At 40.4% G+C, this 72,089-nt stretch overlaps 3 protein-coding genes across 9 annotated transcripts; 2 read left to right on the top strand and 1 right to left on the bottom strand.

Moving 5' to 3' along the window:
• The first annotated feature begins 14,620 nt into the window (after positions 1-14,620).
• Positions 14,621-17,676, top strand: hey1 (hes-related family bHLH transcription factor with YRPW motif 1). Its single transcript, XM_044336560.1, has 5 exons — positions 14,621-14,942; positions 15,123-15,198; positions 15,324-15,407; positions 15,563-15,644; positions 15,900-17,676. The coding sequence occupies exons 1-5, from the start codon at positions 14,857-14,859 to the stop codon at positions 16,568-16,570; spliced, it is 999 nt and encodes a 332-aa protein (XP_044192495.1). The 5' UTR covers positions 14,621-14,856; the 3' UTR covers positions 16,571-17,676.
• Positions 17,677-19,101: 1,425 nt separating this feature from the next.
• Positions 19,102-33,431, bottom strand: stmn2b (stathmin 2b). 6 transcript variants are annotated; one of them, XR_006399073.1, is made up of 7 exons: positions 33,287-33,430; positions 28,578-28,764; positions 23,153-23,248; positions 22,862-23,034; positions 21,983-22,174; positions 21,168-21,280; positions 19,102-21,006 (listed from the first exon to the last, which is right to left on the bottom strand). XR_006399073.1 is itself a non-coding variant. In XM_044335585.1 (6 exons), exons 2-6 carry the CDS (start codon positions 28,594-28,596, stop codon positions 20,947-20,949), a joined length of 540 nt encoding a protein of 179 aa, XP_044191520.1. In that variant the 5' UTR covers positions 28,597-28,764; positions 33,287-33,428; the 3' UTR covers positions 19,102-20,946. The 6 variants fall into 6 exon arrangements, 5 of the variants coding, with proteins under 5 accessions (XP_044191520.1, XP_044191521.1, XP_044191522.1 ...); XM_044335585.1 differs by lacking the exon at positions 21,168-21,280 and having other exon boundaries at positions 33,287-33,428; XM_044335586.1 differs by lacking the exon at positions 21,168-21,280 and having other exon boundaries at positions 28,578-28,740; positions 33,287-33,428.
• si:dkeyp-120h9.1 (Y+L amino acid transporter 2-like) lies at positions 32,031-50,811 on the top strand. Of its 2 annotated transcripts, none has more exons than XM_044335584.1 (12): positions 32,031-32,575; positions 39,003-39,391; positions 39,878-40,053; positions 40,577-40,719; positions 44,359-44,484; positions 44,655-44,799; positions 45,127-45,250; positions 46,695-46,798; positions 46,934-47,030; positions 47,141-47,290; positions 48,962-49,145; positions 50,317-50,811. In XM_044335584.1, exons 2-12 carry the CDS (start codon positions 39,263-39,265, stop codon positions 50,409-50,411), a joined length of 1,473 nt encoding a protein of 490 aa, XP_044191519.1. In that variant the 5' UTR covers positions 32,031-32,575; positions 39,003-39,262; the 3' UTR covers positions 50,412-50,811. The 2 variants fall into 2 exon arrangements, with proteins under 2 accessions (XP_044191519.1, XP_044191518.1); XM_044335583.1 differs by having other exon boundaries at positions 32,034-32,846.
• The last annotated feature ends 21,278 nt before the right edge of the window (positions 50,812-72,089 follow it).

Below are 72,089 nucleotides of genomic sequence, written 5' to 3'. Positions count from 1 at the left end.
TGTGTGTGTGTGTGTGAGTGAGAGAGGGAGGTGGAGGTTTGACCACCAGACGGCAAAGCGGTGACCTCTTTACCATTAGTGTGCTGCTGTGTGTATGTGTGTGTATATGTGTGTGTGTGTGTGTGTGTGGTGGTGGTGTGTTGGTTGAGACAGGGTCACATTACATGGTTGACTAAGTGTTCATGTACCATATACCATCTTGAGCATGTCAGCATGAGTGTGTGTGTGTGTGTTTATCTTTCATCTGTGTGTGCAAAACAACGACAAGTCATGAGCTGAGATGTTTCACAGCATAAAGAAAATTCACCCAGAAAATCAAGCTGTGAAAAATTGAAATGTTAAAGGGAAATTCAGTTTTTTTTCACAATTTGGTTTGTGTTTTTACAGTTTTTGCCATCATTCTCATTGGTTATATTAACAGTACATATGAAGCAGCAACACAAGCTGTCGGACAATCACACAGGTTGGAAACAAAACTCAGTTTTAACCATTTTATCTTATTTGGAAGTGTAATTGAAAGTGAAGGCTTTATGTCTTGTTTTAAAGTGACTGTTTTAAATTATATCTTTGTTTATGTTATCTTTTATTTGTCATTTTGAAGCTTTCATTATCTTCTGGTGGTTTTTTTAACTTTAACTTTAGCTGCAATATTGTGTTTTATCATATAGCTACAACTTGTTGCACTTATTATTTGTACACCATACACTCATGCAAAGGAGAGCTTGCTCCCAGTTTGTTTCACCCTTATAAATAAAGGTTTCGGTCAATCAATCATCATAACATGGTCAATACTGAGGGTTCAAGTGGAATCCAGATTTGCTCTGCAAAATCCAATAGATGTTTAAAAGAAAACGTTTGAGAATATACTTTTTTCTGTTTTCCTTTGACAGATATTTCAAATAATACCAGATCTGAACAAGTAAGTTGGTGAGCAAAATCTGAATCAGAATCAGATTTATTGGCCAAGTATGTACTGTTATGTACAAGCAAATAGGTGAAATGATCAGTTGATCAGAATGATGCCCACAATCCTTCAACATGACATTTTGAACCAGGGAAGCATGATACATGATATGAGCTCTTCTACTAGTTATTTAAAATCCTTTTAAAAACTTGTCTTGATCATGGGCTCCTCTATATACAAACTTTACACCAATAATGCCTGTATGTTCTATGTACTTGTTTAGATTTCCTTAAAAATCAAACAAACATTAATGTCTCAAGGATGCTGTGATTCAGCTCTGTAACTGGATCCTCAGTATTTCTCCTCTAAGACTTACAAAATATCTTGTTGCAATCATGATGATTTACAGTATGTTATTTCGAAGCACAGACAGGAAGCTTGCTGTGGGAGTCTCGGGGTGCGGGGGACAGAGGGAAGAGCGTGACCCCAGTGTTAGTGTTGGTACGGCCACAGGGACCCAATAAAAACAGAGCTGTCAGTAACGCTCCTGACTGCTAGGCTCTGTGTCAACCCACAGACCAAATAAACAGCAATCAGCGCTGCGCTAACCTCTCTGTGACAAACACACACACACACAGAGGGAGAAAAGTCTAAGCTTGGTGAGTGAGCCCATGCTCAAATCACAGCAACCACACACAATGCATAGAAGTGCATGCCCACACACACACACACACACGCATGCATGCACACAAATGCATACACACGTCACTCACAAGTCCAAAAGCAAACAAGCCGGGGAAGTCTGTCTAATTAATGTTTTGAATCATGCCTTTGAGTGATGTAATGACAACACGTAAGTCATACACTCTCAGCCGGGTGAGTGTGTGACTTCCCACAAACCTGGATTTGACTTTAAGTGTGAGCACAAAGCACCAGCGTCTCTTCTGCAAAGCACACACTATTTCATATATTGCAGGTTGTTACATAACCATATACAACTGTGTGTTACTTCATAAACATTTCATAAAGCAACAATTTTCAATTTGGAAGTCAAGACATGATTTATATGACAGAGACATTACATGATCATAGATTTCAAGGTTCAGTGTTCCACGAAATCATGGAAATTACAGTGTTCCTATCCTACGTAATCAACCAACGCTGACAACAAAATATAGATGTAAAACCATATAAAAAACATACAAATCTATCTTCCACAAGTCACAAACCAGTAAAAGAAAAACAATATTGTCAAAAACTACAATTAAAGTTTGTGTCATCCTCACAAACATCTTGTTGTACTGTCTAATCTTCAGAGGGATAAATACATTTTATTCTATTTATCCAAGTTTTGCTGTTTATTTTTTGAAAGTCTAAACAGTGAAATCGTCTCTATAATTCATCAGTTTAACAACCTGAAATGGGAAAATTATTATTTGGTTTCAACAATACACAAGTCTACATATGATGTGATGAGACTGCAGTGCTTCACTTCACTTTCATGACACAAAGTTTAAAAATTTTACTAAATTTTACATAACACCGTATTGGCAATATGGATGAAATCAACGTGACAATATTAATACATATGTTTTGCATTATTCATCACGATATGATTCTGCGGATGTTTCCATATCAAACAATATATCATCACAGGGTCCATAAAGGGAACACATTTCTGTTTTTTGGTTTTTTTTTGCTTAAATTTCTCCTCCTTAAAGGCAATGTGCAAATGTTTCCCGGTTGGTCTGTTTGATGTGACATCTCACATTACCATCACCATCCTTCATGTCACATTACAGTTGATATCAATTCCCAGACATTCATGGCATCGCTTCAGAGGTATGGTAAATTCTGACAGGATTCTTGACAAATTTTTCTTTGTCTTTCTTTTTTTTTTTCAGCAGACTTCAAAGAATTTTTGAACGGGGTGTGCCGCACTTCCACACAGGCCCCACGTACAGAAGACGGATCAGACATTAAAAGTCCCAACTAATAGATCTGATTGTTTCAAAATGTCTGCGCAAAGCCACTGAGAGGGGGCAGACAGACAAAAAAAAGCTCACAAGATCCCTCTGTGATTGAATAAGCACAGGGAGGGATTGGTTTTGTAGCTGCCATAACGAGCCTGCAGATATGACTGAAGTGGTCGCATCTAAATAGGCAGAGCAGACAGACAGCGGAGGTTTGGCCAGAGAGAGAGCTCTAAGAAGAATAGCAGATGCTGAAGATGAAAGAGCAGCCAGGCCTTCACTGGAGGGGTCTGTCTCTCAGATACTGAAACACACACACATGCAGAAACAACCTCTTCTCATGTGTCTCTTACTCTCTTTAACATTTGCTCTTTCCTTTTTAATTTATTTCAAAGGTTCTTTAATGGGACAAGTTGATGCATTTGCACGGCTAAAGCATGAAAAAAATAATACACATTATTATATGTGTATATGCATATACAGTATGTACATCAAGGCACTGTAAAAGTAGACATAAACATAAAAATACAAGTAAAACATTCAAAATTTTACTTTTACAAAATATGTATTATCAGCAAAATGTAAATAACAGTAACATTCTTCAATTTACAGAATTTCACCTTTCAGATTGTTATATTACTATATATATATATTTATATGATTATTTTATCAGTGAGGTCTCAGTGAGTATACAGAATTTTATTGTTGTACGTTGTGGAAGTGGAAATAACTCCTTACTAACTTTTTGAACTACTTTTTATATTGGTGGGTAGTTCAATATATAAGAATGAGCTTGTCATAGGTTTTACATGTGAAATGTTAAAGGAATAGATTGACATTTTGGGAAAAATACTTATTTCCATGTTAAAAAAAAGTGTAAATAGGAAATTTTTGTATCTACAGTTTGGTTTTTGTATGGGTCAAAAAATGAGATATAGCATGTTGATTATTTAGCTTTAGCTAGGCTACCTGTTTTCATCTGTTTCCAGTCTTTATGCTAAGCTAAGCTAAACAGCTGTTGGCTGCAGCTTCACATTTATTGTGCAGACATAAGAGTGGTATTGATCTTTTCATCTAGCATTCTAATGCAAGCACCTCGTACCACATCTCGTATCTTCTGGCGTAAATGACCTCCAGTGATAAGGGTTTCAGGTAAAAACGAGCTCACAACAGAGCAAACTATCTGCATGGTTCAAAGAAGGAGCCCAGACTTTTTTAACAGTAAATGCTGAGCATTGTCACATCGCCAGCTCACCAGTTAGCTCACAGATTTGATGCTTGGTAGCGTGTTTGTGAAATGTACAGCAGTTTCAATGTCCTGCCGGAGGCTCATCTACTGCATGTATTAAACTAACAGCTGGGCTGCAGGTAAGTGCCACCATTTAGTGGTTAGCTCGCCTGCTAACTAGTAGCACTAACTTCTGTCATGCTGCAAGCTAGCATGATGTCAGCGCAGGTGTACTGTATTGGTGCCTTCTTTTAATGGTAATAATTAATAACATATTGCTAGTTATCCGGAACGACACACTAATGCTTCTACACAACATCAACTGTTTGCTGTTCAGCAGTGAAATGAGTTTGGTTGTACTGTTAGTTTGGTTTCCCACTGCAATATCCATTTTAAACAAGGCCAAATAGACTGTCACTACTTTTTAATGCAGTTTTGCACACCTGCTCTTATTCATTTATGGAATGATTTGTTTTAATGTAATTTTATGAGTCTTTTATGGGTGCATGTTTTTATGTTGTGTGTGAGCTCCTAACCTAAGACAAACTTCTATCATTATGTGATAGAGAATAAAGTTTTTTGAATCTTGAACCTTGAGTACTGTTCAGTAACTTGCAAAACAGTCTTAAAAACCAACATGAAGAAGAATTGTGATCCTGCCTGAATAAAATCATGATATGATGATCATGATGACAAGATCATCCATCCTAAGATCCTTGATTCAGATAAGGAAAAACTCCCCAAAAAGCCAGTTTAATGGGGGAAACAGATATAGTGGAGAAGTAGTAGAGGTAATATTTCCTTGGAAATGTAAACTCCCTCAAAATTGTAATATGTAATATATGTAATGTAGTACAGAACTTGAGTAAATGGAGTTTTCCACCACCAGGATGAGTCAAATTATATGAGATATTTGGGGTTTTTTATTTGCTTCTCTTTCTCTCCGTCTCAGGAGACAGTGGCGAGTCAAGTCATCTCAGATGAACCTTTTCCCTCCAATGTCTCCTGTCATTCCCGCTCTAGACAGGCAGGCAGACAGGGCACCCTGGTCACGGCACAACAGGCCAACCGCTGAGATCTACCATTTCCGCTGGTGTGTCTCCTGTCGCGGTCGCTCCACTCCTGCACACACACACGCACACACCACACATAAATATAAATACACACCACTGGTCCCCTCTGGAGAGATCAATTTCATGGGATCACACGGCGAGCTCTGGTTCCCAGGCGCTCCTCACGCGCTCTGCAGACGTAGACGGATCCTTCACACAACCTGACTCCTGACCCTCCATCATTACCGGGGTCAGAGGACCAGCAACCTTTCGCTGCTGCAGGGGAGGTGGAGGGGGCTGCTCTCTCCAACGACTGCAGAGATACTGAAGGGAGGCTCGTTTTGTTCTCTCTTCTTTCTTTTTTTTTCTTGAGGCCAAATGTCAAACGTTAAAACATGTTTCAACTGTTCAGGCTCGTTATCGAATTAGTGAGTAAAGATGAGAGATTAGAAGCTTGTGTGCATTAGGAGTGTGTGTGTGTGTGTGTGTGTGTGTGTGTGTGTGTATGCGTGCACATTTGACAAATGCGTGAAACCAATGTTGTTTTTCGCCTCACATTGACATTCCTCTACATACCTTTATGTCAGGCCCAGAGATCACACTGCAGCCCTATCAAAGGATCAAATTTGGGGCAATCTGAGTGAGTCTCTTAGGGACAAACCATGAACTTCTTACGCTACTCGTGACTTCTCTTGCATGCCAGCAGATGTTCTCAAACTCAGCTGTTATATCCTCTTCATTATATAAAATGTTGAAACTGGACAAAATCTGCTGTTTGCCAGGGGCACAAGGCCAATTTGAAAGTGTGACTGGGTCTCCAACCGAATAATTACCTCAAGCTGAGATGAAAGTTAAATAACCGCCTTTGTTCTCCATGACTTTCTTTCTCAGTCTCTCCTCACAGTGGCCACCCACTAGGAGTTTCACTGAATCCAGACATGAGTCACACCCAAACCCCCCCCAAAACAAGCCGCTCCACTTCCCACTTTACCCCTAGATTAAAGTCTGACAGCGCTGATTATGACATCTTGTGAATATTCACCAGCAGGTACCTCAGTTGTCTCATTTTGGTTTGACTGGATGCAACAAATGATATAGTGAAATATCACGTTCTGCTTCCCATCTGCCTGTTGAATTTAGATATCAAATGTACCAGACAGAGGATTAGAGGACCATTTAGAAGATCAGAGAGCTACAGATAAAGGGGGTGTGTTCAGGTTGTCTGAGTTCCCTGCAACATATGTCAGTCAACTGGCCTGTTCACCGCCCTGCTGTCTGGGAGGCTACAGGTGTCTCAGTGCTCATCTGGGCTCAAATAAAACTTAATTTTAACGGTTTTTCAAAATGATTTGTTTTACAGGACATGTCTGGCGATATTCTATATTTTTCTTATTGTCACCAAATCTCATGAAAAGATCAAAACCAACAACTGATTTATTCTACTAAATGTATTTTCTGTATAGCCAGTCTAATATAGTTTATTCCTGTGTGCCATAGAGCTCTGTTGTTGTTCAAAAACTATTTAAAAATATGTCAGTGAGCAACATTTTTGCACTGGGTGACATGTTCCTTTATTATGATGAACACGGGAACTGTTTTGAATCATTTCCACATACAGTACATTGTCCTGCAACTGAAAATACTCACTAGTGCACCAAATGTGTATTAATCCGCAGCTGAAAATAGTCCCCGACAAATGCACTGTTTACTCATGTTTGAGTAACTTTTGCTAAAAACTGCAGTGCCCATCGACCCTGAATGACAGTCTGTCACTTACTGACTGAGTGATGAAGTTACATGCAGTATTGGAATTTCCCCATTGGCCATTGCTCTTTCAAAATAAATCGGCGTCAACACCTTCTATTACGCCCTCAGGGGGCGTTTACAGTGGAGCACCTGTGTGCAGCTCACTCACAGTCCTGAAATAAGTTTTGAAAACATACATCTACTGACCGAAGCGTCTCACACGGAGGCTCCAACACTGACAGGGGCACAACGAGACGCGACTGATCCATTTTACCAGCCTGCATGGCGGCTAGCAGCTAGTTAGCATGGCTAGTATCGTTAGCATAGCTGTGCCATGCTGTGTGTTGCCCACAGACTGTATGAAAATAAAGTGTAGCCGAGGTGTTTCCAGTTCCAGCACCATGCTGGGAATGTGACAGGTGTGTTTACGGAGTTTGTGTGCTCTGAAAGACATCACAGTGCGGATATAAAGTCACACAGCTGACAGACTGTTGACCTAGCATGCTAATCCTACGTAAACATATAGATGAGACCATATGTTTACAGATGTCCACAGATAGAAACAGATGAGAGAGCAGGGTGGAAGTAACAGATAATTAGAATAGTTATAATTAAAATAAAAATACGTTCACTTTCAATTCAAACATCCCAAGATATGAGTGGAAAGTATTGTTCTTGCAACTCCATTTATAACTTTTTACTCAAAGGTACCTTAATCATGTCATGTGATATGCTACTTCAATACACTTTAAGAACAAATATTACTGGGACCACTACAGAACATTGGCCATACACAGTCCTACTATATACTAGGTTTTGACCTAGTCATGTTTCCCCGTTAAAGGTTTTTTGGAGGGAGTCTTTCCTCATCTGAATCAATGGTCTAAGGATAGAGGATGCTGTCTTGAGAACAGACTGTAAATCTCCCTGAGACAAATTAACGATTTGTGGTATTGGGCTGTACGAATAAGACTGGCATGACTTAACTTAACTTTAAATTTAAATTCTGCACTACTATTTATTATTATTATTATTATTATTATTATTATTATTATTATTATTAGCTTTAAGATCTTCAAACTTTTAGGAGATGCATTATCTACAAGTTTAGTAGGATCAAGACCTGTTAAGTTGTAAGTTTGGTAAATCATGAATAAGATTGCCAGCTGAACAGTTAAACAGTGACAAAAACAAACTCTGGCTTAAGTTTGGGTCATTATAGAAAATAATTGACATTTTTCCAATTTTAGATAGGAATACATCCTAATACCCTTCTTGTGAAAAAGGTCAAAAACGGTTCTTTGCATTGTTTTCAAGAATTAAAAATTGGCCTTTAAAATAGGATTTAAGAGCTAGAAATATTCTACTTGAATAAGAAGTAAAATAAGCTTCTTGTCAAATAATGCCATCATCATTCAAAGCAGGAAAGGATAAGAAAGCAATAACAGGTTTTCAGGGGCACAGAGTCTCAGTGTTTCTGTGGGTGTGACAGAGAGAGGGAGGCCCTGAACACTTCCCATGGGGACACAAGATAGAGATGAGTGTCAGTGGGTCAACTTAGACACATCCTTCACTTCCTCAATTCAACCTCACACATACACACACTGACAAATCTGTATATCCAACGTGGAAAGGACAGAAGAATACGAGTCAAGAGGGGTGAAGGAGAGGACCCCGTTAACAAAACTCACAGGGGAACTGACAGTGATAGACAAGGGCAAACAATGAAACCACGTCCAAACCCCCACCCTCCTAAAGGACAATACCAGGGAATCTCACCCCTGCCACACAAACAGCCCTCCCTTCTTAAAGACACAATATGAGGAGTTGTCAAACACTCACATTCATAAACAATGTCTCTCTCTCTCTCTCTTTCACCCCCTTTCTCACTAAGGCACAATGGTCGGGTGACACACGTCTCGAGCAGAATTAGCCGCCGCTTCCTCTCCCTGTCAGAAGAAACAAAGTTAGCCTTCCTCAGAGCTTCACATAGCTCTATTTATAAACAATAACAAGGCTCGCCCTCCGCAGGGTTTCACCAGAGAGCGGCTCGACACATTGTTTTGAGCGGACAAACATCTGTCTGTATGGGATTATGTCTGTGTCATAATAATTGAACAAAATCTCCCAATTGAAACAAACAAAAAAAAGAAGACCTCAAAGGCAAACCTTACAATAAAACTATACAAGAGCGCTACATGTGATGACAATATTCTCACCTTTCTTTCACTGATCAGGAATTCTCTTTCAAATTTGCATTTGACATAAAGCATCAATCTGTCCCTCCAAAAGTAATGGGCCAATGGGGCCTTGTAACACCCGCCTACAGGTGAGCTTTGTGTCAAAACTGAAAAATTCGATGAAACGGAAAAAAAGTGGCGGCAAAAGAGAAATCCTGAAGAGTAAAAGAGTCATTTTCGGTATCAATTTATTTAATTCACTTTCAATTCTTTTTTTTAATTTGATTCTTGGTTGTTCCATTATTATGCACTGTTTGGTTGTAGCATAGCCAAAGATAAGCATGTTACTGAAAAACGTTTAAAGTCCACCTCGACTCAAAAATGCATTTGCTTATTATTGGATGTTTAAGCTTCGCTGTGCAGAATGATGTATGTGCAGAGTTTGACACTAGAAGGCTGTTTTTTACATTGATCTGCTGCAGTTTCTCTGCGCTCACCTCAAATCTGAGTTGAAGATGTAAACATATGAGATGATTTTGTGACATCTGGAATTCAATCATAGTCCAGAATGCAACATACTTAAGTGTGATGTGAAACTTGAAGCCTCCACTACATAAAGGATTTTTCAGTGAAGACATCTATTATTTGAACTTTTGAAACGAAAAAAACTGCATAGATTTCTGGATTTTTAAATGAAGGATTAAATATGCTTTTAAGAAATTTTCTTGTTTTTCTTGTGGAAAAAAACACATCAGACACAAATTATTCCTCTTAGCATATTTTTTAACATTTCTGGAGGGAATCTTTTAAAAAAAAAGTGTGGGGAAACTGCCTTTGTGTTGCAATTAGTACATCATGAGGTAGCCAGTATTGTTGCATTTTTTAGCAGTTAACAGTTTTGTGTGACTTTGTTTGGAGTTCCTGAACATGATATCAACATCATCCATCAATGTCACTCTGTCAACACTGCAGCCTAATGCAATTTAAACTCACTGAAGTCATGTAGATCCACGTACGCTTTTTGCAGGAAATCAAATCCAAACAAACCAATACAACACCTGATGACACGTAGACCATTGTATAAATATATACAGCAGACGTAATTACACTTAATGCAAAAAATATGGTCTGCAACAAAGTGAATTATTGGTGGAATCCCCCTTTAAAACTTCTTCAAAGCCTGAATGTGTGCACATAACTCCTACTATTTTCTTCTGGTAAGACAGTCTAGACTCAGTTTATGTCTGCACTGATGACATGTTACTGCTGAAAAAAGTGCACTAATAAACTGAAATTCAAAACCCTTTTTTTATTGTACAGTACAAGCAGGCAGCGGACATGGAAACTTATCATTTCTGACCGAAAACTTCAGGACAATCCAAGATTTAATTTTTAAATAAATGTCTTAATGTCTCCTTTTTACTGACCCTAAACCATGCGTCTCAATATTCAGTGTCTGAGAGGAGCTGGCAGCTAAAGAGAGAGTTTGAGGAGACAAAATTACCTTTAAGTTCAGTCTTTCAGCAAAATATTGGTTGAGAGGGAGAAAAGACAGAATGAGGATTTGATCCAAGAGGAAAATATGTGAAAACAGGAAATGAGACATGAAAGAAAAAGAGAAAAGAACACAAGAGTAGAGCGAAAACGGAGGGAGCAACGGAGGTGAACCGTCGCTGCAGCCATGATTGTTTTGGCCCTGAGTGTGATTCGGTTTGGTGGCCTGATTTCTGCAGAGGGAGAAGAGGGAGGATGGGCGGGTGGGGATTTGATGATGTCGTGTTGCGGGCCCTCACCTTCAAAGGGCGGCCCCTGAAAGGCCCTACTAATCACAACATGTGATGAGACCGGTAGAACAAAGACAGCCGGGCAGAAAATAACAGCGTGGGAACTCTGGGTGAACTTGAAATACAACAAGAGGGCTCACCCCTCCTTCCCCATCCTCCCCCTCCCCTCCCCCCACCACCTCCACCTCCTCTCCCACTCCCCCTAGTTACACACACACACACACAGACTAGTGTGGACGCACACCTGTGTTTATTGTCACAAAGGCTTCAGGTTGCATGAACTCGGACATGTGTGAACGTAACTCCCACACTGACACACACGCACACACACACACGTACACACACACATAGAGCTCCAATAATCAGTTCGATGAATGCGGGAGTGCATCCCCCCTGCTATAAGCGTAGCCTTGTACAACAACAATAAGATGAAAACAGCCCTAAGTGCTTCCTCTCATTCATATAAACCAAACAAGGCAGCCTCCTCTCTCTGTGATGACTATTACGCCTTTGGTTGCTTTCGGCTCCCACTGATAAGGATCTCCATACTTTTGTGTGTGTGTGTGTGTGTGTGTGCGCGCGCGTATGTGTGTATGTTTAAGTTAGTAATGTACAATATAGGTTTCTGATGATCTATATTACCACAAGATAAAAATCAGACACCAGTGCATAGCTTCAGAGAGTAAATGGAGGTGCATTTAATCTATATTACAGTATTGTTTCCATGTCTGATGAATCATGATTTTATGTTTCCTTATTACATGAGCACGGTGCATATTTCCTTGTCTCATTCATTGCCTTTCAGTTGTGTTGTCTGGAGAGGATATCTCACAGGAGGCGTTATTCATATATATAAAAAAATGACCTTCACTGACATTTTAAAACGTTTTTTTTTTTTTTCAGTTTTTGTGAGGTGTGACAAAAATGTCACCGTGTTGCCAACAACAACTGCTTTCAATGTGGATTACAAGCAATGCAAACAAAGCTAACAGTGTTGGTGAAACTGAAAAACGTTTTTCTTTAGTTGGTAGTGAATGTGTTTAAAGTGTTTTTAACATTATCACTCTAAGTTTAATTTTGGTCAAATTCTTGTTGGTTTGTGTGTTTTTAAAGTACATGTTATGTTGTTATGTACTTTTCAAATCATGCATATCAATAAAGTTTTAATGTGTGACATAAAGTACATGTTCTTTTCTGTTTGTGGGTTATTAACCTGTAGAAATTATTACATAAACATATTCAGTATATTACTATTATTGATAGTGATACTGTTTCAATTACTGTTAAGTTCAAATGAATAGGCCTCTTATATCATATAGATCATATAGATATCAGGTCTGGGCAGCTTTGTAAAAGTTCAACAAGACAGATAGTTGAACAAACTGCACCATCTTACAAATTAACAACACACCTGATTTAAAAAAGGCCCATAAACCCACACACTTAAAATCACTTGGTTAAATTTTTTAGCCAGTTTGGGTCAATATGGCTGCACAATATTGACTTAATGTTACCCAGACAACCACTCAAGACAAGGGGTTGTTTTGACCCAGCTTTGGTGTTATTATTTTATTTTACTGTTGGGTTATTTTCCCAAACTAAAGCTTGTTACAATCTACTTTACTGTTTTTAAACTTACATATCACGGTTTGTTATTGATTGTTAATAACTCGTGTATATTTTAAATGTCATTTGCACATTGTTTTGTACAAGAAACAACACATTTGTGACAGTTTTTAGCTAAAGCTTGAGTGCTACTGGGGTAAAGTTAACCCAACTGGTGCTATATTGACCCAAACTGGGTAAAAATTTTAACCCAGTGATTTTTTACTGTGCATTAATGACACAGTATCTACTTGATAACTGCAGCAAAAACATTTGCCTTATGTTGATGTAAGATATTTAAGTTATACAATAGCCCATCTGATGTATTATCTTCTAGTTATTTAAACCTGCAGGAGACCCTCCACTGAAGAGCCACAGCTCCACATGCAGAAACATGAGCCCTCCATGTATACAAACACACACCAGCAGCTCTGTCATATTATTTGGGGAGTGTGACCATTATGGGAGCCACCAGTTTTGTGGTGGTGATGATGTGGAAACTCAAGGGAGAATGGGGCGAGGACGGCTTTGATTGCATTATGCTCTTTTGTTGAGGGCGCTCACAAAGTCCTTGAAGTCCCCACAGCGTCTTTACCGTGCATGAGGTCTCTCTGTGGGGTAAGATTAGACTTGGTGGCTTCCTCTGGTTGCGGCAGTGCTCCCTGTCTCTCCTCCCGGGCTGAGTTAGTATTGGATTACAGGTTCACACGCTCGCTCGCAGACCGCCCGTCGCCCCGACCAATTGCTCCATTCATTCCAGCGCCGGAGACGGCCGTCGGCCTCTGATTGGTTATCAGCGCCGGTTTAGGGAACTTTCCCACGGCCAGCGCGTGCTGACAGCCGGCCAGCCACTCCTCATCACCACCGGGACACACACGGGGGAGGAGGAGGGGGAGGGCGTGGGAGGAGGAGGAGGAGGTGGTGGTGGTGGTGGTGTGGGGGGACAGACACGGACCGAAAGTCCATTGGACCGCTGTCAAAGTTTCTCCAAAGATCCTTTATGTTTGGGAAGATACGTCACTCGGATGTCTCGTGTCAAACAAGCTTTAAAACTTCACTGAAGCACATGAGAGCTTCTCTGGCACAAACAGTGTGATTATGGAAAAGAAGAAAAGAGGAAAATTATTGAATCTAAGAGAAAAAAAAGGCAAGAAAAAACTAATCAGACAATATTTGAGAACCAATGATGTGGCCTCTATGTTGTTCAGCTCGGCTACACATCAAGAGCACAATAACTACCAACAACACAACATGTCACTAAGCATAATGTCTTATTAGGCTATAATCAATTTAAGTTGTACAGCTGAAAAAATCAGAAAAACTGTAAAAAGAAAAGGGGTGGGGGGGGGGGGGGGGGGGGAGCCAATCTGAAAATCAGACCGTAATGGGTGTACTAGAAAAGACATTAGCTCACATTAAAATGTATTTGATTGAGTCATTTCAGTCTTCTTGGCTTGAAATTTGACTTGATTCTTCTGGTGAAACTCAGCGGCCCAACTCACAGATGCACCAAATCTTTCCTATAGGCTACTAAAGTTTAAAAAATGATTAAGGTAAAGAGTAGATTGATGGTTCATGACCTTGGAAACAGCAGTTGTCAAAACAATCTCACCACCAGGTCTATTCATTAGATAATCTGGAGCTGGTGCACAACTGTTGTTTCCAAGGATTAGCTTTCTGACATGGATGAGAAGTCTTAAAAGTGCTCATACATTTTTTTAAAATTTAAATAGTGGGCAACTCCATCAGCTGAGGAAAAGACTGTCTGATTGAAATCTCCACAAAAGCTACTGAGTGAATATCATTAAAATTAGGCTACTATTGTACAAGTTGTCACAGAACATCTGCATAATGTCAGAAGACAAAAAGGCAAAAAGTTGATGATGAACCAAAGTATCGATAGTCAACATGAGAATTTATAAAAGCTAATAATGTCACATTGCACACAGCTCAGGGTCCACAGCAATTGATGATTTAATAATAAACTAATAAAAAAAAAAGATAATAATAATGATGAAATGAAGATGTTTTGGTAGAAAGACAGCTGATTACACATGTCATTGTCAGGTTCACTTTTAAATCACCTCAACAGTCTCCAGAAACACCCACAGAGTGAGATGTCTTTGTTTTTTTTCCTCCTCTCAGACCTGTCATAGCGCACTAGGATGTGCTTGGGCCAACTGCGCTGTCACTCAAACCCACGACCGCTCTGTGATTGGCTGGTTCGGGTTCGGGTCACCGCCCATGTTGGCCGGCAGCAGCGTTGAAATGACACCGTGAGAAAGCTGAGCGCTTCAAACGGAGGCGCTCCGGACAAACCTGGACAGAAACGCGTCTGGCAGTCACAGCAGGCACACTGAAGGACTATTGTGGACGAAATCAAAATGAAAAGGAATCACGATTTTAGCTCCTCGGACAGCGAGCTGGATGAGACTATTGAGGTGGAGAAGGAGAGCGCAGATGAAAATGGGTAAGTTTTTTTTAATTATTATTTTCTCTTATTTTCTCTAATAAAGGGATTCAGCCTTACGGATGGCCGACGTGAACAAAACACTTGTAAAACTAACTTTACTATTTATGAATCATATAAAAAATTAAGTAGATCCTGGACTGAACTTCCCTGTTGCATTTTTTTATTTATTTTTTTTAGGAATATGAGCTCTCCTCTGGGCTCTATGTCTCCCACGACATCAACTCAGGTGCAGGCGAGGAAGAGGCGTCGAGGAGTAAGTACATTTATATTAATTTATCCGTTTGTGCGTAACAGCTGACATTGTGCGTGATGTCTTCAATTATTGTCATGTGCGCATGTTTCTTCAAATAACTCAATTAATGTGCTGTCTTTCATCAGATAATTGAGAAGCGACGTCGTGACAGAATCAACAACAGCCTGAGTGAGCTCCGCAGGCTGGTTCCCAGCGCCTTTGAGAAACAGGTATGATGCAACATATCACTTAAAGACTGAATTTAAATCTCAAAATGTGAAACCAAAAGCTCAGTTACGCAAGTTTGGATTGTTTTTTTTTTTTTTTTTGTTTGTTTTTTTTTATATATCTAATTGGTTTTCATTTGTCTCTCTCCAAACTTTAGGGTTCAGCCAAACTGGAGAAAGCAGAGATTTTGCAGATGACTGTCGACCATCTGAAGATGCTTCATGCTGCTGGGGGCAAAGGTATGAAAAATGAAAAAACAAACAAACTAAACGATAACCTATTATGAAATAAATTTCTAGATTACACAGTTAAACTGGTCGGATAGGTCTGGCAATTATATCTGTCTTGTTTTGACTGGTTATTTACTTTTTCCTGGTTTCAGTGCCAAGAGCATATTGCTTCATGTCAGGCAGAATTCCTTCAATTCTGGAAAAACTAGTTTTGTATTTGCAGTTCTGTTTTTAAACTAAAATGTTGTGTGTGTCCCTCCTCAGGCTATTTTGATGCCCATGCCCTGGCGATGGACTACCGTGGTTTGGGTTTCAGGGAGTGCCTGGCTGAGACGGCCCGCTATCTGAGCATAATCGAAGGCTTGGACAGCACAGACCCTCTGCGGATCCGTCTGGTATCGCACCTCAACAACTACGCCAGTCAGAGAGAGGCCCACTCCGGCCTGAATCACCTGGCCTGGGGTTCTGCCTTTGGATCCCCTCCTGCCCACCTGACCCACCCTCTCCTCCTCCAGCACCAACAGGGGGCAACGTTGGCTCCTCTACCCCGCAGTGCCACCAGCAGCCCACAAACTCCTCTGTCATCCACCTCCACTTCATCCACCTCTTCCTCCTCCTCTTCTTCATCATCCACATCGGTTGCAGACACTCACGTCCCAGGTAGGCGTAGCGGCAGCGCCACGCCCCACTCAGACCAAGGCCCGATCCGTGTTCCTCCCACCACCGCCGCTGCAACCACCGTCCTGCACCACGCCTTGGTCCCCTCATCGGCGTCCAAGCTCTCCCCTCCGCTCCTCTCCTCCCTCTCGGCGTTCCCCTTCCCCTTCAGCGCCTTCCCCATCATCTCCCCCACCGCCGCCATCAGCCCCCCTGCACCGACATCCAGTGTGGGCAAACCCTACAGACCCTGGGGAATGGAAATAGGAGCTTTCTGACTGAAGTGAAAACCTCAAACACAATCTACATATAGACTCACGAAGCAGCTGAGCTGGACTTTCAAGGACAAGACTTTTTATTATCCTTGCTAAGAAAGTACTATTTTTTCTATGATGTTGACCTCCCACAGAGGATATACCTATAGCTATAGGATTTTTTTTTTATTTTCTTGCTAATGTATTGTGTTTTGTATAGAAGAAAAAAAAACAGTGAGGAGGGAGACCACGACTAAAAAACAGCAAGAGTGATTTATTGTGTTGATTGATCTGTGCTCCTGCCCACCCCTTTAGAAGTCTCACCCACTGTTGTCAGCCTATCAGGAATGGCTTTCCCAGATGGTCAAGCAGTCGCCTGTCAAGTTCCTCGGTGAAACCCCCCCTCCTCACCCCAACACCCCCCTTTGTTTTCTGAGCTGAAACACCCAGTGTTGGTGCCCTGGTTACAGAGAGAGAGGCGGTGTGAAAAGAGGGCTTGAGGTGGTTGAGAGTCACCCCTTTTTACAGCATTTTATGGGGTGGAATAACCGAAACCAGGTGTTTGTTTGACTAAATACTGGGAGCAGAAGTTAGCTACCAGCTTGGTTGAAATCAGCTTAACCATGATTTACTCGCAACCTCTGATGTTCATTTGGTACTCCATTGTTTACGCTTAAAGTTATGTTTCCTGTCTGCAGTAAATTTTGTCCTTAACATTGCCGTTTACAATCAAGGCTTCACATATGTTTTTTTTTACCAGCTTTTCCACGTTTTTTTTTTCATTTCTCATGTAACTGAGAGTGATTCTTATCTCCTAGTCTTACGAGTTATTTTCTTGTATTTGTAACAAACAGTAATAATCAAGACGGAGTTCATCTGTATCATCTGTCAGTTGCAGTAAAATAATTCAATACAATTCAGTTCTTTGTCATTGACCTGAGACACATTAAGCAATATCATCCTTTACACCTGATATTTTGGTGTCTCCTGCTAAACCTCACTGTGAGTTTGTATATTTTATGGTTGTACAAAGCACATGCAAGCACTGACAAATCAGATTTCTCAGCTTTTCAAAGTCGTTGCTGGTGGTAATGACAACTTCCCTGTAATAAAAGAGTTCTGATAAATCACTTGCAGCTTTATCAGCGTCTTTTCATGTGAACGAGTGTGCATTTGCGAGTCTGTTTGTTTGAGTGAGTGTGTGTATGGGTATGAATGTGTACTGTGTGTGTGCGTGTGTGTGTGTGTGTTTGCTTGTTGATGCCTGCAGTTGTTTGTGTGTGTGTGTGTCTGTATGTGTGTGCTCAGTACGGGCTGACGCCTGGTATCAGATGAGGCTGCTTGTTCTCTCAGCAGCCCTCTGTGTGTGCACAGGAAACCATTAACAAGGAGGGGATATCCTGGACAATAGCAGCCTGGCTGGCCCCATGTGCTGCGTGGGAACTAGAGAAGGAGGAAAGAAGGAGGGAGGGAAGGTTGGAAGAGGATGAAGAAGGAAAGAAATGAGGGGATGGAGCGTAGGGTAGGGTAGGAGATGGAGGGAAAAGGGGGGAGAAGAAAGAAACAGGACAAGGGGATCAAAGGAGAGAGCAGGAGTAAAAGACTGAGAAACTGTGAGAGAGGAAGTGTGCGGCAAACAGTTTTGTGTCTTTGCCATCTTTTCAGCTCGCACCAGCTGCACCTTCTGTTCTCAGCTCCTGCACGCCGTCCTCTCCTCTGATGGAGTAAAAGTTCATTCTCTCTCACCGAAATGTTCCTCAGTTTTTCATCTCTTTATCTAAAATCTCTTTCTTCTTTCTCTCTCTCTCTCTCATCATTCTATTTTACCTTCTCCTATATTAATAAGGATGATGCAGGCTCAGGTAGTGATGTAAGCTTCACTGCAGCCAAAACCAAAAGGTCAAAAAGCTGTGTGACAGTTTGTCTCCCCCAACTGGTGAAAAGTGGTATTTCATGATGGAGAAGAAGACTCAGTGTTTTGCAGTGAAATGATTACTTGTATATCACTTTTCAAAGAACGGCAAACACTCACAGCTTCTTGAATGTGTGTATTTCATGTTTTTCATCAGTTTATAATCACTAAATCATCCTTTTTTTCACAGCAGACATTTTGACTTGTCATAATCGGAAAAGCACAGGTGTTACTGATACCGTTAACAATGACTCTGCTCTCATTAAGTGTGCCAGTGAGCCAGAACCCAGCTGAACCCTGAGACTGGTAAAGATTATTGGATTGCATTAATAACATTAGTTTCCTGTGGTTTTCCTGCAGTGACTTGTAAAAATGTCTACTGTGAAAAAGGACAATTTAATCTTTGGGTTTTGGTTTAAAAAATGTGCGGTTTTGGTCCTTCCTCCCTGGTAAACTGTGATGGGTATTTCTAATTGTTATGTTATTATATGGATTTATATAAATTAAATAATAATTAGTTGCATCCCTAATAATACATTATAATTTGTCTGAAATATCGTTTGAGGAGTATCAAGATTGTGACAGATTGCTACACTGGAAACATAAAAGCATTTGAAAGAAATCACTCTTGAAGCCACATGTATTCACTGAACCCCAAATCTTTATTAACCACTGCTTGCTCACAAAGATATATGTGGAGAGGGGGAAACACACAAATGGACAGAGGAGCGAAAGAGAGAGAGAGAGAGCGAGAGGCAGGTAGGATAGTCACTGTCTGTGATGTACTTCTGACAGCTGTTACACTGTGATGGTGGTTTATACGTCACCGGATCAATATCACATGGCACAAACATACAGTATCTACCCACCCTTTTTCTGAAATATGCGCACACACTCACACACATCTATGGGCCTACCGTGCGTGTGTGACCGACAGGGTTCAACCTCAGGCTTCAACACCCCTGGTTACAAACTATTTGGATATTTTAATACACTCATATACACTTTTACAGATGGCAATACTGTGTTCATGAATTGTTGTTGCAGTGATACCTGTTATGGCTTAAATATCTTTCTTGTGCCAGCCGTTCAGTGGCAATTACAGTGTCTTGGAGTGAAGTGCAATGATTCCGGTAGGTGCTGATGATATCGAGCACTACTCTAGCCTCTATCAGATGGAGAAAGACGGAAATTATTTGTATTTTCTCCGATTTTAAGATTCACAGTAACAAGTGTGATTTCAGGTGAAGTTTTTGCACTCAATGCCTGTATCTGTCGCGTTCTTTGTTGTGTTGGGTACTACAGTAACATGTGATTGAAATGTGGCTGGAAGCTTGTTTCTGAGGAATATAAGAGGCCCGCCATTGGTCAGGGATGTTACGTGAGCTTTTCCGGTGCCAGATGGACAGAATTCAGCGAGCTCCTCCTGAGCTCTGTGCTATGATTGGCTAAACGCCTGCCCATGTGGAGAGCGTGTGAGTGAGTGCTTCTACAGTATATATGTATGTGGAGAGATGAAGAGGTTGCAGACGGAGGAGGGGGGAGGGAGGGAGGGGGGAGGATGAGGATGGGCTCATTAAATGCTATAATGTTCTCCTGCGGTACAGTCACCTTCTACCTCACAGGAGTGGATGTGCGGCGATGGCTTGCAGTCCCCACAGAAGAGCAGCCTGTCCCCTTTCCTTTTGCCAACTTCCCCCGCACATGTCCCTCACTAATTGGAACATTGGCATAAAATGGATGGAAAATCACTCGGAGCAAACAGATCCAATTTTTGTTTCCAGATCTGCGGGGTCAAATGAGTAAGTGCCCACTCGAAGGGACGAGGGAACGGAGCCAGGATGCGGGCCGTGTGAGGACGCAACCAGTCACAGCAAACATCAGCTAGCTGGCAAACTCACAACAAACACCTAAGCCTGTCACCACACGAGAGAAACCTCAAAAATCATAGTAATAATAATAAAAAAAGAGAATCTCAGGCTGAAATGAACAAACAAAAAAAAAAACATGAAAATGAACAAATTATTACATCCATATATATGCAAGGAGAGGAAACTTATATATAAAATGGCACACTGCAATCAATACTTTTGCTGCTTGTATCGTACTGTATATAACAAAAAAAGAAGTATTTACAAAAACCAATACCCACTGTCACTTGTCAATTTGATTTTTTGTTCTCATTGGAAACGGAGCAAAAACATTCTTTTTTGGGAAGAGTGGGTGGGAGACATTAATTTTTCTTTTTTTCAATTCTTTTTTTTTTTTCATTTTTGGATCCACCCCCAACCCCATTCAAACCTCCCACTGTCTCGGGGTGGCGTCTCAGGCTGTGGTACTTTCATTGTAGTATGGGGGAGTATGGCGGGGGGTGGAGAGGTGGGGACATGTGGGATAAGCTGGGAGAGGGGTGTGTTCCTCAGGGTCGGGGTGGTGGTGGTGGGGGGGAGGGGGATTGGAGGTGGGACGTAGAACCTTTTGGGGCTTCTCACGCTGTCACCTCTTCTCTCAACTCCTTGTTCCTGCGCACCTCCTGAGCACGCCTCTCCTAGAAAAACACACACACACGCAAGTGAACACATGCGGTCTTTTTGGTTGCTGGTCCTTTCCTGACATTTCTTTCTCGCTCACTTCACCATCTCTCAAATTTGACCTTTGCAGTGACGACTTATTTCTTTCTGTTTTCCGCCACCTGTCCTCCTCTCTTACCCGAGGCTCTTCTCATGTCTTCTTCTCTCCCCCTCATACGATTCTTTACCTCCGCCTTTGACAACCCCTCTTTGTTAGCTGTTTTTCCACATCTTCCACTTCAAGTGCTTCATCTATAAAGGTCAAGCAGGTATACAGCCTACATACAACCATTTACATTTACAGAGGTTTGGCTATTAAGTTTAATATATTGCTTGGTTACCTTTTGGCAGTTACAGTATGTTACTGTCAAAATAGCTGACTGCTTTTGATTGAATTGAGCCACAAATGTTTCCTACCAACCAATCAGATACATTTTTTTAATTCTAATTATGCCGAATTAGTAAATTAGTAGTTTGAAACTTGCTAGTAGTTATTAAGAACTTAAGAAGGACTTTATACACAAACTTAGCAATGGATTTACAAATAGCTAGTGCAACATTGTCCAGGACTGTAGCTACTGTTGAGGACACTGAGATCATATCCTCAGTATTGTTTCTGGGGGGGTTTTACATTCTAAAATTAGGAGCTAACACCTGGTGGATGTTATATAAATGTATACAACAACAAATAAATATATGGTTTTATTATTTCCTCACTAGCAGTTTAATTCCTGGCAGTGTGGTGAAGGCTGAGAAACAGCATATAGCCCTTCCTGTTCCTAAAATTTACTGACAATATAACTGAACAGTCAATTGAATAAATGAAATGTTAAAAAAATCTAAGCAATTGACACAATTTTGAGGCTATTTTGTCTGGTGTCGGATCAAAATAGTCTAAGGGACAGTGGACTCGACTTCCTGATCTAAAATCCTGACTACATCCTCCATCCTCACCCTCTCCTGCAGGCGCTCCATCATGCTGGCCAGGTAGGCCATCCGATTCTCCTCGATCTGCTCCATCTTCTGCTGGAGCTTCTCCTCAGCCATGCGGCTGAAGTTGCTGTTCTCCTCCATGGCCTTCAGGAGCACGTCGCGCTCGTGGTCCCGCTTCTCAGCCAGGGCCCGGAGTACCTGCGCCTCCTGGGACTGGAGGAGGAAGAGGAGACAGAAGAAGGACGGGCAGCAGAGAGAGAATGAGTCAGGGAGAAACAGTGATTTACTGTGCACCGCTGATTGATTCTTCTTAAAAATTTAATGCGAGTCAAAGCTGGACATTAATGTTAAGCATAAAAATCATCTCCTGGCATGTACTATAATTTATTTATTATACTGAATGTTTGGCCCTCAGTATTGGACATCTGGTGTTAAAAAATCTGTCAAACTAGCTTATTGATTGGTTGATTGATTTGTTGGTGGTTTGCTGGATTTGTCAGGTGCTTCACTGACTGCATTGACAAAAAAATCAATGAGATGCAGGAATTAGACAAAGTCAGATTAGATTTTTCATGGTAGTTTTGCACCAGACTCACTGCAGCACAGCAGTCAGTGTGATGCACCATTGACCAAACAACCAGGAATCAAATTAGATGTCATACTTACAACCTAACAGTGATAGTGTGAAACTAGACATGTTTACTGTCTTGATTTCCTTTTGAATTTCCTGTAATCTAGCCTTAGAAATGTTTAGGTTTCCAAAAAAGCTATATTACACTTTTGGACATATAGATTTTGTCTGGTCTAAAATCATTCATCCTGACTTAAGCTCCAACACTTATTCAGGCAAAGTGGCATGTGGCAGCTGGGTGCAATGACAATGACGGGAAACATCCTTACTCTCCTCCGGTCCTCAGCTGCCTCCAGTTTCTTCTGGATGTCCTCCAGGGAAAGGTCCTTCTTGGGAGGGGTGGTGATGCAGTGGTTAACATCGGACACAGGGGAGGTCGGCTTCAGGATAACCTCAAAGGCCTGGCCTGAGGCACGCTTGTTAATGGGCTTGATATCCATGTCTGCATGTGTGTGGATTAATGGCAAAGATAGAAAAACACAAAGAAAACCCCTCTTTTAGCTCCGGTTGACTTTTCACTCAAGCATTTTTGATAAAGGAGTTAAAAATCTTCCACCTACCCTCAAAGTCACCCATGATGTTTTTGCGGGTCTCAGGGTACAGACAAGAGCAGATGAGTGAGAGAACAGAAATCTCCTTCATCTTCTCTTTGTAAGCTGCGAAGATAAATGTCAACATGATGGTGTGTTAGTTCTGTATGTACTGTAAACTGAGAGCACTGCTAAGACACAGATGAAATATCATAAACCCACTAACATACACACGCAAGGATGAAACATCATTAACCCACTTTTCCCTCCACAGGAGGTCCTTGAAGTAAATATCAAAATTTCTAGAAGAATAAATATTCATCAAGTCCTCAAAAAAAGAAAACCTCATCAAAGGATGTCTGGTGGAGCTGAACTGCCCTGGGTTTTGTAGACATTTTGTGGCTTTTGTTTTCAACGAGCTGCGAGGGGAGCGGAATGGATGTGTCCTTACTTGGCCTAATTTCCCCAACAGCTAAGATGCTGCCGTATCCACAGGATTCTCCACACATCATTAGCTATGCATTTCATTTTGGTCTATTATTTATTAACGTAACCAGACCAACGCCCTTTTGCCTCGCTGCCATTTTGTGTCTAACGCCAAAAAACATCAGAGGTTAGTTTATGTGGTTCAGGTAATTTAAAATCTGGTATTTGGCTAGATGTGGGGATAATCTTTAAACAGTTTCTTATCTTCCTTGTCTGTACTTTATGGATAGAGGCTAACAGCTGAGGGTTTAGCTTATCAGCATAACACAGCAATATGACTGCCCATCCCTTGGTCCATTTATGGTCCAAAAAGTTAATAACACTCAAATCATACTGGCTGTATTTGGCAACCTGCTCTCTGCTCAATAGTGGGGGACAAAGTGTTCAAAAGGGCAGACAGAAAAAAAAACAGTAAATATAAGAACGAGCATCCTTGTGTGACCTTGATTTTTTTTTTTTTTTATTCCTGTGTTTTTGGCACCTACTACTTTGTAATGAGAGCCTGGAGTTCAGTGGCAGTCCCTGCAGGGAGACGAGCAAAATTATCCGCAACACACTACAGGTTCTGTCAAGGTAGTGGAGATTTGCATGCCGACTGTCATAGCGGGGTATAATCCATCACCCAGAGCACAAGGCCTGCAGGGCTCAAATGTGCCACGTTGATTCATGATTTGCAGCAAGCTAGAGTAGCAAAGCCAGAAATTAGATTTAGTGTGAAAGAGCTTCTCCATAGTGGGGTACGGTGTACTGTATGATTAATCCAAATCCTCTTCCTTACTCCTATTCCCTTCTCACTCGCTCTTCTTCTTCTCCTCTCTGTGTCTCGCTTTCTGCCCTGCAGACTGGCAGACGCCACAGTAATGTGATCAACTCTCAGATGTAGCTCTCACTATTCTCTGATGGCCTTGTTAACCCCTTCCCTGAGGAGGAAATAGGACAGGGTGAGAGCATGGTAGGGAGGGGTTAAAAAAAACAGAGAAATTCATGATAAAAGGAGAGAGGGGTTGAGTAGGAATTGAGATAAAAGTGGAGTTTTCTAGAGAAACATAAATGGAGAAAGATGGAGAAAACCCGGCTGGTGGAGTGGGGACAGTAAAATCATCACACCTCTCTGATATAAACAGAAATCACAGGCAGGAGGATTAAAAACCGGCAAAGGGGGCAGCTCCCAGTGGGACCCGCAGCCCCCATCAACTGCCCTCAGGACAGCCTAATGGAAGCAGCCACCTCAGGTGGATGGCACTTTAATTTGTAATTAGTGGACCGTGCCATTTCTGCTGACTAGAGGGGGGGAACGGAGCTTTTGGATGGTTGTCACAGGCTCATTAAGCTATGTGTATGTCAAGACCCCGTCAGCCATTTTCTCCCACATACACAAGCCCACTTGACAGCTGAAGGCACAAACAGTTAACAATTCAGTGGAGCAGGTAATTTGGGTTAAGTGCTTATGAAGCAGATCAGCACATATTCTTGCTTGGTGGTTGCCAAGTTCTGGGTGGGGCCTTTTTGCTTACTTAACAAACTGACAGATTTATAGTTTATAGTTTATTTGTATGTTAAGTGACTATATCAGAGTAAATTTAATTTATTTCTTATATTATAAGATAAACCCTCACTGTGAATTGAAATAGCTCTATAACTCAGAGCCGTAGAGATATTTATTTTATATCCCTAATAAAAAAAAAGAGATTCTCTACTTTGCAAAACTATTAAATTGTCCCATTATTTCTCCTGAGAGAAAAGATATTTTCCTTCAGTTACCACGGTAATGAGCTCATTCCCGGTGGATCAGACACATAAAAATGACAAATGATACAGAATGTCATCCACAGCAGGAAGTGTCCATACAGCAGCATGTGTTCAGAAATGTTGGCTGAGGTTCGGTCAGCTGCCTACTGTATGTCAATATGAGAATATGAGAGGAAAAGATAATGTCAGACAGGGACGACACCGCTTTAATGCTCCCGGTCCACCCTGCCAGGCTGGTTTCAACCAGTCAGCTCTGCATCCTCCCTGAGTGTCTACCTCTCAGACTCCTCTTGTCCCGACCACAGACACACAGCCAGCAAGCTGCACTTCCTCTTTCAATCCATCAGCCAAAGAGGACAGATCATCAATACCTACTCCCCCACAAGCATCCCTCTTCCCCCAGCACCTTCTGCAGCCCCGAGCCTCCATTTCATCTGTTGCTGCTGTATTCTGCGTCTCAGTCCCATCCTCTTGTTCTTACTCTCTCTTTCTTTATTTGTCACCCACACTCTCTGCTTCCCCTGGGAGCTTTAATTCTGCGTTAGCACAAACCACCACACCTCTATTTGGTGCATTTCTTCCATTATTTCTCTCGTCTTCCCCTCCTCCCTCCCCTCTTAAAAGCCCAGCCCCTACTATAAGAATTTTAATTCTGGCCATAGTGTCACTTTGGGCAAAATAGCACAAAGTGAAAAACATTGAAAGACACTTTTGATAGGGCTACGAGCAAACTGCCTATAAAGGCAGTCTCACAAAATGTGGCTCTGTGTAACACATTCTTTACTCCCCTCCTGGGTGCTGTAACCTCACAACAACATGGGCTTGGCTTCTATGTTCAGCCCATACAGGCCCTTTACAGCCGGGCCACCAGGCAGCAATATCATCACAAAATTATGAAGGTATTACCAGAGCAAGATTGGCTATTAAAGGAAACGTTATGGCACCCAGACAATCAAGGGCAAGTCTAGTCATTTGATGCAGGACTGGTGGGCTGGGTTTTTCCAACACCGCACCCTGCGTCCATTTGCGGAGATCCGTATATTAAAACAAAAAGGAGACGGTGTTAATTGTCGATAATCGAATTGAGAGCTTTTTTGCCTCTGCATCTGTTGATTTCCACAAGTGATGAAGAGCTCATGAGCATATGGCATACCATCGCCCTGGATTGATGTCGCCTCTTCCTCCCAGCCTTTCTTAAAAGAGCAACAGTCATCTGAACCAGTAATGGGAGTGTGCTGCATTGATCGATGGGACTCGATGATAAATCTGAATGAATTATTAGTCCGGGAGACTTTTAAGCTTTGTGCACATGGGCCATTAAGATGATAAGATGGGAAACATAGCAGAATTTGGACATGACTAGTTACTTGATATTGATGGTATTATTGTCCAAGAGGCTTCTGTTTCCGTGCACAAAGGAATTGATTTTAGGGCATCAGCTGAATGACCACACCTAACTGGATATGACAAGTGTGCATGATAAGGATCAGGAACAGTGCTTAAAGGCTTTAATGCACATGGGTGCGCACTTTGGGTCTGAGCACTGATTTATTGGTGGGATAGCTGATAACTGGTGCTCCATCTTATAGTGTAGAGGGATGTTTCTTTGTGTCCTCAAATCTCCCCCAAGGAATGAAGAACACATATTCACACATGTACTGCATCATAATCCTTAAATACAGTCGTAAATGTTCACTAACTCATGACTCCTCCATGTTAGAAATATGAAAAATTAGAATTGCGCTGCCGTGTTTCTCTAAATAAAATAGTCTATTAGTGAACTCAGCGACCTGGTGAGTGCTGACTTGCACTGACGATGGGATGATGACTGCTTTATGCTCCCTGCCCATCCCATTCTGCCTGTCCACAGCTCAAATCATGAGAGGAAGGAGGAGGTGGGTGGAGGAGGAGGAGGAGGAGGAGGAGGAGGAGGAGGAGAGGGGAATAAATATAACAGTCAGGGTTTAGTTGCCGGCGTCCCTCAGCGCAGACACCAGGACCCTTACCGCTGTCTGTCTGCATGCCCCTCCATCCATCAAGTGCCTATTCAACCAGAAAACAAACACACTATCCCCTAGACTGGCCACACACACACACATTTCACTTTTTTCTGGCTGCACACAAGCCCCTAAAAACCAATAAACTTGCCTTAATATGGCTATAGGCTTCTTTTTCATAAAGCCTGTAGGTCTAGTGTTTATAAGCTCTCAAAGTAATATGTTCAAATAACGAAAAACTATGAAAACTATGAAAATATATCAAGCCTTGATGCAAGGTTGACACAAATACAAGGCCTCCCACCTGCCATAACATGCTGTTTTATTTTATTTGTTCATATATTTCGAGTAAATAATGTCTCAATATACTCAGCTGTGGCTACAATAAACATTATAGGCCACATTTACAATCAATAGCCTTTCTAATAGGTATGGATATTCCTGAGACAACATTCATTTTCATCGCCAGTCGTAAATTCATCCCTCGACTGCAAAGCAATTCTGGAAAAAAGGATGCTCTTTTTTTTCCCCTCCCTATCTCTCTCTCTCTTTCTCTCTCTCTCTTTCTCATTCATGCCTTTAGCGGTCACCCACAAAATTGGTTCAGCAGGCTTTACACTATACAGCTACATAGGATGGCCCAGTTTTGATAAGGAGATTTGTCACGGTGAAATATTTCACAGCCTGGAGAGCGACTGGCTTTCTTTGAAGGGACCGGAGATGTTGGGTGGGGTCGCTGGCGCTGCATTATGCTGCACGGCTCTGACTCAGGCAATAAGGGCAGGTGCGCCAGGCAGGCAGGCAGGCATCGACAAAATGCTGCTGTGTGACGAAAAAAATAGCATGATATAGATTCATTATTTTTAAATCCCTTGCTTTAAAGTGAATGGAAAAAAAACCTGCGTCACTGATTATCACCATATGGCAAACTGAATCCTAAACCAGCTTATATTGATCAACAATTAGGATTCAGGATGAGACAGATATCTGTTTATAGCTCAAATAATGATTTCAAAATTGGAAAACGTTGCTTTAGTTTTGCAATTATTATTATTTTTTTAGAAGTGACTTGCGGCGGAGTTTGGCCGCTCCCTCTCATCATCATCAACCCTCAGCATCCTTTTGTGCCATGGGTGTCGCCACTGCCTCTCAGCATCCTCAAAAAACCTGCGAAGCCACCAGAATCTCAGTCATATCTGAAATAAATCCAGTGCAAAACTCACCAATTGCGGTCTTAGCCATTTTCTGTGGTGGTGCCGGGGCGGGTTGCTCGGAGGAGTGTGCGTTGGTTGCTGGCTGCTTGTTTCTCGGAGTGAAGCGACTGCTGGTAAGGCACTGAGTCAGCAGAGACAGGGGCTGCCGGTGCGCCTGGTGGTCTGTTAAAAGCTGCGTCAAGCCGGCAGGAAATGACTACAACATGACAAGTGCGCAGTTTTGGCCTTCAGAATAAAACTGGGAATTTGCCTCATCAAAAAGTAAAACAGGCCAGTTGTTTTCAAAATTTGGGGTCTGTGGACCCCCAGGGGTACTTGAGGGGGTCCCAGGGGGTACCCAGAAAAAAAGGGAATAATTTATTTTCACTATAATTCCATCTATAAGTAACACAATGACAGAATATATGAGTATTTTGGTCACTGGTTTCATACACTTTCTGTAACAAAACATCTAAAAGCAAAAATCTTATTGAATGGGGGTCTGTGGTCTAATTTTTGTTAGTTTAGGGGTCCTTAACGTAAAAAGGTTTGAGAATATGATGTACAGTATGATGTACAGAGGTCTATCTTAAAACAATAATCAGGTGTCCATCTATCTGAAGCTAATATGAGGCTTCAAATCAAGTGGATATCTTCCGAAGTAACAGTCTTTTTAGTGTAAAATTCCCTCTTTGTGTTTCCCCAGACAGCGTTTCTTTGTTGAGTTGTGGTTAATAGGTTTCAAAACATCTCACCAAAGGACTGCAGTTGAAAATTAGCCAGCTGGCTAACACTAGCACATTTACAGAAATGCTGATTAATGTGTCCTGTCCTTATAAATAAATTAATGAAATGGAAATGGTGGAAGTATTAGTCGTATAGAGGGAATTATAGCAGTAAGAGGGAATTTGGTAATAAAAAGACTGACTTATATATATCCACTTGATTTGGCTAATTTGGATGGCTGAAGCTTCATATTAGTTGTAGATACATTTTTACATATATTTCTGCACAGACTGAAGGCTGTGGATTTTATCCTCCATCACTTACAACGGAAAGCACATTAAGAAGGGATCTGTTAATGGTAAGTATGAACAAGAGGAATGATGACAGTGAGCGAAACCTCTCTCGGTGCTCATTTATGCACCTGACTGTTGTTTTAAGACAGACTTGAACGATTGTGAACGTATCTCGTAAACTCTAAGGTTTATGATAGACATTTGTTTTCATCACAGTCCAGCAGTGTGAGGAAGACGGTTTGTGGGTGATGTATGTCGGGTTTAGACTGAATATTTAGCAGCAGGAAAAGCCAGTCATCTTTCAAATCCCTACTCAAATTTGTATCTTTGTTATATTTGCTACTGTTCTCCAAATTGACTGTAATTTGTTGCATTTTTTTTAAAAAAAACAAAAAAATTATTATTAGATTTTTATACAATGAGGATTTTGTTTATGTTTTAACTTATCCTTTTTTTTACGTAACACACTTTAAAACGTTGTTAGTGAATCTTTCTATATACAATGCAGTTATATTATTATTAATAATAGTAGTAGTATTGGTAGTGGCAGTATTATAATCATTATCATTATTATTATAGCATATTTCTTACACAGTGGCAGTTTGAAGTGCTACACAGATTAAATAAGACACGATTGAAAAAAACATTTAACACACTGACACTTAAATTGTGATGATCAATAAATAGTAAATTATAAAACCAGCAACAAAGAGCAGAAAGGTTTGAAGTTCAGATATGAACCTGGTCAGCTGACTCGAGTCACAAGACCTCAGTGGATCTTCATCAAGCATATCAGAGTTCAATGAGTGCATTTGTTGACCAGAAGCAGCTTAAAATGGATTCTCTGACTTACTGGTCACCAGTGCAGAGACAACCTGAGACAACACTACCTCAAGATAAATGCATGAATTAATTTTTATGATCATTTTGGGGCATGAGTCCCCTTAATCTAGCAATATTTTTAGATCATAAAATGTTGATCCTGTAACTGATTACAGAATATTACATTTAGATGAAACATAATATTTTGAAATCTAAAAACCAGAAGTCTCCTCATAAAATCTATTTCGCTTTACAGTGGGTCATTTATGAGCATGTATGTGCATCCTAGAGCATATTGGCCATTATCTTCCCCTGACGCGCCTCTCTGAACTAGAGCCCTGACAAATCCTACATCCCCTTGTATTGGAGAGTTCAGGACACAGACAGAGACACAAACACGGAGGGTGTTTCCCTCTTTGTTTCTGCGGTGATGTAGATATCAGCACCTCTACGTCCTTTGTGCTGTACATTACAGGAGGCTTGACTCATGATAAGAGAACATTTAGATTTAGCACACTTCCATTTTTTAACTTAGTCACAACATTTAGGTTTGTGGTAATTCCTGGTAGGACATTCTGGGCGGAGCAGAATTACATTAATTATAAAAACAGTTACCCAGTCTTAGTGTATTTGATGGCACAAAAAGTCTAAAGTGTCCTATAGAATCTGTGTTTACACTAAAATGACCCAATAATACCAGTATTGGCTATCTTTTGTGACTGCATAAAATACTGATGGTCAAATCATAGCCTGGGTGGTATCATTAAAACATCAATCACTAGATGGCAGCAAATCTCAAGTTATATGAGTTTGAGGAGGGCTTGAAGGAAATTACTAAAATAATGGATTCATTCATTCTACACTGCACAGATAGCCTAGTGGTCAATTTAGACGGATATTCTATATAATTATATTAGTTATTACTTCATAGGGTTGTGCAGTTATGGGCCTATTTTAATAAAAGCTAAATGTATGCATGGTGTTTAACTCTTGGACTACAGCAACACTCCAAGTTCCTTATCAAAAAGCATGTGTTTGCATAGATAACAAAACAGTTACTTTGCTGCTGTTTATTTAAAGTGGTACACTAATGTCAAGAGTTTGGCCAAGGCCTTATGAATGGTCACTGATTAACCATAACCTGTTTTAAGGTTGTAATAATGCTGTAGAACATTTAAAGATCAAGTACGCTAGATGAAATAACACAACTAATATTGCAATATTTTTCTTTTTAAATTTAACAGTTTGACAAATGAAAATAAATGAACAAAGCACAAAATTCAAACCACATTAAAAAAAATGTTATGTTATTCTAAAGTGTGTTTTGAGGAGGGACTCTAAGCGACAATAGAGAGAAAACTGGTCATATGTATAAATAACATATGAATTTATCATTAATATAAAGTATTTAAGTCTGCTTACATTCAAAAAATACATTTAAGAGACACTTTGTGTCAAGCAGAGTGTCAAACTAACATCAAAGTAATAGAATTTATTTGTAGCCTAATACTATCTATCTATCTATCTATCTATCTATCTATCTATCTATCTATCTATCTATCTATCTATCTATCTATCTATCCTATTCACTTGAATGAGAAAATGTGTCCAAACTTTTGACTGCTACTGTATATATAGGTATCACTAATATTAGTTTCACACTGCTTGATATATAATGAAAGAAAGCTATTAAGAGGACACCTGTGTAGGACCCCAATCCACAATGGAAATTAGCTTTGGCTGTATGTTAATCATTAAATGTAACTCAGTGTTGTTTGTGGCTACCTATTCAATACAATTAAATAAATTAACTGAACTGTAGGCTAAAGAGAAATACATTTGACTGGACTAAAGTCTTGAACAGACACGCTTTGTGTTTGTTTTCCTTCTTTCTCCTAATTTGTGACTTCATCTGCTCCCATTTTTTATTCTTATGCTGTCATATGGATTAACTGACCAAATTTAAAACGCCACGTATGATTTACCTTTTGAGCTAATTTAATTTTAGTTTAAAAATGTTATTAAAAAAAAAAAAAAAAGAGGCCACATCTGATTGGCTGAGCGAATGACGGACTACTCGCTTACCAACACACAATACGCACACCTGTGTGACCTCATCACCGCTCAGATAGAGATCAATGCGCTGATCAGGGCTTTAGGTGCATCAGTACCTTTACCTGTGTGCCGGTAGGTCATCCTCTACTAAGTGATAGAAGCTATCGTTAATAGAACCCAACTGTTAACGATTAAAGATAAGTATTTGCTAAATATTCGCGAGGTTACTGCTTTTCAAATGATATAAGCGCGCAGTAGGTGTTCCCATCCTTTGGCGGTTGGTGGAGAGGCGGAGCTAGCTACAGATGTTGACTGCTGCTTACAAGCTAAATTTTCACAAATCTTTAGTACCACTCGTGTCGCTGCCTGCTTCACTGGAGAAAAAAAAGAGGACACAACACAGGTATAGTGTTTTATTTTACAATACACACAAGGTGACTAGTTCTTTGTCCACTTTTTAATTCTGTCAGTGGCTGTTAAATGGCATGTGGACGAATAGTTTCCACTCGACGTGACGTTAACATTGTCACCATCTTAACCAGCGCTAGCAGCATCATGTGTGTTGTGTCTGATGCTTAACTTAGCTAGCTCTGTTAGCGAACAACACAGCTAGTTTAATATAGATACTGTTTAGATATATCAAATGTCAGCTAGAGAGTTAAAGTGAGCACAGTGAAACAGGCTTGAATAGAATGGGTTCATTGATCCCTCAGTCTCCTCATTTGGGTCTGAATCAGGCCACTGCTAACAAGGCTATCAATCCATCTGACGCTAATCATTAACAGCCAGTCGGGAGTTTGGGTTTATAACGGGACAACAGGAGAGAGTGTCTATGTGACTTACAGGGACATAACGTTACCGAAGATGAAAAAGTCCAAGAGTTCAGTCACACGCGTGGAAGTTGAGTCAACTCACAATGTGGCTGTCCATAACAAACTGTCCACGTTTCATTTCTTCTTCCTGTCTGCGCTATAACGGCACGTCCGATATTTTAAAGGATAGATTCACACTTTTTCTCTTAAAACAACAGTCGGGTGTCCCAAATGAACAAAATAGATTTTTCTATGGGCTTAAATTAGGGTCATATGTATTGTAGCAGTTTATCACCATATCTGAATAAGTCAAAACATTTTATAGAAATAATTCAAATGCATGAATGTGTAAAACGTTTTGATCAAATTAATTCAAATGTTTGAATGTGTAAAAAAAAAAAAAAAAAAAATCCATAAGGAGATCTGTAGCTGTGCATGACATTTTGTGAACAAATGAAAAAGATTTGCACAAATAATTTCCAATATGTGAGTGCGAAAGAAGATTTGCACAACAGGTTTGCAGTTACACAACAGGTTTGCAGTTACACATCAATCAGTTTGTGGGTGAAAAAAAGTTCACACAGAACTCAACTGTATGTCAATCCTGAAGTTACAGCTACGAATCAAACCTATGAGTACAAATACTTTTACTTTTTGTTCTACATTTGCAGTTCCTTCATAAAGTGCTTACAATGTAAGTAATGGGGGCCAAAATCCACAAGCTTCCTTCTGTGCAAAACTGTATTTTAAAGTTTATCTGAAGCTAATATGAAGCTGAAGCCATTCAAATGAGTCAAATCAAGTAGATATCTTTCGACATTATAGTCTTTTTAGTGCCAAAGTCTCTCTTTTTGTTACTATACTTCCACCGCAGCTCAACAGGGAAACACAAAGAGAGAATTGCTAAAAAGACTGTAAATTTGGCAGATACCTGACTTTTAAGAAAGATTTGAAAAATGGTGAACCTATCCTTTTTTAGGTGTAGATATTTGGTCTGACACATGAGAGGAAGCTGTTTCTTTATGTGTAAATAGCTATAACTTTAATAACTTAATGACAACTGACTCAATAAATATGTGTTTTCCTTATGAACACAGGGTAAATAAACAGCAGTTATAGTTGTAATTATGAAGAATATAATAATTTCCTCCACATAGATGTGAAGTCAACAGGGGCAAATAACTGTAGCAGCCATATTAGCGTAAGCATGCAGAGCAGATGCTAGTGTAATTTCATTGGTCTGGTAATGGGACACATGGCGTTTGTCCTTAACATACCTCTTGCTAGTATTTTTCTCTGGTGATGGGCAAAGAAATTCAGCTCAGAGGAACAATTTGCACATCTGTTTCATGAGACAGGTGCGTAGGAGAGGGACAAGTGGATCGAAGACATTCAGCTAAAGGACAGATGTGACTTATTTTCCTGGATGAGTTTAATCGTTTTACACAACTCGGATGTCAACGTGGTCTATGTAGTCACATTCAATGCACATAAGAAGTTCCTAATGTTCAAAATCTGTCATTATTGGCTGCCAAAAACATCATATAAAACAGGGAAAAGCAATAATGTCTCAGCAGTTATGAATTTGTTGCCATGTCTTACTTGATTAATGAAATACTAAACAAATAAGCTAAATTAAAGTTTATTGGTGAGTAAATTGGTGTCAATTTCCAGTCAGTTGATTAACATACGGATATGTTTTCAGTGCTAATTGAAGTAATGGTGGGAAAAAAAATCATTCCAGTTTAGAGCTGCAACAATACTTTGATTCATTGATTAGATTATTATTTTGATAATTGATTAATTGTTTTAGTCACTTTTCAAGCAAGAAAGCCAAACATTGTTTGGTTTCAGCTCTATAAATGTGAGGAATTGCTGCTTTTCTTTGTCATGTAGGATAGTAAATACTGTTGGGTTTTGGACGATTAATCGAGAAAATAATCAGCAGATTAATTGATAATGAAAATAATTGTTAGTTGCAGCCTTATTCCAGTTTTTCACTTTAACTTGAAAAATTGAAAACTTTTGTGCATGTTTACGTGAATGACGAGAGTTGTGCAGCTGTGACATTTCAAGTGCACATGGCCCTAAAAGTTCACAAAAGTTCCCTAAAAAGTAAACATGGAAACACGTTTCTCTGAGTGTAGACACTCCTGACGCACAGCAGTTCAGTCAGGGTCGTTTGTTAGTGAAATATCTCCGTCCCTTTGATGTCAGAACCAGGCACATGACCAGCTCAGCCACGAGAAATGTTTTAAGTGTCACTTCATTATATTCCTATTAGAAACCTGCCATCATGTAACTCTCAGGCAGTATAGACCTTCCACATTGATGGCAACCTAATCTGACATGTCGGTATAGTAAGTAGTATATCTCTATGATGTTTCAGTTGTTTACACAAGCTGTTAGATACAAAGGTGTATGCCTACACGCCTACAGGATGCATGTGTAGGCGTGTGAACCTACAGCATCCTGTGTACAGATAAACTTTCACAGTGTGTAAAACTGCTTTTTTGACTCAAATTAATTTGCATTCAACTATTTGAGCAACATGATCATATGTATGGTGCACTGTTCTTGCTATGACAAAAACTGTGTGTGTGCATCAGGAAGAAGACAAATGTCACATCTGGTATTATCTGGTAATGAGAATATCTTATGTGAATAAGGAAAAATGCATGTTAACAAAACGTATAAATGCATGCAGAAGACATTGAAATCAGAAAGCTTTCAGTCTTCTAGTGGTCTGGCTCGCACTATGATTGGATCTCAGCCAAGTGTAATCGCAGTCTGTGCAGCTTAGTTGCATACTTAAAAAAGAGAACCTGCCAGACAAGTTGAAATGTCATCTAAATGAGGAGTTGCGACGCACCCCCGCAGGGTTTCGTGGAGGTGCAGGGTGGGGGGTGAAACAATCAGAAACTTCCTCTCATTTACCGGCTTTCTCACTACCAGTATGATTGTCCACCGCAGCGTGACATCGGGTTGCGTTTCTCCAAAAGTTGATTCAGTTGGTTCACCCCCCCCACCCTGCAGCCTTAACCCATTACCCATATTCAAATGAATGGGAGGACTGGTGCTTTCAGCGCCTGATTCAGCCTAACTCGGCTCATCAAAAAGCTACAGATAACTTCTTCCTTGACAACAGAACAATCAAGTACAGCCCATTTAGCAGAATCACTTTTCTTGACATTGGACACACCATGTTTGTTGACAAGTCTTCTAAATCTATACCTTTTTATATTAAGATCTGAATTGAGATAATGAGAATGCTTAGTGATATAAGGCCAATGACCAAATATCAGATCAATATTCAGATGTTTCCATATACAGATTGCATGATAATATTTGGTGTAAATTGGCTCATAGGGTCACATTCTGTTGACTGTTCCTTACTTTAAAAGACGAAGTTCTTTGCATGCAGTGTTTTGCTGTAGATGCACACCAAAAGATAATGCCACAAATGTATAAAAACCACCTGAAATGACACCACAAAATATGATCTAGTGGAGCTATCAAACCATGAAAACAACCAGAAAAATCTTATATAGTGTACCATCACAAGCTCTGCTCACAGAAGCTCTCACAAGATTACATTAGCAGTATGCTTCTAAAAGTTGTCTTCTGGAAACGGATAAAATGGATACCATGACCACTGTCCCGTGATGATTGGAAGTAATGAAAATATTTATATGCAGGTCTTTAGTGTAGACTGTTTACAGTTTTCTTCCAGTCAGTTTCTCTTGCCTCAGTATAAGAAACCAGTCTTATGTGTCTGTTTGTAGCACCAGGTCATGCTTATTTGTTTTAAAGAAAGACTGGTTAATTGAGTTGTTATCGGCTCACTTTTCCAGGGCAGTGCTTTCTTGTCAGTGCCCCTCCTCATGAACTGAACCTTCAGTGTAGAAAGACGTGGGATGTTTGGTTTGTCTTGACATTAGTAATTTTTAAATCCCCATAAGTCTCAGTAGTCTCAACTGCCCCTTGCTGTTTGTAACAAATCCGGGCCAGAAATCCTGGAGTAATAGTGCCTCTTGATAACCAACTTTGTCAGGCAGGTCATTCAAGCATACCAGTGTAATTTGTGTTTCATGAATGTGTGTAACTCAGAGATAGCCAAAGTTGAACTCCTGTCGATCTATTAGATAGATGACAAAGTAAACAAAATGATTGTATCTATACATAGAAAATGTTGTTAGTCTACTATAAGCTACACTTGGCTGTGTCTTGAAAATGCTCTTGCCTGCAGTCACTAGTATGTTCAGGAAGTAGAGTGTGTTTACAGTGTGCACAAATTAGTTTCTGTGACTGTAGTTGACCAGCAAATAGGAAGCTCTGAACTTAATAAGCCGCAGTAGACACTGATCAAATTAATTAACTGTAGAAGACAAAATAAGGATTGCAGTTTTTAGATTATTTGTGCAGCCCGAAGCAGTAATAGTCTAATACATGCATTGACTCCAGGCCATTATGTCTTTCTGGTTGTAAAAGAGGGTTTCTGTTGAATAGCACTGTAGTCGGGCTGGTTTGTAGTAGGTTAACAGTGGCTGCAGCAGTTTGTCTCTTACTTACTGCTTCTTAAGGCTGCAACTAACCATTATTTTCATGATCGATTTAATCTGTTGATTATCTTCTCAATTAATCAATTTATTACCCGTTTGGACAATAAAACATCAGAAAATGATTTAAAAAAAAAAAAAATGTTAATCACAGTTTCCAGAATCCCAAGGTGCAACCTCAAATGTCTTGTTTTGTCTAGATCAATAGTCCATAATACAAAGATACTCAGTTTACTGTCATAGAAGACTAAAGAAACCAGAAAATATTCACATTTAAGAAGCTGGAATGAGAAAAAATTTGTATTTTTTTCTTCCACATTTCCTCAAAACTATAATTCAATTATCAAAATAGTGGGCGATTAATCAACTAATCGTTGTAGCTCTACTTAAGTGCAATGCATAAATCCATAAATGCATTCATTTATCCATTCACTCACTCATTCATTTTAATTCATTTGCAGTTACCCTACTACCCCCGTAAGTGTCCATTAAGTGACTCAAATGTACTGACATGCGTAAGGCCTATTCATTCTGACCGTGGACGTAAACAGGGTTGCAGCGTGATAACTTTCCAGAGTTGTAAAATCCACTCTGAGTATTACAAACTACTGTGCAGTGTTTTTCTGATAAGCCTTTAAATGCAATAATCTGTTAGTCCAACCGGACTTACTGGATCGTATTTCATTGTCTCGCCGGCACTTAGCAACACAACGACACCAACACAACCCCTTGTATTGTTTTACACAGGGCTGTTTTCAGTCTGAATGCAGCTGAGAAGTTCTTGTATGTTGCTGAACAACAAGAAAAAAATCGAAATAAGAAAAATAGGAAGTACATATATACAGTAGACGGAACAGGCATTCTAGCACATACTCAGTTGGTTGCTATGTGTACAGTCCATGCGGTCACAAATTTTGGGCTGCACGTGGACGTCCGCAGAGGGGCTGTTTGGACCCTCATGGACATGAGCGGATAACGACATTATTATCACATGGACCCTCACAGACATGGAGAACGTGTTTTTTTTAAGCTTAAGTTGATACCGAGCTAGCCAGGAGTCGAACCTAGAATCTTCTGATCCGTGGTCAGATGCATTATCCATTGCACCACTAGCCTTGCCTCACAGACGGGAAAGGCATGAATTGTCTTTAAAACACTTCTGTGACAGTGTCATTGTTTTTCTTACAGATTATCCCAGTGGAGACGCACTCTTCAATTCAACCAATGACTGAGGCATAATATTCGTCCTCCAGTGACACTCCCACCTCCCTTTCGCTTGCGCTTGGTCCACACCCCTCTTTTCATCTTGTCCAGTATTTTATAGTTCTATTCTCTCACCTACTCTCAGTTTCTGGTGCAGCCAGGCATCAGTCTGCCCTCTCTATCCTTCCCCATAACTCCCCTGTTAGCAGCCCTGAAGGATTTACAGCCTTCAGCCTAAACTCAGAATGGTTGCGGAGGTAGACTCTGTGTCTCAGGGCAGTGGTGTGCGGCTGAAGCAGGAGATCTCTCTCCTGCACGGGGTCTGTCTCATCGTGGGAAATATGATCGGCTCCGGCATCTTCGTGTCACCTAAGGTAGGACGCTCTGCTTTGTTAGGACATAACATTTATCATCTTTATGCATCTTTTCAGATTGACGCACTGGAAAAAGTTTCTTGCTCTTATTGAAATATTCATACTATTTTCAAACATTATCAAATCCGAAAACATATTTATTGAATAATTTTAAAGGTCTGTTTTTAGTTATAGTTTCATTTCTTGTTCATATTAGAGTTGGGCTTGTCCGTATTTTCAGATCCTCCTGTTGTCATTGTGTTAGATCACCGGTCTAGGTACCGGATTCAAAGATGATGATGACAGCACCAAAAGCACCTACAGTATGTTTCTTTGTAACCAAAAGTTACACTGCAAATTTTTTTTTTTTTTTTTTTTCTGAAATTAGTACAGAGGCTTTGACTTCTGAGTGGAATAAAATCATGATTCTCATTTTGACCAGAATCATCATGCAGTCCTATAAAGTGTTTATATACTAATTCTCCATAAGTATATGTTTCTTTGCAGGGGGTTCTCAAATACACTGGCTCTTTTGGCCTGTCCCTTGTAGTCTGGGCCATTGGAGGGATATTTTCTGTGATTGGGGCACTGTGCTACGCTGAGCTGGGCACCACCATCCGTAAATCTGGAGCCTCCTACGCCTACATCCTGGAAGCCTTTGGAGGCTTTTTGGCTTTTATTCGGTATGTAGTAGTTTTACTCTTTCTGTCTGTATATACATTCTTGTAAACATGTTAACACAGAAATTGCACATTGTAGAAAATCCAAACGTGAAGCATAGTCCACCTGCAACTATTTTCATTATAGATTAATCTGTCGATTATTTTCTTGACTAATTGATTAGTTGTTTGGTCTATGAAATTTATCTTTTGAAGATTTTCTTTCAGTTAGGGTTAGGTTCTTTCCAGTTCTTTACTTTAGTGTTAAAATTGTTACTTGGAGTGTATTAACTTTTTTTTTTTTTTTTTTTCATTAAAAGTCCTTCTTTCCTAATAATCCAAAGGCTATACTGCATGTGTGAGTACATAGATATGTATGACAGGAGAGTGTATTCCTATATTCGGTTATTACTCAGTACTGGAATTAAAATTGTTGAAGGATTTTCCTAAATGGTAAAAGTGCATAAAGTTGATACCATTATTGTTATTTTACTAAAATGTAACTAAATGTTATATTTGTGCCTTTTTATCATCAATTCCACTGTAGACTGTGGACGTCATTGTTGATTGTAGAGCCGGCCTGTCAGGCAGTGATAGCCTTGACCTTCTCCAGCTACCTGGTCCAACCCTTCTACCCAACATGTGTTGCACCCCACAATGCTGTCCGCCTCATTGCTGCCGCCATCATATGTAAGTTTCCCTCGTGCTGAACTCACTGCTATGCTCTACTTAACCTTGTGTTTACAATGCTGGTGAAAGTACACGGCTGAGCTGGGTGGCGGTGTGTGTGTGTGTGTGTATATGACAGCCGATCTTGTTTAATATTTTGTATTGTGCCCTACAGTGTTATGTATGAGAGGAGTGTCACTGTTGTGACAGAAAGTTTGTAATGTTTCTTTTTGAGCAACACTTCTTACTTCAGTTTAGGCTGTTGAATGTTTGAGGATGACTGAGGAGAAGCTCTCAAAATAGCTGACAACCCACATGTATCCTCAGGAAATACCTTGGTAAAGTGGTCTTTATAGTGATTGTGAGCAGCACAGTAGCATTACAGGCAAATGTTTAAACCATGACTGCTGTATTTAATTAGATGAAACACTTTTATGTGGTGAGTCTTTGGGACTTCCAAAACACAGTTGCTTAATCTAGTCTTAGTTTACATTGCACTCAAAGGATCCGTGTGTATAACTACACTTAATACCTGTAGATTTCCTCTAAACTCTGCCCAAATGGCAACCCTAAAGCTTTTGATGCTACATGGCAAAATGCGGGCGAAGAAAGTAAGACAGATAAGGACAATGTAAATATAGCTGTATAACCTTAGACCCGTTTGGCTTGTTTAGTTATGTTCTATACTTATGTGCCAAGTCTGTTGCACAAGCTGAGCATTGAGGAAGACATTTGACTGAGGGCCTCAATCTCTGTAATGTTATCAGCAGATCAACGGGGCAATCTGGTGGTTAGCTTGCAAGTGGAAATTCTTCTGCCGGTTCTTAAAGGCTCAGATATACAGTAACAGATTGGATCAATTTCCGTATTTGCTCTTACGACTTGCAAACAGTGCAAAGCTGATTTTTCAAGGTGATGAATGGATTTTCTTTCATAATAGAAATTAATTACAGTAGAATTCTTAAAGCAAAAAAAATATTTTCTTCATAACTTCTTGACTTTAAATTTGTATCCTTGTTTATCTACTCCTCTCTGCTCGTGTCCATAATTCTGTCTGGAATATAAAATTTTAGTTTCCTGCTCTCTTACAGTGCAGATATTTTGCTGCCTGCTCTCACCTCTGCTTACGTTCTTTCGCTGTTATTCTTGGTTTTTTTCTGCCAGAAATTTTTAGCAGTGGCTCTTGGATACAAATAAATCACTGGGATTGTAATTTATGAAAGATACAGTAGGCTATTGATATTTTTCAACACTTTTATGACCTCAGTACTACGTGAGTGTGGCCTACCAACAGCACAAGCCTGTACAGGAAATCTGTTTTTTGGCTAAAACTAACAGCAAGATGCCCCCCTTCTTCCAAATGACTTCCACAGACTTCTACAGAAAATTGCAGTGCTTGAAATGAAAATCCATTGGTTAGAAGTGGAAGTGACTATGTGGGAATCACACCACTTTACCATGGACTCAAAACAGTGGACAAGAGTATGCTAACACACGTCTAATTAGCACCAAAGAGACTTCCAAGAAACAAGAGAGCTGTGTGTCAAGTAATAAATCTATAAGTAGTAGTCATTTCCCTTGGAAATAGGAGGATGTGTCACAGGCAGAGCCCAGCGCCCTGGGATTTGCATTGCGACTGGCTGGCCTGCATTAACATCCAGGCAGAGCACCTCATCAATCCCAGTACTTAGAAGGACACAGCTGTGGACACCTGTGAAAGGGAGAACAAGCAACAAACCTCCCCAACAAGCAACAAACCTCCCCAACAACCAAGTGTACAACTTGAAAACAGATTGGCTCCACTGTTGCAGGAATCTGAATCTCCGTCAGATGACCTGAATAATCTCTCATTCTCTCACAGCAGGGGAAGGCTGTGTTCAGACCAAATCACGCAATGTGTGAAAAACAGCAGCCCTCCCATTCATGTGAATGGGTCAGTGCATTTTCGGGGGCTCATTAAAAAAAAATGCAGTGTCATCCGGCAAAAAAAGTTGAACCAGGCTCAACTTTTTCCAGAACAGAACACGACATGATGTCATCCGACGAGGCCAATATATTCAGTAGCCAATCATGTAAGCAGGCGATCAGACTGAAGACGCTCACGGGAAGACGAACCTTGTTACCATGTAGCTTTGTATCATTCCGCTGTTTACTGAGGAACTGTGAAGTTGGAAGAGAGACTCATCGCTGCTGTGATGACCTTTCCAGAGCTGTACAACCTTGCCATGAGGGAGCACAAAGACGTAAATCACTGTGCACTCGATTGGCGTTGTGTTGGGCTGCAAGTTGGAATTTCTGGTTAGTATTTCTACTTGTATTACAATTAGATGCGTCACACAAATAGGCCATGTAGTGACCCGCCTAGACCTCCACAGAACCCTGTGTGGTAGTGCCGCATTGCCGGATTTGGTCTGAATGCGGCCTAAGGACTGAGAATATACCTGAAAGAAAAAGGCTACAGGGAAAGCTTGCCCTCAAACTCTTATTGTGGGTGACTTTGTGCAGTATGAACACCAAAATATACTGCTTTCCCAAGGATAGGGCCTCTGACTTGATAGAAGGAATCCCGTGGCTGCACACCCAACTGTGAAAAACATCAAAGTGCACAAAGGGACCAATGATGTTGTGAAACAACAGTCAGGAGTACTGAAAGCAGACTTTATTGATCTGTTGAGCACACTCAGCTGTTTGAATGCTGAGATACTTATCAATGGCCCTCTACCGCCAGTTAGAAGAGTAGAGAGATTCAGCAGTTTGTTGGCACTGAACATTTGGCTTTCAACCGCATGTACATGCAGTTCCTTCACTGCACTTTATTGACAATTTCAACTTTTTCTGGGACCGCAGACATCTTTGTAAGGCAGATGGACTTAACGAGTCAGGACTAAAATTGTTCATCTTTAACCTATTTTACTTCTTGAGTCACCCATCTATTCTCTCTGCCAAGGACTAGAGAGGAATCAAATCAAGAAGAAGACCTAACGCAACGCTGCAGAAACCTTGAAAGAGAACCGCTTCAGCCCCCACCTGAAGAGAGTTTATAACATCAGACATCAGAGTCAAAAGGGAGAGTCTCCACGCCACTCACCAACCTGTGAAGATTCATCTTCTTCACCACCCCAAACCCCATCCAGGTCACCCTCCTCTCCAGTGACCCTTCTTTCTCCCTCCTCACCCCTCTTGGAGTTCACTGACCAGATGGAAGTCCTGGTCACTGTTGGGACCAAACTTGCACCCCACCCATTTACTCTCCCCCAGAACCCCCCTTGGTGTCCACTTCCACCACTGGCTTAAGTACTCAGCCAGCTTTGAGACGCCCCCCTTATATTAGGAACAAACTCCCAGAAAACTTGAGGTCTGCTGCAATTCTCTGTTCTTTTAAATCAAGGCTTAAGATTTTTCTGTCGCTGCCTTTTATTAAATTAAATTAAGCCTCTTATTTATATCTCGTACTGCACTGTAACTTTTATTCTCCTATTTCTTATTCTCTTAGTTTATTTTTATTTTCTATTTCAGTATTTTTAGTTGGATTTAAATGTGTCTTTTTATAATGTTCTATGTAAAGCACTTTGAATTGCCTCATTGTTGAAATGTTCTGTACAAATAAACTTCCCTCGCCTTAATTGCTTTATTTTTTTTTGCATCTTTTTTCTTCATCAGGTTTGCTGACTTGTGTGAACTGTATGAAAGTGAAATGGGGGGCTATTCTTCAGGTCATCTCCACTGTAGCCAAGGTTCTAGCTCTCATCGTCATCATCATTACTGGCCTGGTGAAGCTGGCACAAGGTAGGAACTCAAACATACTGCTCTAATCTTGTCCTTTGCTGTTTCTAAATTGGATCTTCGAAAACTTTACATATCTTCTGAAAAGGCATGGGACACTAGTTATCAATATACTTAAAAATGTTTAAACACTTCTTCTTCTTCTGTTAATGTGCCGACCTGTGTTTGTATAGGTTTTGATCAAAACTTTGAGGACTCATTCAGTGGCTCCAAACTGGACCCTGGTGACATGGCTTTGGCCCTCTATTCAGCACTTTACTCCTACTCTGGCTGGGACACACTCAACTTCATCACAGAGGAGATCAAAGACCCAGAGAGGTACAAAGTCTGACGTTTCAGAAAGATTTCACAAGAAGCTTGATTCTTTTTCATTCCTGATACTCTTTACTTAACTACACAACTAAAAATAACTAATTGTAAGTCCAGCGGTAAATCTGACTTATAACTAACTTATCGTATTTCAAAGTCATCAAGCCCTCATCTCACCCAGAAGGAACAGTGTGTGTGTGTGTCACAGCTTTTCTTCCATGGCGCATTTATTCCTGAGTGTGTGCCATAATACTTTTTTCAACTCTCTAAAGGAAACATTTATACAACTGAGAGCTTTAAGTTGGTGTAAACCAATTCTCTTGTTCTTCATTGTAGAAATCTTCCCTTGTCCATCGCTATTTCCATGCCTGTTGTCACAGTGATCTACATCTTGACCAACATAGCTTACTACGTCGTCATGGATGCAGACAAAGTGCTCACCAGTGAAGCTGTTGCCGTGGTGAGTATCTGAAGATCGTCCTAAGCTTCAGCACAAACTTTGTCTGGTGTCCATGTTCGCTAATGAGACCGTATCGCATCCAACAGTCAGACTGTGTGCATACTAATGTCTACCAATAAACTCTTATTAGTACATCACAGGGTCTATCCAAATTGACAGCATCTGCTCAGCCTCATAGGGTCAGCAGGTTTTGATCTTTCCTTCCTGTCTTCTGCCGTCTGTTTCAGTCTGGCTGGCAGCCACTGGCACTAGTATCTGGTTTAGTGCTCCCTTTTGGTTATCTGTGACTCTAGGAGTCAAGATGATGACAGGAATCTCATTTAGCTAAAGAGGTTAGCGCCCCTCACAGGAACACAGGGAAGTTGATGATGTGATTAGTGCATGGGAGGAGGAAGAGTTGTGCTCAGGCTTGTTGACAGTAGTATTTGATAATTGATTTTATTTGAGTATTCAGTCTAATGGTTTACTTTTGTCCCAGCTGTCATTGGACATTGCACACTGTTTAGACTTTATACCTTGGCACCATACTGAATGTTCGTTTCATTTGAACTTAAAACCTTGTCTGCCACAGACTTTTTAAAGCACATACTTATTAGGAATCCTGACTAAGCATCATCAAGAAAGATCCTTTGAGTTTCAAAGATATTAGTCTAATTTGCATGTAAAGGTGTATCAGCTTTTTCTTTAGCCTGAATTTTCCTGCTGAAAGCTACAAGTAGTAGTGATAGCCAGCAAGTCTCAAAAACGGATTTTTAAAAATGAATAACGCCCTTCATTGGCATGGTTGTTGACAAGTTCACCAGTCACCGTAATTAACATAATTAGATCATATTACAATGCAGGCAAAATGGAGATATGAATCCTTATTAATACCAGGTGTAAATGTAAAGGATCACACGTAATATTACCTGCTGTAAATGATTTCTAGTAGCAGCTACGTTAGTATTTCTGTTTTTATGACTTCATATATTGCCTCTATTCATGACTGTAGGAAGTTAAGCAACAGGTGTCCAACGGAAGAAAATGTTTTTAAAAAGGGAACTACAGTGTTGATGGGTTTAATAGCAACTACACTGACATTTATAGTCAGAAACATGACCTCACAAGGCAATGATTGGTAACATCCTGATGTTAACATACTGAGAAGTAAGAAAAATAACTTCTTCTTTTTTTTTATTACTCACTCATCAGTATGCACTTAGTCACATTATTACTAGATCTGAAACTTGACTTGTGTTTCGCAGATTTGACTATCTATCAACCAAGATATAGTGTATTATTTTTACTGTTACGCGCTAACCTTCTGAACCTGTTTTTTAATGTCCGGCTGGATTTCGGGATTTTCAATACTGTCAGTGGCCAGGGAAGATGTTGAGAAGCACTGATCTCACCAAAAAAATGTATATAAAAGGTGAGCACTTTGTTCTCTTGAATATCCCCTCAGACCTTTGCTGACGAGGTGCTGGGCTGGGCTCGGTGGCTGATCCCTCTGGCCGTGGCCATTTCCTGCTACGGAGGCCTCAACTCCTCCATCATCGCTGCCTCCAGGTCGGTAGATAAAAGCACACCTGAAGCTACTCTGATGCATTTCAGCCTTCCTTTATTGCAGATTTACAGAAATATTCTACAGAATCCTATTTTGATGACAGTGTTTAACCGTCGCACATTTTTTTCCTCCTGCAGGTTGTTTTTCGTCGGTTCCAGAGAAGGCCACCTGCCTAATGTTCTGTGCATGATCCACATTAAGCGTTTCACTCCAATTCCTGCCCTGCTGTTTAATGTTAGTATCAAATCAGTTTAGTGTGTTTTGAAATTTACCCAGCGGATTTGGTCATTTTGGTCACCCCCTGATGTTGTGTCCTGAGTTTGTGTTTGGTTTTACCTTCCCAGGGTGCCATGTCACTGCTCTACCTGATCGTGCCCGATGTCTTCCAGTTGATCAACTACTTCAGTTTTAACTACTGGTTGTTCATAGGCCTGTCAATCGCCAGCCAGATATACCTTCGCTTCAAAGCTCCCGATCTGCACCGACCTGTTAAGGTATTGATGCAGCATGAGTGCTAACATGTCTGGATGGAGGTTAATAGTGACACTGCCTTCCAGGCAGACATGGGTTCTCACTGTGGTATGAAGTCAATGTGCAGAGACATGAAATTTATGGAGAAGGTGACAGCAGTCACTGTGAAGATTTACAACATTTACGTTTTTTCAAAGTCACAGTTTTGTGGTCATGCAGTTGAGAGCAGAGGCTGACAACTCATTCAGCAGACTTTTGATATAATGTAACAGGCATAGTTTGCTGATAAGCTTGGAGTGCATCATGGACAGTATCTTTGACAGGATTATTTGACATAGTTTCACACTTTTTATTAACAATTTTCTTCAACTTTGTAGACTCATGAGATTTCCCTGTACATTTCAGTTGTCACTTTTTTCTCTCTACTGCCACTTTTTGTTTTCTTGTAGCTGTCACAAAGTTCAGGAAAACTTCAGCCTGAATGACTACATTGTGAGGCTTCAGACTGATGTCCAGATAAAGAAAATCACACTCCAAGAACTAAATCGAACACGAACACAGAAAATTTATTTTTGTTATCAAAAACTGTTTATCAGTGTGGCATTGAACTGCTTCTTGCAGGTGATTGTCAAGTGTCAGATATCAGAATTCCCTACAAGAACTTAGTTACACCTACAATGAATACAGTAGTTTTAAAAATGTTCCCTACTTGCAACTGAACACGACTGTGACTGCTGTAAATGTAGTCACAGCTCTGACTACATTTTACTGTGATTGATTACATATGTTAATAAAGTGAACCCAGTGCCTGGAAGGTAGGGAAATTAATCTCAATCAAAGAATACAAACAGTGAATTGTTAGTAACTTGAGGCTAACTCTAACCTGTGAAATATTTAGTAAATGAGCATACAGCAGTAGACGCACATGTTGTTGACCAGAGATTGTAATGTGAAACTAGTCGTGGCTCCAGACACCTGGATAAATATAATTCCCTATGTCTTCCTGACAGAGAGATGCATGCTGGGTGAACAAAGCCACCCACTGACAAAAGGAGTTGTATAATCAAAGCTCTTCATACCTTTTTTTTTAATCTCAAGCTAATCTCTCAGCATGTCATTGACAGCCCACAACCCTCATAAATTGCGGTGGCTGAATACTAAACTATATAAGCAATGAACATAGAAATGAACAGAACAAATGCGAGTTCAGATAAACAGCTTTTATTTATATATATATATATATATATAAAAGCTGTTATCTGTCCTACAAACAGACTGCACCTTAACTGCCTGACCGATCCTCTCTATGGCCTTTTCCATTTTGGACCTGTATTAACATTTGTTTACCCATCAACAGTATTTCCACTGTACGCCTGACATACCTCATGGTTTTCATGGTTCAGTGGTTTTTGTTATGAGTTGCGACAGTGTTTGGGCCTGTGGTGTTTGAATCTGTTAAACTGGCTTATTTGCTTGCCTTAGTAAATTTAAAAGTGACTGCACTGCTTACTGGCTAAGTAATTTAGGGTGAAGAGTTAAAGTTGTCAAGAGGATATGGTTTAAACTAATATTTGTTAATGTAACTGTTTCATACTGTCTTTCTCCCCAACCTTTCATTACCCTTGTTGCTTCTTTTTCTGACTACTTTTTCTTTGTCTCTGACTTCTGCCTTTTCCTCTCTCTGCATCCTGCAGCTGTCTTTGTTCTTCCCAATCACCTTCTGCTTGTGCAGCGTATTCCTGGTGGTGGTGCCCCTCTATAGCGACACTGTCAACTCTCTAGTGGGAATAGCCGTGGCGCTGTCTGGTGCACCAGTCTACTACATTTGCCTCCATCTGCCGCCCAGCTCCAGACCAGCCTTCCTCGGCAAAATACTCAGTAAGACAGCGGTTGTGTCAGAATAGTGGTCATACTCATACTCCTTCTGATAATCTTGAGCTACTAAAATAATATTTTATTAAGCTCAAAAACATTTCACTTTTCAAAATGCATATTCTAGAAATCATGAACCTTAAACCATCATACACAGACCTCTGGGTGCCAACATGCTGGATTTTCTAAGCATTGTAATTCTCTAATTCATGCACAATAAGCATAGCATAACCAGGGTAAATTATCTTATTTTGAGTTATTGTACTCTAGTGTGTAAAAGGTGTATGGCTGCAGTTAGCTATTGTTTTCATTATCGATGAATGTGCAGATTATTTTCTCAAGAAAATGTCAGTAAATACAGAAAAAAGCCTGTTACAATTTCTTAAAGCTCATGGTCATGTCTTCAAATGTCTTTTTTTGTCTGATCTGCAGTCTAAAACCGAGAGATATTCAGTTTGTTATCATGTATGACACAAAAAAGCTTCAAATTCTCGCATTTGAGTAGCTGCAACCACTGAACTTTTAGCATTTCTGCTTAAAAAATGAATAAAACCATCATTCAATTATCAAAATAGTCGATGTTGACCAGCTAATCGATTAATCAACTAGTCCTTGTAGCACTATATAGGAGACGGCTAGGAAAAACATGGGAAGAACAGCCCACCACAGGCGGTGGGAATACTTTCTGGGCTGTTACTGAGGGTTTAGATTAGTGTGAAAAGTGTAACAGCTTTGCCCGGATTAAATGATGAAAAGTATCCCCAAGTGAATACAAGAGGAGGACTTCACTACGTGTTTTTATTTGAAACATAGTTTGTAAGAGTTACAAAGCAAAAAAACAACACCAGCATTTCTCAGGACACAGTAACATTGTTGATTATTGCGGTCATTATGGATAACTTTTTAAAGTAGCTTACACGTCTTAGCTTGACCAGCTGCCATAGGCTAATGTAAAAATTCCTCTTAGTGTTGTTAAAAGCTGGAGGGGGATTGAGATTAGTGTTTCAAAGTTCAGTGTACAGTACTATACACGGCACGTACTATAAAGAGTTCTGTAGTGCAAAGTCAGACCTTTTGTAAATATAAAACCCACCGTTACTATATTTTCTCCTGTATCAAAGATGCTCTTTTGACAACAAACCTTGATTTTTCTTCTTTTTTTTCCCCGTCACTACAGATTGGTTCTCTCTATACACCCAGAAACTGTGCATGTGCTGTGTGGCCTCGCCTGATATCGATCTGGACAACATAGACCCTGATAAGATGGAGTGACGGAGCAACAAAGGACTCGGGTTGAAGTACTGTATGGAGGGATGTAAGAGGAAGAATGAACAAATGAAGGAAGCTGTGAGCTGCAGACAATCAGGATTTGGATGAGTGAGGCTTGATTTATTTAAAGGAAGGAGAAACTGGAGAGATGAGCTCAACACACCACCTCCTCCTCCTCCTCTCCCTCCTCCTCCTCCTCCTCCTCCTCCTCCTCCCTCATACATGAGCCATATGAATAAAGGAGCAGGATTTTACTTAGATTTTGTACACTATAACCCACCCAACAGACAGCACTCTACAGATTATCTTGGTGGACCTCCTGCACATTTACAGGCTTGAACACAACGCAGTGTTGGTAATAAAATTCCCTCCACACGTACCCACACACTGCATCTCACACGCACACACATAAGCTAATTGAAAGCCTTAGAGGTGACACTACAACATATGGAAACTAACAACCCGGTCCAGAAGGAGCTGATTCAGCAAAGATCTCTGATGTGATTGAGGTGGTTAACCGTTAAAATATATGTTCTTTACATGCCTTAGATATGTTGCATCATGTTTCTTATGTTGAGTTACTGTAGCTCCTGTGAATGTGTGAAAAAATTGAGCCTGGATGGTTTGAACCAGTGGTTCCCAACACTTTTTAGCTTGCGACCCTTTAAAGTGAAGCAAAGTCAAACAGTAATTTGTCCTTCTTATTTAATAATTCTTAGGAGCATTTAAGCGGCTATAATCAATATTTTTACTGCCAGTGGGTAATGTGAGAGGTATTGCTTGTAGTGATGAACCTACAGAGAATTATCAGCAACACTGCAGCTCCCCTCTGCTTTACAACAGCAAGTTTCAGCTCATTGTCAGCTTTCCAGCTTATAGCTGTTTTCAGAGAAAAGTCTCTAAAACCCAACGGTACGCTTCCTGCTCAGCACCAAACCGCAAACAGACACAGTTAGCGACTAGCTTGTGAACATAGTGGAGCATTTAGCAGCTAAAGAGCCAGATATTTCCCTCCAAAAATAGCTAAAGGAGAGTGAATATCGGACTTACATTCAGGTGGACAGAAACACGGCTCCAAATGAATGATAATGTTGCTTCATAACTGCTGGATGTGGAAATAAGCAACTGTTTGTTGACAAGTTTGCCCTATCATCTTAAAAGGTGGGGTGTTCACAACTTGTGTCCACTACCCCCAGGTAGCCAATCGGTTAATGCAAGTATTTTTTCTCCTTTTCAATTGATTTCTCGTGAAACCTCAGATTCATCTCGCGTCCTAATGGTTACCTCCCGACCCCCAGATTGGGAACCACTGGTTTAAATAAACACTGAAAGGCGCAGACCTCAAAGATCCCACTACCTTTGTGTAAAGGTTTTGAGGGGTCAGTCAGTATATGGTACTCATTAATGTATTACAGTCAAGAGTTTTTTAACTTAAGAGTTTAAGCATCAGCTGCCTGGAAGTCTGACAATGTTCAGAAAAAGATTGTTGTTGGACTTGTTGACAGACCTCTGCGACAATTTTGCACACCTGGCATTTTCCGTTTTGTTGTACAACAACCACTTTGGTTGTAGAAAGTGTTATTGTTGCTGAACTTTTTAAACTCTGAAGGACTACATGGACAGGCGGAGAAGTTTTTGTAATGACAATCTAGTTCAGGAGAAAGATTTACAAAAGTGCCATTACTTCTTGCAGTAAGAAACTTTTATCCGAGCTTGTTGTGATGTGTCAGTTGAAGGTTAAACCTGTTATGAATATTCCTCACCATCTGTATCCTGCTTGTGTTCCATCCAAGTAATGCTACAACTTTATTAGTCTTAGAGGCAAATCCTTTTTGATTGCATTTTCAGGGCTTTTTTGTTGGATTTCTGGTGCCTCCTGGTGGTAGCTAATATTTACTACCACTTATAACATTTCCCCAAGTGAAATTCAAGACTCTAACTTCAACTTGTGTGTTTTTGTTTGTGTTGTTAGTGTCATCTTCTCACCTTGTTTCTCATTTCAGCAATTTACAAACACACATTGCTGAGAGGGATGTTACTCAAGTCTTTATAGATAGTAAAAAAAAAAAAAAAAAAAAATAGGTTTTAAAAGTTTAAACTCGTATGTGATGTTGTGATCGTTCCTAGATTCAGCAAATGTAACTGATCGATTGTTTTTCTTCAGAATGGGGTCCAAGTAGATGTAAACCTCAAGATCAACCATGCTGATGTTCACATTTTGCTGATATTTATTATCTCTTGTCTTAAGAATCACAGGTACGATGTTTAATGTAACGCTGCCTTTTTGGACATACCACCAACTCGGACCGTTTTGTCACATTGCAAAACTATAAGTCTTAATTAGGCTGAAAGTTGGACCGTCTTTCTGCTGACAGTGTACACTGAGAAGTGGAAATGACAGCTATAATGTGTTGAGCTACAAGTAGATTAATTAAAACATTTGCTACCTAAATGTCACAGGTCACTCTTAGATTCAACTTTGGTGTGTGAGTGTACTGTAGTCCTTATGAACTGTATGTGCCTTCTGTGAGTGTGGTCTGTCCAAAGGCCCTGTCTATTTTTGATATTGTAATGTTTCTTTTATGTACGTTGTCTTAGCACAATCATATTGACACATTACTGTAGTTTGCCAAAAGTTATTCAATTTTTTTTTTTCATTTTGAAGTAGTTTCACCAGCAAGATATCGTAGTTAGCTCTCAGCTGGATATAATCAGGCCTTAGATTGAAATCCATATTTAACGTCCACACCAGCCAACACAAGCACACAAATATTTGTGCTTTTTTTTTTTTTTTTTTGTACCATGTTTCTTTCTCTGTGCTCAAAGTCATCATTTAAATCCAACTAGTGTGTGTTCTTACAAATAAAACCTCCGTTAATCTGCAGTAGCAGGAAATATTTTCAGTGTAGCTCCATATGTTGTCATGTTATGAACTATTCTAATTAAACAACACGGGACCTGAATGTTGCAGTAGAATGTATATTTTTGTGTCTCGTCGGGTACCAAATGTGTGTTTTCTGACTGGCTTGTGTTTGACAAAGTTGTGTGTATTTGTAGAATTGTGTCATAAGTGCTTGCTTTGTTCACTGTTTTTATTTATTTTATTTTGAACATGGACAAACTAAATAGCAAGATTTTTTTCAGTGCAGGAAGGTGTTGTTTGGCCAAACTGAGGCAGGTGTGTCCTCCGTCTGTGTTTTATTTGAATAAAGGCGAGCTCAGATTGCATTGTAAACATCCCAGTGACTTTGACTGTTCCTATTCACCTCAACTGGAAACACAAATGTCTTGTTGAAACTGGTTGCAGCATCCAGTCAGTAGAGGTCATGGTCTCATAACATTTGATGAAATCTCGTCAAGCTGCAACTTTATCTGAGATATTAATTTAGCTGCAGGTACCTTTTTTTTTTTTTTGTAAATTGTTTGTAAGAAACTGCAGTGAAGCTGTAAACCAAACTTCAGTTTGCTGTTTCTGTAATTTATGTTAAATTTCTTCCTATATCTCCAAATTTTCTTATAGACATTCTGTGTTCAAATCAAATTAGAGCTGAAACTATTAACTAGAAAATTAATCAACAATTTTGATAACCGATTAAGGTTTAAATCATGTATTAAACAGAAATGACAAACGGTCTTTCCTGCTGCTCAAATAAGATTATTTGTTGCTTTTGTCTGTTATATCATCAAACAATAAAACTGAGTTTTAAGTTTGGTTTGACAAAAACAAGCAATTTGAAGATGTCACAGCGCTGGAAAATTGTGACTCATTTTGCTTTTTTTTTTCTGACGCTCTGTAGACTAATTTAAAAAAAGATCCACAGATTAATCAACAATAAATTTAATTGAGGCTGAAGTCTGCTGTTCAAGATGAACATAATTTGTTTCTCCAGTATGTCCCTAAACTTTCTATACAGATGTAGTTTTATCTAAACATTATACACACAGAAACAGTCCATGTTTTAGCTTCTCTGACTGAGCGTCTACGTTCCAGCCTCCTCAGGTGGCTGTCCAAGCCATAGCTCCTGTCCATCTATCCACCTACGTCGCCTCCCCAGGGGCCCCGATCACATTTCACCAGGGTGTGCACTCTTCGCCTCAGACGCTGCCTGTCGATAGGTGCTCTTTCCCGGGGAGAGGCCTGCCTCTGTCCCTCCCCAGAACCGAGGGAGTTGTGTTCCACTGACTCATGCATAAAAGATTAAGCAGTGGAGGGGAAATTGAGTCGAGCACCACAACAGCTCTCTCCCAGAGTGTAGAGGACAGGCTGCAGGCAAAGTGAATTATTAGTTTTAACAGGTGTAAGCTGCTAAGGGGGTGTACGTGGCACCGCTGATGCCCTGGAGAGAGTGTCTGTCCTGGGGATGGGCAGGAGAGCTGGGGTGCTGCTCTTTGATGGGTGACTGGCCAATACACACTGGCACCTGCTTGGCACCATGGAGCTGCCTCGACGCCTGAACTGGATAAGAAATCGACCCTGGAGGCCTCATGTCTGCCGCAGGGAGTTCAACCGTAAGTGTGTGTGTGTACAGTGGGTGAGGGGATTCGTGGATGTATGCCAAGTGTCAGTTAATTTTTCACCTCCTAATTTGATCATGAGATATTGACTTTGGAAGGTCTCTGCAGCTCTGCATCCATGATTCGAGTTTGTCATTTATTTGACTTTTCTGTGTTGTATTTCTGTGCTACGTGCTTACCACCAACTGTTCTTTTAATTGTGTGAGCGCTGCTGCTGTGAACCTGAGAAGCTTCCAGTGAAGTCATCGCTGTCTCGTCATGTGAAGTGTTGTTAGTGACTCCAACTGACTGTTAACTGCGGATGCCATCATGATAAAATCCTCCCGCTTCACGGTGTGGGTTGTTTGTATTGTTTCCGATGGTGTTTGATGATTTTAAGCACGTAAATATGTTGCACAATCCTCTAGGTTCTGCTTTCTAAATTAGTAATGCAACTCAGTAAAGTGTTTCCAGTCAGCACTTACACCACTTACATCCCCCACACAGTGAGCTAGGTGTCAGATTAGATTGATGTTGACATTGTGTGGGAAATGTCTCAGTCTTGGAGCAGAATTATGTACCAGACTCCATCCAAATTTGTGGACATTTGTGACATGAACTCTCTCCAATGTCTGCATGAATCATAAAATCAAATCTGGTTGGTGGGATTTCATCAGACGGAGTTAAACAAGATCTTAACGTAGCATTTCTGAGGAATTTTCAGGTAGTAAAACTCTCACACGTTAACTCGCAAACAGTCTTACATAATATCGTCTGCAGCAAGTTTTGGCTCTCACAGGGTGGTGAGTTGATACTCTCGTCTATTTGATCAGACTTGATCAGTGAATGTTTAACTGAAATTGCACCGATGTTGATTTTGTACAATCAGATTGTAGGGAGAATGGATTACAGCACTCATGTGGCCTTGCCAAGTGGGCCAGGTGGTGCTTGCAGTACTGGACAGAAAACTTTTTTTTTTTGCTGACTCACAAATATAAACTGTGGACGTGAGCACAGTGAGCACGTGTGTGGTGGTAAGTGCATACTACTGTGGTGCATTAGGAGTACGGGTGCCGTTGTCTGAGCTGAAAGGGTTCAGCAGCTACAACTTCTGTCTTGAGCAGGAGTGCAGTTTTGTTCTTATCCCACATCCTGTTCAGAGAGTCATGCTTATTGAGCCGCCGCTTAATGGGGCTATTGCTGAAGCAGAAATAAGGAGAGTGACAGGGTGTGGGATGAGAAAAACGCACAAGGGGATGATTATAATGTTATCTTACTCAGACATCCTCTGTTTTGTCTTGTATGAAAGAGTGAGAGAGTGTGTGAGAGATGGATTGCCTAATTGTGTGCCTACCATTAGCTAGTCTCAGGTGGGGAGGGGGCGTTGATCGACTGAGTGGTTATGACAGGGAGACAGCTTGAAACGCTGATGCTTTTAAGAGAGCACGTCCTGTGTAAGAATTCAATTTGTCTGGATGGCGTTTGATCAATGTTGTTTAATGAAGGGCACTGAAGCCCATTACAGTTTCACAGGTGGGCGCTGCTGAAGCTGAGCCGCACATTAAGTGAAAAAAGGAAGAAACAATAATTTACTAATAAGACAACACATTGTAATTTGTCTACAAATCATGTGAGAATCAAACAAAATTGCTAAGTAAAAAACAGTGTTTGAGTGGCTCTGCGGCTCTGGATGATGCATTATTAAACATCATCCCTCCTTTGCACATAAATATCTCAAAATAAACTCTGCTCCTCATGTTGTCCTCTCTTTTCTCAAACCTGTTGTAATGGAAAAATATATCAGGCTTGGAAAAAAGCTGATAAAGCCGAACTATCATTTGAACAAGGATGTGCATTTCCTGAGGAAAATGTGTGTGATTGCTGCCAGCTGCTGCAGAAATGTTATTTTTAGTGTAGTGCCCCCTGTGGGTGAAACTGTCTGCACAGCATCCCCACATTTTTAATCTTTATTCAATCAGGCAATCTCATTGGGATTAAGATCTCTTTTCTTAGAGACACCTGAGAACAAGAAACATTCATAAGACAAGAACACAATCAGTAGACAGAAACAACACAACTACACAATAAACAAGGAATTAATAAAAACAGTTAAAAGAATCATAGAGGGCAGTTTATTCCATTTAAAAGGTGCTTATCACCTGAAACCAGTTTATGCCAACATTAGTGTGAACATGAGGGATATAAAAGGTTCAGTAGTTACTGGATGGTGTGCTGTAGTTACTATATTTAAGTGAGAGAAGAGATGTGAGGTAGTCTGGAAGCTTCAACAGTAGAGCTTCATAGATGAATAACATGAAATGAAGTCCAACCAACCTTGTGATACAGAGAACAGTGATGAGTATGAAATTTGTCATTTGTGATAACGTAAGTGTTATGCACTACGACACACAGGGTTTGGCTGCTGAAGTGTTGATGGGGCAGCATGACAATACAGAATATCTCCGTAGTCAAAGACAGACATGACGGTTTACTGCACAATAGTCTTACACATGATGCACATGATGCATTCAAGAGTTTTAGGTCGCATCTACAAAACTTTGTTAATTACAATTACAATCAATTACAAATACAAATTACAGACAAGCAGTATGAGTAATCTCAAAACAAATGCATAGTTTGTCATAAGTCATCTAAATATGTTATGTGCCAGGTTTGGTGAAGATTGGAAGACAATAGGAAGTGAAAAATGTATTTACCATAAACTCAAAATGGCAGGAAAATTTCATAGGTGCAAATGGACCTGGCTTATGTTAATATCTTCATCTTGATTAAAGAAATCCACAGAATAAATTCTGTTATTCTGCACCTCATGGTTCATGAGTTATATGCCAAAATGTGAAACATGTGAAAATGAAAACATACAGTATTTGAGATACTGATGGTTAAAAATGATGATGATGTTAAAACAGTGGCTGAAAAGTGCACTGAGGGCAAAAAGGAAAAAAAAAGTGTACCCATAGTGATGCACTTTGCATTCAGTGCATTCAGGTGTGTTAAAATTAATTTCAGCCTTTTTTGCAGTTAACTAGCCATTACACAGACAGTCACTCAGAGTGCCTCCCAGTTTGCTACCTAAGCCTAAAAAATCCTAAAACAATGTCCTGAGAAAGCATTACAAATCGAGGAAGACTTGGAGATTCAGTTTCGATTGGCACAACCCCGCGATAATCTCATAGATTCTCCAGCAGTTGTTTCCCTTTTCAGGTAGAAAACATGTTCTCAGCCAGCCCTTTTTGATCTGACTGTCAGCCGCAGCCTTGCTTTAACACTGCGCTTCAAAGAGGAAGCCCTGAGGGAGAAGATTATTGATTATTTCCTCAGGAGAAGTCTTTGAGTTCAAGTGGCTCGAGTTCATCCGCTGCTGATTAGCTCAGCATTCTTTAATACGAAGATGCAAGATCAAGGGTTTTACTGCAGAGCTGAGGCCTTCAGTGTATGATAATGTTTTATATTTGTGTAACACTTCTGAACAAAGGTGTAAACACTTCAGATATGATATGAAGAGCACTATAGGACAACTGTGTTGAAGTAGTATTATCACAAAACACAGCTATCAATAACACTCATTGATCAGCTTTTTGTCTGCTAAGCTTGCAAATCGAGTCTACAACAGTAACTTGACTAAAACAGGAAGTTGCCACATGCATTTCAGTTACAAGGTCATCCTTTTAACTGTAGCATTAATTACCCTAGCAGCACCAACAGGAAACAACAATATTCCTCTGGGTGGTTTAACATCTTTTGTGCCCCAGCGGACAGCATGAGGATGATATTTACAGCCCTTCATAAAGTTGTTGTTGTGCTTGAGCTGATAAACTGCAGTTACACTTAAGATGTAACACGCTGACGCAGGTTTTCAAACAGTTTAGTCAGGACTGTTTTTAATCGTTCCATATTTTGTTTTCATGATGGGCTGTCCCAGTTTCATCCTTGCAGGATCAATAAAGTTGATTGCCTCTAATGTATCTTATAGGTTGATTACACCTGAGTGAGTCTGTGTTTATTTACCACACAGGACATTTATTGTGTTGCTGTGGGTGAAAATCCATGTTTTACATTCATCTCACGCGTGATGTAAGTCACAGTAGCCTTGGAATATAAATTCAGTGTGTCGAGTTATTCATATCAACAAGTAAGTTTTCAGAGGTGACTCACTCTCACACCTTTGTAATAGCCTACAGGGCTGCAGATTTATGTGGTGGGAACACGCTGTCACTCAGTATGTAGACCTCATCTCAGTTTTGTTGAGCGAAATAGTAGGAAGATAAGATTGAGGATATAAAATGAACATCTTAAACCTTCTCTCAGGTTTTAATAATGTGATGTCTGCTGATTTGTGCTTCCGTCCATCACAGTATATATTAAAGGTTAGTCTGATATGCAGTAGCTGCTCTGGAAACATTATACTGGAATAGTGAAGCAGTGGAAGAGAGCTCTGCTGACATGAATGAACTCAGGTTGGACTTAAAGCGTCTATAATTGATATTTTCAATAACAGTCTATCAAATGAGAATGTGTAATGTCATAGTGATAATCCTACAGAGAATTATCACCCAGCTCTGCAGCTCCCATCAGTTTTACGGAGCTTCATAACAAGTTTCAGCTCATTGTTTAGCTGTTACTGTTTTAGCTGGTGAACATAGTGCAGCATTCAGCAGCTAAAGAGCCAGATATTTCCCTCAGGAGTTGGTTGAGACCCAAAACAGAGCTAAAAAAGAGCGAGAATATTGGACTTACATTCACCAGGTGGACAGAAACAGCTCCAAGTGAATGATAATGTTGCTCTGTAACTGTTGGATGTCTAAATGTGCAGCTGTTTGCTAACAAGTTTGTCATATCAGCTTAAAAGGTTGTTTTGTCCACTTGCTTTCACTGCCCCCAAATAGCCAAAAAATCTGTTAATGCAGGTTTTCCACAAGATGAGAAGAGATGTCTGGCTCTGAGAATATGAGGGGCTGTCTGGTAGCTACTCTCAAAGTGATGCATGGTTACATTGACTTATTACTCTCTTATAATCCAAGTCTGGAACTGGAAGGAAAATACAGCATGAAATAGACAAATTCATTATGTTTGTTTTAAAGTTATGACAGTATATTCATGCTTTTCTGCATAGCAAGATGTCCAATGAGTTGCTAAGCCTTACAAGTCACATGATAATGGGCTTTTACCATTACCAAAAATATTTAAATGTTAAATGGTGCCCATGTAAGTCTTTAAAATGATAATAATTCAGTCCAATATCTTTTTATGTAAAAACTACATATCATTATTGCTGTGACTATTTTCATCCTGACTAAACCTTTGTAATCCCAGTAGTCACCAGTAGGGGGCCTCCACAGTTTGATAATATAAAGACAGACTGATTCACTGTCTTTATCTCAGCTCATCACAAACACACATACAGCACACATACACATACAGTGTGTTTCTCTGCTGACCTCTGAGGGAAGTAACGCAACATCAAGATTGCACTTGTTTCCTCCTTCAACAATGTCGTAGTGAGTGTATATATGATGAAAACAGCTCTTTTCCTCCTCTGTAGATTTGCAGTTTATGGTTCCTGTTTCTGGCACCATGCTGAGGGCTTCTCAAAGGATCATCCAATTGATTTTATGAATAATACAGAGACTGAGGAAGAGAATTGCTCGGTGTCCTTTGATGAGATGCACAAAACTACATGCACAGTAAAAAGCTGTCCCTCACTTATTATCTGTCAGGCTGCACTTAAAACGGAGCAGCCGGTCAGGCCATAATGGAGGCAATTAAAATAAAACACTTTACCAGATTGTGTTATTTCTGTTTCTGTGACCTACCGGACTCGCGCATATTTCTCTTTTCCTTTATTGTGTTCTTGTCATCCTTCCTCTTTCCTGCACCTCTCTGTCCCTCACCTTTGCCCTCCCTGCATTTGCTTTATTGCTTTCTTTCTCTCTCATCTCTCCTTCAGCCTCCCTCCTCTCTTCTCACTTATCGTCCTCATGCCCTGCGACCTCGCTCCCTCCCCCCTCCTCTTCCTCCCTACCAGATCTTCATTATCCCCACCCCTCCCTTCCCTGCCTCTTCCTCTCTCCAACCAGATTTGCAATGGTGCTCATTCTCTGAAAATCTTCCCACTCCATAGCAACGCGCCTCTTCACTACTGTAGCCTCTGCTGCCACTGATGCAGGAGGCGGCGATGGGATGTAAAACTACATCAGAGGAGATTACATATTGCCTCGCCTCATTTTCCAGTTGTCAGCTGCAGCTGGAAATGTCTCTGTAACTGCTCGCTTGTACTTTCTCTTCCATTTTCCCCTCTACTTTCTTTTATTTATCTCGCATATTCTTTTTTTCTCTCTCCTTCTTCTTCTTCACCTTTCCCCATGCCCTCTCCATCAGCCTGAAAATAATTCAATTCACAAGCTTTCAGGCTCATAGGGCACATGTGAGTGTAGAATCATGTTGGCCTTTTCTCTGTAATTTCACACAATAAAGTCAACAAGCGGGGCTGCTGCGTGGGCTGCTTATGAACAGAGAGAGAACAACTAATGGAGAGAAAGACAAGGAGAGAGTGAGAGACAGAAGGAAGAGAGAACCAAATAAAACGCTGCCTACATTTCCAAAAGAAGGGCACATGTTTATTTGTGATGCAGCTCTGTTTTTTGGTTTGTTTTTGTGCTTGACAGCAAGTATTTCATGGTCTGAAAATAGGCTATCACTCATGATGCACGTAAACACAAGCATGTACTGTAGAATTTAATTATGTAGCCCACTGATAAAAAAAAGTTATCGGTGTCATGTCAAACTATTACATACTGACATATTGTGTCAGTTACCGATACACAAAGTGAAATATGCCAAAATTTGTGTGAGCATTCCTGTCAAAGCCCAGTATCAGTGTTACATGATGTTTTCCTGTCACTAAGCCCTGCAGTCAGTCTTGTCTCAGTTTTGTCTCTGAGATTTCTGCCACCATCCCAACACAATGTGGGTGAATGGAATTTAATTTGTGGTTCTCACAGCAATAAAAAAAATCATAAATCTCTGAGACAGATAATACAGATGGCCAAATAAAAGTGAGGCTAGATACAGCTAACCAGATATTTGCAAAAAAAATTTTTTTCCTAATTTGTGTGAATTGACTCTTTAAAGCTGCAATAATAGACTTTTTTTTTGGCAATTTCAGGGCAGCTTGAATCAATCCAAAACTTACATACAGTTTATCACCTTTTAGGTGAACTTAGCAAATAGTTGCCTATTTATATATCCAGCAGACATGCAGGAACACTAGCGTTTATTTGGTTACGGAGTTACAGAGCAACATTAACATTCACTTGGAGTCATGTTTGTGTCCAGCTGATGAGTGTAAGTCCAATATTCACACTTCTTTTGGCTCTGTTTTGCTTTTCACCTACTACTGAGAAAAATATCTGGCTTCTTAGCAGCTAAATGCTCCATTTTGCTCACCAGCTGGATGCTAACTTGCTGTTAGGTGCTGTTTGGTGCTGGGTAGGTAGTGTACAATGAGTTTTAAAGGGTTGTTGAAAACAACAGCCTGCTGTGGCTGAAAACACTGCTGATGAGAACAGGTAGAGTGAACCAGAACAGTAAGGTTGTGGGACGGAAAACCAAAACAATGAGCTAAAAGACACAAAAACCACAGAGTTAGGGAGAAATGCAGACTTGGGTGATAATTCTCTGTGGACATACAAGTAGTGAACCACTGTTAATATGAAAATATTGACTACACCTGCTTTAAAGATCAGCTTTCCCGAAGCTTTCAAATTAGATGTCAGGTTAGCATAACAACTTCAATCTAACTATGGTGGGAGAGCTCAGCTGCCATAAAAGCCACACTGCTGAAGTATTAACAGCATTGTACCATAGCCGAGCCTGACCTCTGACCTCTTAATATCATGGAAATAGAGAAGAGAATCAATGAGGTATCATGCTGTTTTTGTTGTTGATGTCGTTGTTGTTGTTACAATCCAGAGGAAATCAAAGTTCAGGTTGACCTTGTCCTCTGGCTGTTGTGCTCCATAAGCCTCTTTCATGATGACTCATAAGGCACAATGTCTGAAAGAACAACTCAACTGACTTCATGATTGAAAAACACAGGAAGGTGCTTGAGAATGTGCTATTATGAACACAATTCAGATTGTTTTTTTCATTTTCCCTGAAAGCATTAGTTTTTTTTAATCTCACTGTGGCAGAACAATATACCTGGACTGATTTGCTAATCAGCACTAAACTTTCTGTTTCTCAACATGGGTCCAGGATTTGTAGTCTAGCCGCCAGATCATCGATGAGTAACTGTCAGGTTTTCAGAGACGTTGGCATCAGAAACCACATTGCATAGACAACAAAAAAACCTCCCAGCATCTCATCATTTCAGCCTTTTCATAAATGACAAGTTTGTGCTGAATAGCATAAGGCTGACTTGTCAAACTTTACCCCAGATTCAGCATCTCAAGGGCAGGACTGGAAGATTTGGCATCCACTGAGTATATGGCAACACTCGCTCATGAGCTCATGGTTCCCATGTCACTGGGTTTGGACGGGGTTGCCAGTTTTTTCTTTGTTCTTCTCAGTAGAACTCCTGGGTTTTCATGGTGGCCAGGATGTGGCTTTATTGAGTGTCCATTCCCCTAAGAAGGATGCCAGACTAACATAATTGTGTGTGTGTGTGTATGTGTGCGTGCGTGTGCGTGTGTGTTCTTGCGTGCCAGAGAGCGAAATGCTTAGTTAAACCCATGCTGGCTTCACTGATGAGAAGGAACATTCAAATGCTGATGAACCGGAAAGAAGGCCTTGATTCGAGTCTTCAGTGCTGTGGGAGAATCTCTGTCTCTTTCTCTCTCTCAGCTAAAATGTATTTTTTAACAAACTATATGCTGTGACAAATTGTGCTGGGCATCATACCATAATCCTTTCTCAGTACTGACAGAAATGTGTGGATATCACTGAGCATCAAAAATCGTTAAAATACCAAAAGCTGGCATTGCACGCTTGGTCAGATAATCTTGTTTCTTATTCTTTGATCAGATACGTCCTCATTTAAATCATAATTTTGGCAAGTCAGAGAGTAATTTATATACTGTGGGTCTGTTTAATTGGATCTTCTTTCACTGCTATATCATAGCAGCTATTCTTCCTTATTACCAATCAACACCACAAACAACTCACAGTTCATTATAACAATAACAATACAACACACAACAAACACACTCATACTGACATTAACTTAAAGATCCCTTTCAGACATGTTTTAGGACATTAAAAAACTCTGCTTTAATTGTCTGATATGGTTTTTCTACAAAAAAAAAAGTTCAGTTAGCTAGTTAAAAATTCAATTAAATTTCAATTAAAATGACATCTACTGCTCCTCCCTCATTGAAATCCATAATCTAATACTTTTTCAGCATTTCTACTTCACTGAAAAGCAATACTGTATGTGCACAGGATGCTTCAGATTTCCACATTACACTCCCGGTTGGATATTGGACCATGATTGGCTTTCAAACTAGTTGTGATGTCACAAATCATACTTGTACAAATCACCTTAAACTCAGATTTTCGGTGAGAGACTTGAGATGAATGTGAAAACAGTCCTCTAGTGTCAAACTCTGCACATATGTCATTCTGCAGCTTCTGAAGCTAAAACATTCAACTGAAGGAACAAGAAGAAAAACACATTTTTGAGTGGAGGGAGACTTTATCAAAGTAGAATAATATGATATACATATGAGGTCCATAGTATATACCATTACATACACCATACTGTACATACATACACAAGAAGATGCACACAGACAATAATAGTGTAATAATTATCAGTCATATAATAATGGTAAAGACTACAGAAAAGAAAAGCACATTTATATTCCTCAATGTGAAGTATCGAAAATTTTGGTGCCATTTTGATAATGGCACCAAAATTCAGGTATCATATCAAATTATAGGCAGCCTTAGAGAGAAACAATCATCATATCAGCGCACCATATTGTGGAGTTTGAATTGTTTTTGTTCGAGTGTGATGCCACATTAATTTGTGTGAGGATTCACCGCAGAACCATCACATCTGAAATAGCTGCAACAGGCTTGAAATACAAAAATTCCCCTCGCAGGAACAAACTGCTAATTGACAAAAATGTGGATGTATGTAGGTCACATACGGTTGGTGTAACTAGTGCATTCTCATACTCCAGGGAGGAGGACAGATGTGTAGTCACGGCAGATGGCATTATTCTGGAGTGTGACTTGATGCAAAGCCAGGCAGATTGAACGCACACACACACATATACAGAGAGAGAAGAAGAGGGAGGTAGTTTTTTTAGAAGCCCTCATGCGTGATGATGAGCTGTCACTACAGTTTCCAGCCCCACTCCCCTTCTCCCTTTTCCCCCAACTATTGGGGCAGAAAGGCTACATGTGTAACACTTACAGTGACCAGTTCTGTCATCCTTGGATGAAACCCTCCACCCTTTTCCTGACTGTGACACCATTTGTGGCTATTGTGGCACGTGTGAACTGTGTTGCACTCTCAGAAAAATACAGCTGCAATATTCGCTTAATATTTTTTTTACACACTATTGGCCAACCTTCCTTCCATGTCCCCACCCAACTTCTCAGAAGCTTGGTTGTGATATCCTCCCTTCCTGTGCGCTTATTAGAATTTGTTTAAATCTGTTAACAGCATCTCAACTCTGTCTGCTCACACGATCTGTTCAATCCACATGTTTTATTGTGCGTATGTTCATCCCTGCTGTCCCAGGGAATAGTGCAACATGTCTATGGCTATAATAATAACAATGTAGGTCATAACTGTGGGTAATATACTCCCAATCTAGAGTCCATTGCATCAGTTGCCTGTGTTTTTCTGGTTTTGAAAGCTGACTTCCTCATTCTGTAGCTGACAGGTGCTGATTGTAATGCACAGTGGAGGATAGGGCAATGCTGGGCGGTGTGGGAGAGGAAGCTGTGGTTTTCAGAGCTCTTGCCACTCTGTGGAACCCCACCCTGCTGCAACCCTCCTCATCTGGCTTCTGGATCTCCCCAACAGGAAAATATTTCCTTGTCAAAAAATAGCCCCAGATTGTGCAATATTTAATCAACTGCCTGCAGCTGTGTTGACATATCAATTGTCAGATATCTGCTCAGAAGGTAATTTGATGGCTGTAGCATGTAAATGTGAGTACTTTCAGAAACTTTGCCCCGCCCCACTTAGTTACTGTTCTCACTGTCGCTGGCAGATTTTATCAGTTGTAGCTATCTAGCTAATTGAGCTAAGGTTGGTTTCATGTGTTGGTTGAAAACACTTTCTCTAGTTGACTTTTTTGTTTCCAGTTGACTCATTCTAAAATGAGAATCTTATAAAAGGTGTTTTAAATATATACTTGATGGCTGAATACATAGTATTGTACTAAAAGACTGAGGCTAAGGCTAACAGGTTCCTGGCAATAAAATAACTCAGCATCATAACCAGTTGATGATCTTTCTAGAAGTCATGGAAATAAAAAAAAAATCAGCATTGTTTTTGTATTGCCACCAAAAGCTAGTTTGTCCTAGTATTATAAAGAAAAATATAAGATCAGACAGCTTTGGTCTAGACTTGCTCTATGTGACAAGTGCCCTGAGATAACTTTGTTGTTGTGATTTGGCACTACTATATAAATAAAATTGACTTGACTTGACTAACATTTGGTCTAGCTGTGTTTTTAGCTGCTGTTTACATCCCAGCACGCGCTAATTCATCAACAGCGCTCGGTTTACTTCATGAAGTTGTCAGTGCTCAGGAAACTGCACACCCTGATGCTGTTTTCATCATCGCAGGAGACTTCAAGCACTGCAATCTACGGACTGTGCCACCAAAATATTACCAGTATGTGAATTTCCCCACAAGGGACCAGAGTACACTGGATCATGTATACAGCGACATCCGGGATGCCTACAAAGCTGTCCCCCGCCCCCACTTTGGACTCTTTGACCACATCTCTCTGTTCCTGTTCCCAGCCAACAGACAAAGACTCAAGCAGACTACACCCCTGAGTAAACAAGTCAAACTTTGGTCTCAGATACTGAGGGCATTGTGCAGGACTGTTTTGCACACACAGACTGGGATGTGTTTAAAGATTCAGCCACCCAAGAGGATTCTTCTATGAACATAGAAGACTACACCGAATGTGTGACTGGTTACATCAGTACCTGTGATGACACTATAGGTCCCACCATACAGGTCAGAAAATATCCAAACCAGAAGTCCTGGATGAACAGTGAAGTACGACACATGCTGTGTGCTCGCTCTCTTGTGTTTAGATCAGGCAATGAGGTGGACTACAGACTGCATAAACAATCAGAGAGGCAAAACAGCAAAACAAACAGAGGCTGGAAGGCTTCTACTCTACTGCTAATGCCAGGTGCATGTGGCAAGGCCTGCAACAGATCACGGACTATAAGGGCACCACCATAGAAATAACCAAAACCACCATCTCTCTACCTGAACAGCTTAATAAATTCTATTACCCCTTCAAGACCTCCAACAGTGAAACACAGGGAAAACTCTCACACAATCAGAACATGCAAGAACCCTGACTAACTGTCTCATCAGCTGATGCACGTACACAAAGTCCTGAGGAGAAATAATCCCCACAAGGCAACAGGCCCAGATAACATCAGTGGGAGCGGCCTCAGGACATGTGCTACAGAACTGACTAATGTTTTCACTTCCATCTTTAACCTGTCCTTTGCACAAGCCACAGTCCCAACCTGCTTTAAAACTGGCCCACATCCAGAGTAATATATCTGAGTCATTGGACCCCTGCAGTATGTGTGCCGCCCCAACAGATCAACTGAGGACACTTGCTCTCTGCAGCTCTGCGCAAAGCCCTCTCCCACCTGGAAAACAAAGATGCTTACAGAATGCTCTTCATTGATTACAGCTCAGTCTTTAATATATTTTTTCCGCACAAATTCTCAAACAAACTGTGCAACCTTGGCCCGAACCCCACGCTCCATAACTGGCTGTTAGATTTCCTCACCGGCAGACCGCGATCTGTTACAGTTGGAAATCTAACCTCAAACAATGTGATAATGAACACTGGCACCCCACAAGGATGTGTCCTCGGCCCCACGCTGTAGACAACCACATGCTCTATTCACCTACGACTGCGTCGCCTCATACAAGGGCAACACTATCCTGAAATTTGCTGACGACACCACAGTCATTGCTCTGATCACTGGGGATGATGAAACAGCATACAGAAGAGAGGTGTAAAGTCTGGTGACATGGTGTGACAACAACAATCTCTCTCTCTCAACACAGATGAGACCAAGGAGATGATAGTGGACATGAGGAAGGGGAGAAGACCTCATCAACTGCTGACAATCAGGTGAGGTGCAGAGGGTCAGCAGCTCTAAATTTCTGGGCGTCATGATGACCTCACCTGGACATGTAACATCACCCAGCTGGTCAAGAAAGCACAACAGCAGTTCCAATATCTAAGGAGACTGAGGAAATTCGGCATGTCACTGAGGATTCTCAGCAACTTCTACAGTTGCATCATAAAGAGCATCTTGACCAGCTGCATCACTGTGTGATATAGTAACAGCACCGCCATGGACCGTAAACACCTGCAGAGAGTGGTAAAGACAGGTGCCCCTACCATCTCTGCAGGACATGTACCACCGGAGAGTCCATAGAAGAGCCTGCAGCATCATGAAAGACTCCACCCAACCCCAACAACCAGGTTTTTCAAACTTATGCCCTCTGGCAGGAGGTACAGAAGTGTGAAACTCAGGACCTCTGGGGTGAAGGACGTCTTTTATCCTCTGATCAACATATACACAGCCCCACCCTAACCCACCTCACCACACAGGAAGCTTCATTCTACCCCACACACACATTTAGCTTAAGTGCTTTTTCCTGTTTTCAAACAGTATTTTTTCATTTTTAACGTTACAACGTTAGGTTTTTACTGTAGGATGAGGACTAACTGATTTGTTTTGCAAGCATAACAATATCATAGTTGGCCGGCGTTGCTGGAGTGTTAACTTCCCTAACTCCAATAAAGAACAGGACAGAGCTGCTAACGTTACCCTTAACTCCAATAGCATCCAGTACCAGCTTCCACACAATGGGGAAATACTTCACAGTGGACATGTTGGTTAGATTTAGGATTACACTTTTTATTTATGTAACCTGCAACCTGACAAATTCATGTAGTCAGGTAATAATGTGCTTCTTGGCCTCAGCCTAACAATTGCCTCTTAAGTTCGAGGAAATAAACACATTGTTCAATCCATTCCTTTTACTTTTGCCCCTCTGTTCCTCTGTATTTTAAAAAAACTCTTAAAATACAGAGTATCACTCTTATTAGAGCCCCATTTACACTGCTTCACCTTGTGAAGAAATCCAAAGCTCAACAGGCCTGCTGTCCTGTTAATGGTTGTAAGTTATTCATATCTGATATGAAAATCAAAAGGCACTTTGCAGTAGCACTTGTTTTAATGAGTTCATCCTCCATGTTGTCTTGAGTACATCAGTTTAAATGTGTTACTGAAGGTCACAGAGACAAATAGATAAGGCTGTGGTCTTCTCAATCATTTGGTTGAGCGCTTCAGCTGCCTCTTATCTCTTCCCTCCAGGTGTACCCGGCAGCAGCAGGGCACAACATGGGCACTGCCGTCTCTGCGGTGCCAGTCTGCACAGCTGGCGTGCAGCGGCTGTATTGCTGCCATTGTCTGATGCCCTCGGTGCATTCTGGGACAGGGACAGAACGGCAAAGGGTGAATGAGCGAGAGAAAAGGATCTAATTGTGGAGCAGAGAAAGACAAAATACAATAGCGGCAGGGAGAGACAGGGAGAAAGCTCAAAAACAGGAATTGGTGACAGCTGAGAAGGAGTTGCACTGTAGGCTTCACAGTGACAAGGAGGCATCCGCTTGGATTATCCTTTAACATAATGCACCGCAGAGTCAGGACATACAACCACATAAAGATGAAAAGATATCGATATTCTTACAGTAGGTATTTCTACCAGTTGTTCTCCTGCAGTGTTATTTTGTTCTCTTTAATAACATAATTTTGGCTGTTTCCTTTCATCTCACCATGCTTCCTCCTGCACACTAAACCAGGCAAACAATCACAGGCTGCATGTTTGTCCAGGTTTACATGGTGTGCCTGAATAATGTGAGAGTGGATGCTGCTTAGAAGTGAAATACTCATTTGCAAGTTCATACATTCTGATGCGCTCTTGTTTGCACATGCAGACCAATTTTCTGGTTAAATACCTCTGACTCCAGGTTTGTATTCATGAGGTATTTCAATCAGTAGTTTGCACTGATTGCACTCTGTTTTTATGCAGTAGCTCTCAGTTTCAGTTATCACGCCCATTCTCAGGTCTGAGATTTAGACAAACAAGACGGCTTGTACCTTTGGTGTGATCATGACTGACTGTCCTGTACTGTGCCGGCTTTTAGAAAAGTAGCATCAAGATCCACTCTGTTCAGTTTCTTCAAGTAGGAAGAGTTCTTGGTTGTTAAGAAACTGCAAGAAAGTGAGTCTACGTGTCTATATACATGAGGAAGTGCAAGTTGGGCTGCAGTATGTTACATTATGGTCATCTTCCATCAGACACATGAAGGCATAGTGCACACACACGCAGACACACATTAACTCACACACGTGCACCTCGAATGAGTCAGCGAGTGCCATGGCAAATTGGATTTACCACGCAATGCCCTCATTATTGTTACCAGGGTAACCAGGCACCCCTTCACAGTCATCCCATTTTGTCATCCTTCTTAGAGTGAGAGAAAAAAGAGGCAGAGGCCTGGGTGGAGGGAACAGAGCGGGAATAATACAAGAGAGAAGATGTCCAAAGAGGTCTTTATTGCCAGTAGTGATCATCCTCTCTGGCGCTCACTTTCTCTCTTGATAAATTTGACTATAGTTTCACATATTTTTCTGTGGGAAAAAATCAAAGGTGAAGTGACCCGAGGAACTCTTGTACCATCCTCCAAACAGAATATTATATTTCTGTCCTCCCTTCTTACCCATCATGTGTGTCTGTCATGCTTTAGGGCAGAGGAAGTCACACTGACATCAAGAACTTTTCAGAGTAGTTTTCCCATCCGTCTCCTCCTTTAACTTCCTCCCTTACTCGACTCTCTGTGTGTTTGATATCTCTGAGCAGTCTGGGCTTGGGGTGACATGCTGTTGCAGCACACACTTGCTCAAGTTCCCTGTACTCGGAAATCCAGTTTCCACAGGATATTTTGTGAATTGGTTGTCTGAGTAGCAACAGTATCCTGTTGTGCGATGTGTGCTTTTTCCACTCTCCATTCAAGCTTGTAATTTTCATAGTTTCAGTGCTTGTTTGATTGTCTCTGTATATATTCGAGTTCTGTCATTCTATAAAGTGAAAAGCTTTACATATAGGTTTAATTTTTTGTTATTATATATGCAAGTAGCTAGAAGAAATACTGGGAAATGTTTCATCTAAACTGCTAGAAATGAAATTATAGTGGGAAAATGCTCAGTCCGTTATTTATTTATTATATTTTTTGGCCTAAAACTGATCAAATTCAAATATACTGAGTTAAAAAATACTGATATCAGTCTATTATGTATCCAGAAAATGTTTTTTTTAATTGTAGAATTTAAATGCTGCCCAAGTTGCTGAAAAACTCAAAGTCCCGGAAAAAAAAAAACGAGGGCATGAACCCAGTGACCTCACTGGTGGCTGCAGCCCTGGAGTGTAGAAAATAACATAAATGTCCTAAATCTTGCTGTGGACACTGATAATTTTAGTGCATGATGTCAGTTGAGACACAAGTGAGTGAGCACTTTTTTTAAACCAGGTGATCTCATATGAACTCATATTTAATTGCTTTTGATGTTAAATCAGGGAAGGATTTACAAAAAAAATTATGACCTGAAAATGTGCTTTATAAGTATTTGCAGGCTGAGCTGCATTTTTCAATGATCCTGCAAGAAGTGAATTTGATAGAATGTTTTGTGTACTTTGCTGTATGCTGTGTTGTCTTCCATCCAATCCAGAACAATACATTTTAGGTTTAAATGTATTAGGTTTCAATCTACTGTTCACTGATGCTAATTACTTTCTCTCAATGCAAGTATTTTATGGCCCATGTGGCATCTGTGCAAGAGGCAGAATACTTGCAAATT

This window comes from Thunnus albacares, chromosome 19, assembly GCF_914725855.1.
Source record: "Thunnus albacares chromosome 19, fThuAlb1.1, whole genome shotgun sequence".
Lineage (NCBI taxonomy): Eukaryota > Metazoa > Chordata > Actinopteri > Scombriformes > Scombridae > Thunnus > Thunnus albacares.
The sequence above is the reverse complement of the archived record's forward strand: the minus strand, read 5'-3'. Positions and strand labels throughout refer to the sequence as shown.

What these genes read in the sequence shown, in the direction of transcription:
- hey1 (XM_044336560.1), top strand. Translation starts at nt 14,857, where the DNA reads ATGAAAAGGAATCACGATTTTAGCTCCTCGGACAGCGAGCTGGATGAG. An exon ending in GAGAGCGCAGATGAAAATGG is followed by an intron (nt 14,943 to 15,122) that starts GTAAGTTTTTTT and finishes TATTTTTTTTAG; the next exon opens with GAATATGAGCTCTCCTCTGG. An exon ending in TCATGCTGCTGGGGGCAAAG is followed by an intron (nt 15,645 to 15,899) that starts GTATGAAAAATG and finishes GTCCCTCCTCAG; the next exon opens with GCTATTTTGATGCCCATGCC.
- stmn2b (XM_044335585.1), bottom strand. An exon ending in CATCATGGGTGACTTTGAGG is followed by an intron (nt 23,035 to 23,152) that starts GTAGGTGGAAGA and finishes ACACACATGCAG; the next exon opens with ACATGGATATCAAGCCCATT. An exon ending in CAGCTGAGGACCGGAGGAGA is followed by an intron (nt 22,175 to 22,861) that starts GTAAGGATGTTT and finishes TTCCTCCTCCAG; the next exon opens with TCCCAGGAGGCGCAGGTACT.
- si:dkeyp-120h9.1 (XM_044335584.1), top strand. Translation starts at nt 39,263, where the DNA reads ATGGTTGCGGAGGTAGACTCTGTGTCTCAGGGCAGTGGTGTGCGGCTG. An exon ending in GCATCTTCGTGTCACCTAAG is followed by an intron (nt 39,392 to 39,877) that starts GTAGGACGCTCT and finishes GTTTCTTTGCAG; the next exon opens with GGGGTTCTCAAATACACTGG. An exon ending in CCAGTGAAGCTGTTGCCGTG is followed by an intron (nt 45,251 to 46,694) that starts GTGAGTATCTGA and finishes ATATCCCCTCAG; the next exon opens with ACCTTTGCTGACGAGGTGCT.